This window comes from Diceros bicornis, chromosome 32, assembly GCF_020826845.1.
Source record: "Diceros bicornis minor isolate mBicDic1 chromosome 32, mDicBic1.mat.cur, whole genome shotgun sequence".
NCBI classification, from domain to species: domain Eukaryota; kingdom Metazoa; phylum Chordata; class Mammalia; order Perissodactyla; family Rhinocerotidae; genus Diceros; species Diceros bicornis.
Genome location: NC_080771.1, coordinates 9,104,714 through 9,175,382, shown reverse-complemented (window position 1 = coordinate 9,175,382; position 70,669 = coordinate 9,104,714). Strand labels below are relative to the sequence as shown.

At 46.4% G+C, this 70,669-nt stretch overlaps 3 protein-coding genes across 6 annotated transcripts in view; all 3 read left to right on the top strand.

Annotated features, from left to right (window-relative positions):
- LOC131395929 (putative inactive carboxylesterase 4) overlaps positions 1-7,668 on the top strand; it is a 14,897-nt gene extending 7,229 nt beyond the window's left edge. The window contains exons 4-6 of the mRNA XM_058527704.1: positions 2,490-2,623; positions 5,382-5,535; positions 7,507-7,668. Coding sequence (XP_058383687.1) covers positions 2,490-2,623; positions 5,382-5,535; positions 7,507-7,668 — 450 coding nt within the window. The remainder of the gene's footprint in view (positions 1-2,489; positions 2,624-5,381; positions 5,536-7,506) is intronic.
- Positions 7,669-7,927: 259 nt separating this feature from the next.
- LOC131395928 (liver carboxylesterase 1-like) lies at positions 7,928-20,856 on the top strand. The gene is made up of 9 exons (XM_058527703.1): positions 7,928-7,984; positions 9,490-9,635; positions 11,907-12,018; positions 14,612-14,752; positions 16,391-16,471; positions 16,727-16,874; positions 19,008-19,139; positions 20,134-20,206; positions 20,484-20,856. Exons 1-9 carry the CDS (start codon positions 7,928-7,930, stop codon positions 20,665-20,667), a joined length of 1,074 nt encoding a protein of 357 aa, XP_058383686.1. The 3' UTR covers positions 20,668-20,856.
- Positions 20,857-36,711: 15,855 nt separating this feature from the next.
- Positions 36,712-67,078, top strand: LOC131396005 (liver carboxylesterase-like). Of its 4 annotated transcripts, none has more exons than XM_058527835.1 (14): positions 37,050-37,139; positions 40,071-40,275; positions 43,626-43,770; positions 46,738-46,871; positions 49,572-49,725; positions 51,716-51,820; positions 53,733-53,837; positions 56,209-56,247; positions 58,839-58,979; positions 60,615-60,695; positions 60,951-61,098; positions 65,216-65,347; positions 66,347-66,419; positions 66,701-67,078. In XM_058527835.1, the coding sequence occupies exons 1-14, from the start codon at positions 37,088-37,090 to the stop codon at positions 66,882-66,884; spliced, it is 1,698 nt and encodes a 565-aa protein (XP_058383818.1). In that variant the 5' UTR covers positions 37,050-37,087; the 3' UTR covers positions 66,885-67,078. The 4 variants fall into 4 exon arrangements, with proteins under 4 accessions (XP_058383820.1, XP_058383818.1, XP_058383817.1 ...); XM_058527834.1 differs by having other exon boundaries at positions 40,068-40,275; XM_058527837.1 differs by lacking the exons at positions 37,050-37,139; positions 40,071-40,275 and adding an exon at positions 36,712-36,763.
- Positions 67,079-70,669: the final 3,591 nt, after the last annotated feature.

Below are 70,669 nucleotides of genomic sequence, written 5' to 3'. Positions count from 1 at the left end.
TAAGGATGCCTTTTATCCTCCAGGTGCAGGGAGGGTATCCTTTATAAGGTAGATTTATTTCCTACTTTCAGAAGACAAAAAAATGTTGGAGTGTCCTTCTTACACTGGCTGTTTCCCAGGTAGTTTTCTTAAATAAATTTATTTCAAAATAATCAGTGTACAAAATGGCATATTTGGGGGTGGCATATTCTGCTCCCCTTCAAACTCAGTCTCCCCAGTGACAGACATACGATCTTCTGGGGAGTTGCTGTACCTCTGTAATGTACCATTCAATTTTTCCAAGTTCCCTTACACCAATAGAAGAAGAAGAATGATTACTCTTCGACGATACATTAAGAATCTGATATCCAGAGCAGCTAAGACATAATTTCCAATGACGTTAGAATTGGAAAGACTTTAGAGTTAAGCCAACAACCCAACACTTCTTTACAGATAGAGAAACCGAGGCCCAGAGAGGCAAGGAGAGGTCACACGTAGGGTTGGCAGGATAAGAGCATGAGTCTTCTGATCTTCAAACTAGTGCTCTTTACACAGACTAGGAAGTTGAGTCTGTGTGTGGCCTGTCCTCAGCACACAAAGATCCCTCTCTGTGGTGTACTCTGAGGTAAGGGTGGGGGCAGATCGTGGGTCAATCCAAGAAGCACTTTCCTTTGCCTTTGGCCAGCAATCTGAGACTTTGTTGTAGCTAATTTCCCTCCCTGCTTGTCTTTGGCATGGGCTGATGACCCAGTGAGTCACCATTTCCTGAAAAAGGGAGGCCCAGAGAAGGGGCAGGCTTACAGATCAGGCTGGAGGGTGGGGAGGGTCTGCTGGAAAAGAGATGATTCTAGGGTAGAGAAGGGAGGGGTGTGAACATCCAGCCATCTCCCAGGACACAGATGGTATGATGCCCAGGAGTGGAGGAGGTGTCTTTGAACTTGTGACTAGAAGATGCACTGCACATGCTTGGTCCAAAGAGGTGGGGGCAAGGATTTACCCATTCATTCATTCATTCATTCATTCTTCTATTAATAATTAGTGCCCCCATATACACAGCTAGCTTTGGGTGGTTAGGAGAAAGCAGGAACTTAAAACCATCATCATGCAGCCACTTCCTTTGAGGAACTTACCACCTGGGCTGCACAGAGACTAACTTCAGAAAGTCACTGCTGACCAGCCCTTGGCCAAACCTTCCCTCAGAGATGACTCACTTTCAGTCCCTCCAGGGATCAGAGGTGTGGGAGGAACAGGGGCTCCGGGAACCTGGAGGCAGGAGAACCTCTAGTTATGGATACAGTTTCGGGAACTACAGGGCCTGGGTTTAAATCCTGATTCTGTCTTTACCAGCTGAGACCTGGCTCTGTTTCCTTACACTGAGAATAAACACATATGAGTATTCGATGATGAATATCAAGCTGTATCTCAGTGCCTGGAGAGGTAAACAAGGCAAGTACTCCTGACATGTTAGTTAGAGCTGAAGGGAAGATCTTACTCCTTCCAGCTGACCTACAACACCATGGCCATTGGCTGCAGTGTGCTGGGCAGCTCAACACGTGGACTCTGGAGCCAGACTCCCTGGGTTCAAGTCCTGCTTCCACCACTTATTAGCTGCGAGGCCTCGGGCAGGTTAAGTGCCTCAGTTTTCCTGTCTGTTAAATAGGACTATATCAGTCCTTACCTCATGGATGGTTTATTTTTAAATGCCTAGAACAGTACTTGGCACATAATTTGTATTACAAGTTCTTTTTTTTCATTAACAAAATTATTACAATATGATTATTTTATCCACTGTCACTTCCTTGCTATGTGAGCTCTTTACATGCAAGAATCGTGTTATGTCTTGTCTGCACACTCATCCTCTATTTGTATCACAGTCTCCGGCATGTAGTAGGTGCTCAGATCATTTTAGTCAAAGGATTGAGGACTTCTTGGAGGAGGTGGCTTTTAGGCTGGGCTTTGGAGTATCAGTGGGATTTGGGGATGCAGAAGTATCTGGAGGAGGCAGAGGGAAGGCATATTAAGAAGACACACCACTAGGGGCCTGTGTGTTTCTTGAGATAATCATTCACACATGAGAGAAGTTTAATTCACCACCTAAGAGGTAACTAAGATGAAGGTGATGTACAACGACTGTGGCATGCTGAGCTGGGTGAGGGGTCCAGGCATGAGGATGATGGGAGTGTTGGGGAGAAGACGGCACCCTTAGGCTTGGCTGTTCCCATGATGCTGTTCTCAGCATGAAGAGCCCTGGAAGGAGGTGGCACTGAGGCTGGGGGTACAGACAGGAGCAACGAGGAAGCATTGAATGGGGTGGTGACCTGTGTCCCAGGTGGAAGAATGGGGGAGGAGAGCTACTGCCTCCTCCAGTTTGCTGGGGACTGGTGGACTTTGTATAATGGCCTCCTTGAGTCATGGCCAAGAGGTAGGAGGTCAAAGCAGAGAACCTCCTGAAGTCCTTCCTTCCCAGCTCTGCTTCCTGTGTCCAGTATGGTGTCTACCTCCCTGTCCAGGTGATGGTGTGGATCCACGGAGGTGGTCTGCTGCTGGGCGGGGCATCAAGTTATGATGGGCTGTTCCTCTCTGCCCATGAAAACGTGGTGATGGTGACCATTCAGTACCGCCTGGGCATCTGGGGATTCTTCAGGTAAGATGTTGAACTCTCCTCACTGCACGCTGGCCCCCATAGTGAAGGTGCTAGGACCCCACTCTTGTCATCTCAGCCCTCAAGGGGATTTTTGCTAAGTTCCCCAGTAGCGCCTCAAAGTCTCTTCATAATTGGGCTCCACCTACCTTCTCGTTCTCCAGCCACATGGAGCCACGTGCTTCTGAGCTTTTGCATGTGCCATTCCCTCTGCCTGGAATGCCCATTTTCCCTGACAAACTTTTAGTCATCCTGCAAGGCCAAACACATATGTTTGTTGTTAGTGTCATTGATTCAACTCTGACTCCTAATGACAATGGGCAGCAGAGAACTCTGCCTGATGTTTCTGTGCCATCCTCTCATGTGGTGCTGTGTCAGACAATGCTCCACTGCTGTTCCTTGGGTTTTCATGGCCAGTTTTTTTGGAAGTGAGTGGCCAGGTTCTTTTTCCTATTCTATCTTGGTCTGGAAGCTCCGCTGAAATTTGTCACCACGAGTGACCCTGCTGGTATTTGAAATACTGGTGGGATAGTTTTCAGCATCACAGCAACATGCAGCCATCACAGTATGACATCTGACAGATGGGTGGTGTGGTTCCATGACCGGGAAACAACCCTGGGCCATGACAGTAAGAGCACTGGATCTTAACCACTAGACCAGCAGGGCTGGCTAACTCACATGTTACCTTCACTGAAATGCTCACCTCCTTTTCACCTGTGCTGCCCCAGCTCATTGCAATCTCTAAAATGCCAGTTAGCACACAGCACAGCAGTCTGAGGCTTACACATCTTATCTCATGGGAAAGGAAGGAAGGGGCAGACTCATGGTGGGAGCTCAGTGAATGCTTGTGGATGAAGGAAGGGATGGTTGGGGCTGGGAGGTTGTTGCAGCATCTGATCCCTGTGGACAACCCACCCAGGGAAGTCAGGTCCTCTCATCCCATTTCCTTCTGCATTTGGCATATTCATGAGTCAAAGCTAGAGTCTTCTCCATCTCGTCTGTGGAAACAGGATGAGGTTTCCTGGAGGACAGAGTTATTATGAGTCTTTTGTGAATGCACCAGCCCCAGGATCTCTGACCCTAAGATGCCTGATGGGTGGGATGGGGAAGAATGGGCTCCTCACTGGAAAGACCTATGGAGCTGGAGAAGGGTTATCCCAGATGAATCATGACCCAGGATGTATCACCTTCGTTGAGTCTGCTCATCTCTTTCACTCACGGCCCAGTTCTCTTCTCCCCGTTACAGTTCAACTGCTACATTAGCTTTTCCTGGTTCCTCTCTTCCCAGTCTCTCTTCTACCCACGCCAGTCAAATATTCCCCTGACACTGCCATCAGTGTGCTTGTCAAGGTCACCAGTGACTAGTGGATTTGGCCTAACCTTGGCAAACATCAACACACCATCTTGGTAGCATCCACTCAAGATTGCTCACACCTTTTTGAAATGCTCCCTTCTCTCGACTCCTGGCCACCTCCTACTTCATGGACTGCTACTTCTAGGCCCCTTCAATGGTTCACCTCCTCCCTGTCCTCAGTCCTCTGTGTGCGTCTCCCTCTCTGTCTCCACTGCTGCCCTGAGTGACCTCAGGGGGCACTTTCACTGTCCCTGTTTTTAGCCCCGACTTCTCCTTTGAAACCCAGATACACATCATTAACTACATCCTTCTACCTCCTGCTGTCTCCCCTGGACGTCTAAAGGGCACCTCACACTTCACAGGGACGAACTTAACCCTGGACTCCTACTGCCCGTCCCCCAAAACACACCTACTTTCCCCACAGGGCCTCCTGCTCATCTGCTGGCAGCGCTATCCTTCTAGTTGCTCAGGGTAAAGGTCTTGTGGTCAGCCTTGACTCTTGTCTTTTTCTCATAACCACCATCCAGTTGGTCAGCACATCCTCTGGCTCCATCTTTAAGATTCATTTAGAATTCAACCACTTCTCATCTCTTCCCTTAGACCCACCCTAATCTAAGCCCTCTGTGTCTCTCACCTGGATTATTGCAACAACCTCCTACCTCTATAACTCTGCTACTTTTACACTCTGTCTGATCTGTACAGTAGTCAGAGTGATCATTTAAGACATAAACGGAGTCTTGTCCTTCTCCTGAAGTGACTTCCCTCCTTACTTACAATGACATCGATGTCCTTACCAAGGCCCACAGGGCCCTCTCTAGCTGCATGTGCTATGCTCACACTTTGTTCACTGGACTCCAGGTCCTTTGCACTTTCTGTTTCTTCCACCTGGAATTCCCCTCTTTGGATATTTGCAAGGCTCCGTGCTCATTCACTCAGGTCTCTAGTCAAACGCCACAGCCTCAAAGAGGCCTTCCCTGGTCATGTGATCGGAAATAGGATCCCACTGCCCCACCTTTGCCTTTTCCATTACCCAGTTTTGTTTTTACTGAAAGCACTTTCACTACCTGACATTATATTCTATACTTATTTGTTTATTGGTTTATGATCTGTAGTGTGAACTCTGTGTAGTCAGAGGTTTGCCTGTTTTGTTCTTAGATGGGCTCTTGGCTTTTAGAACAGTGTTTGCACATGGTAGATGCTCAGTAGATAGATGGGGATGAATGACTGTAGAGCCCACAACAGAACAATGCTGCAGGAGAGGAAAGCGGGTGAAGACCCCTGTGTCAGGGCTGTGGAAGCCCCATCTCATTCCAGAAGGCTCACCTAGAGCCCTCAGCCCTATCTATCATTCTGAGAACCCTGTCATGTTGTCTCTGCTCCCACCCCACCCTGTTCTCTTACTCCCAGCACAGGGGATGAACACAGCCGGGGAAACTGGGGTCATTTGGACCAGGTGGCCGCACTGCACTGGGTCCAGGAGAACATTGCCAACTTTGGAGGGGACCCAGGCTCCGTGACCATCTTTGGACAGTCAGCGGGAGGTGAAAGTGTCTCTGTTCTTGTAAGTGTTTCTGGACCTGATATGACTCCTTATGGGATCCTTGGAGACCAGCCAATCTAGCCATGGGGTCCTTTACTCACAAGACCTGGATCAAAGGCTGACTCCAATCTGCACAGCTTCAGATAGTCGGGAGCTAATGGCTAAAATGTCCTTGATGTCCATGAAGCTCAGAGCTCAGCTAGCATCCTGGGACCATAAGAAACTCCAATAGTAGCTGCAACAGTGACATATTCTCTTTTCACTTGGTTGAGCTCTCTCTCTCCTTCCCAATCATTTTGAAATTAGGACTCTTCTCAATTCTCTTGGCAAGTAGGGGTGGGTATAAGTTCTGAGTAAGAGGAGTCAACCACGAGGGTTGGGCAGAGTGTCTTGCTTGGCTTGAATCCAGATCTTCATAAAAGGCGGACCTAAGCACTTAGAACAGGTCAGAGGCCTCCTCTGAGGTGGTCTGATGTCTTGTCCATGCCCAAGAGGGAGGGCAGCAGTCTCTAGATTGAGGGATGGAGCTGGTTTGAGGGAAGGTTGGTGGGAGGGATGAGAGGTCAGAAGGTGGGATGGGGAGGGATGGGACAGGGATGTGGGACACAGACAGGACCTGGGAGCCTGGTGTGGGGAATGGGGCTGAGGGAGACACTGAGGGAAGAAAGGATGGAAAACCAGATTAGAAGGTGCCAGGAGCTGTAAGGGACCCAGCAGCTGCGTCACAATTGAGAGGAGGGACAGCACTATTACTGTATTTTTAAAAAAGTGTATTGGTGTCATAGATGAATACTGAGAGGGAATTTTTTTTATATTTTATACAGTGGTGAAAAAGGAAAGGTGCAGATAACCCTAAAGAAGAAAAAAGTCATCCATAATCTCATTACTCAGGGATACTCACCATGGACATTTTGACATGGATTTTTCTAGTCATTTTTCCATGACTCACCTGGTCTATCATCTGTCTATCTATCTATCTAATCTATCTATCTATCTATCTATCTATCTATCTATCTATCTATCTATCTACCTACCTACCTACCCAACTATCATCTGTCTATCTATCTATCTATCTGTCTCTCTATCTATCTGTCTATCCATCTGTCTTTATGTCTATCTAACTATCATCTATCTATACAGGATTTTTTAAACAAAAAACCTTCCTTAGCCTTATAAGACATCCTAAATATTTCCCTAAGCACTATGTAGTCTTCCACAATTTTATTTTTTAAAGTTGCATAGTATTCCATGATAGGAATAAAAAAATAGCTTATTTGCCCAACCTCATAATATTGGAACCATGAACTATTTCCGGTTTTTACACTTGAAACAATCTGAGCCTTGTTAGAAATCATTGTGTGCCTCTATGATCCTTTTTCCTAGTATATATTCTGAGTAACGGAAATGCAGAATCAGAACCATGCGTTTCAAGTGTTGCTAGAAATGGGGCCGGCCCGGTGCACGCGGTTAAGTGCGCGTGCTCTGCTGTGGTGGCCCCGGGGTTCACCGGTTTGGATCCCGGGGGTGCATCAACACACTGCTTGGCAAGCCATGCTGTGGCGGTGTCCCATATAAAGTGGAGAAGATGGGCATGGATGTTAGCCCAGGGCCGGTCTTCCTTGGCAAAAAAAGAGGAGGATTGGCAGATGTTAGCACACGGCTGATCTTCCTCACACACACAAAAAAAAGTGTTGCTAGGAGTTTCTAAGAATCTTTCAGATATCTTTGTTTGTTATAATCAGCACGTGCCACACATATCCTGTCTGTCCCTCAGTTTGTGCTCCTGGATCCCAGCAGCTGAGGGAAGTTTTCTTGGAGAAACCAGGTCCCAGGTCAGCCTGGGAAACAGGCCAGGTGTGGCAAGGACCTATTATGTCCACTGGGCCCCAGGGTCTCCAAGGAAATGGCACAGGGCACAGCTGTGGATGGGGGTAGCTCTTGAAGACCCCTCCCCCTGAGCATAAACTCTCTTCATCTCCACTTTCCTCCCAGGTGTTATCTCCACTGGCCAAGAACCTCTTCCACCGGGCCATCTCTGAGAGTGGCGTGGCCTTCAGTGCTGCCCTGGTCAAGAGGGACTTGAAGGCCGCAGCTCAGGTAGGTCTACACTGGACCACCCCTGCACCCTTTGCTCTGCTCTTCTGGAGTCTTTAGGGGCCTTTCTTGCTGTGGGATCCAGCTGACATCCTCAAAGAATCACAGAAATGAGAATGGCTGATTGGGAAGGGCAAGGAGACACCTTACCTAACATCCCAGTTATCCAGCTGAGCAAACTGGGCAGAGAGTGGAGGCAGCTTGTCAAGGTGAGAGAGTGATCGGGGCAGAGCTGGGCCTCAAGCTCATGACTCTGCACTGCGAGCGCAGGGCACTGTCCACTGACCACACTTCCCAACATGTGTCCACATGGGGCGACATGACAGACAGTCGGCAGTGCAGGGTCATTGTGTCCTTCCTCAGGGTCTGTGTTCTGGTAAACTCACTTGCAGCATGTGGCCCCCATGTGGTCCTTCCCTGAGGGCCTTGCCACTGGGAGTGGTTCCTGGAGCATTCATTCATTTATTCATTCATTCACTCCACAAATAATTTTGATATAGCCAGACATTTAGCAAACTCTAGATGCTTCTTTCAATGGAGTAGACACATTAATGATTACTTAATCACACAAATTATAAAATGTCAACTCTGACAAGAGCAATAAAGTAGAGGACCTGATGTCATAATAGAATCCAAAAGGAGCAGTGAGTCCAGTGAGTAGGGGAGGTTATCCAGAAAGACTTCCTTAAAAATATGATTAATGCCTTGAGATCTGAGGAATGAGCAGTAGTTTACTTGGTGAGCAAAGAATATTCTAGGAAGAGAGAACAGCATGTGCAAATGTCCTGTGGCAAGAGGGAGTATCTCGACTGACAGAGAATCAGAAAGACTGATGTGCCCAGAACAGAAGGAACAGAGGGACCCTGGGGTGAGCTGAGGATGGGGACATTGCAGGGGCCATGCTGCACAGCACCCTGGTGAGGACTTTGTCTTCGTCTGCAGACTGTTAGGAAGCCAAACAAGAGTGAGCAACAGGAGGCTCTGATGAGGAGCACCCACTGGAGTCAGTGATGTGGAGTGTTTGGTAGGGCTGTGAGAGCTGGTTTCCTGGAGTGGTGGGGGCAGCAGCCAGACTTAAAGGAGTCGGTAAGTAGGAAGACAGGAAAGGAAGACATCAGGCATTTTTAGAATTTTTGAGAATGTTCTTCAGAGTATTTTGGTTGTAAACAGCAGAAGACCACTTGACCAGGCTTAAGTGGAGAAGGGTGAATTTATTTAAAGGAAACAGAGGTGGCAGAGATGGGGCTGGATTTCTCTATCAAATAGGATCCAGAAATTGGGAAAATGAAGGGAATCTAAGACTTATTCTTGCTCTTTCTCTCTCTCTCTCTGTCATTCAGTCATTCTCTCTCTATCATTCTCTGTCTCTCTCTCCTCTACTTCTCTCTGTACCTTTTTATTTATTCAACAAATTCATACTGAGCATTGATTCTGTGTCAGACACTGTACTAGGCTCTGGGGAGCCCTACACGCTCTCCACGGCCCCGCATTCATGGAGCCTTCTGTCCATCTGCGTCTTCTCTTCTGGTCCCATTTTGTAAGTGACTTGCCCGAGGCCAAATGGCTAGTAAGTAGATGAGCTGAGATTTGAAGCCAGACAGTGTGATTCTAACTCCATGCTCTTAAGTCTCACTCCATGCTGCCTCTCCTTAGATGCTCAGCTCTGAGATCCTTATGCCCATTTTAAGAGAAATAAAATAACAGAAACAGAGGCTGTCTAAATGGTGTGACTGGAACCAGGACCCACACCTGCTGGTCTAGAGTATTTTCTGCCACCCACTCTGAGGCCTTTAGAAATTGAGGTTGGGGTGGAACACCTCTCTACTGACCGAGGGAAGGGACATGGCTCTTTAATTCTGCTGTCACCTGTGATCTCTGCAGCAAATTGCCATCATTGCTGGGTGTAAGACCACCACCTCGGCTGTCCTTGTTCACTGCCTGCGCCAGAAGACAGAGGACGAGCTCCTGGAGACGACGCTGAAGATGGTAGGTGCATCCATTCTCATGGCCTCACAAGCTCCCACACTGTAAACTTGGCCCCAGGCCTCATCATTTCAGCTGTCCCTTTGTCCCAGAAAAACTACCTTGGACAATGTCTCGTGTCTGAGGGACAGTGTCCGCCTCTGGATCTGATGGGGAGTTTCTTTTTTTTTCTCTTTTGTTAGAAAATATCTCAAACCTTAGAAAGGCAAAGAATAACACAATGAACAATTGTGTAATAATCCCCTAGCTCTATCAAAACTTGCTATTTTGCTATTTTTGTTTTCAGATATATTTTTTAAGAAATTAGACATTACATATTCTCAGAAGTAACTAGTATCTTGAATTTTGGTGACAGGTATGTTAAGAACACAGTTTTTAAGAAAGATTGTCACAATTTATCTTGACTAATTTAGAAACTGCTGCAATTGTAACCCTTGTTGACACAATTTTCTAGATTTTCTGAGACTCTACTTCAATTGTTAGAGTAATTACATATCCATCCATGTATCCATCCATTTACCCATTAATATTCTTATTATCCATCTATCCATCCACCAATCTATCCAATTTATCAATATGGTTTCATCAATTTAATATCAATCTATCCATATCTCTCATTCATTTATTATCAATCATCCATGCATCGTCCAAACACCATGTATCCTTACTGTACCAACCATCCCTCTAAATTCAATGATCCATCCATCACCAATATGCTAGTTGTCATCCATCTTCCACTTATCCTTCAAATTCACCCATATTCCATGTATTAACAAACACCATCCATCCATCCATCTAGCCGTCCATCCACCTGTGATACGTGTATGGGTGGGGAAAGAGAGGGTGATAAGACACAAATTGGATACAGTCCCTGCTCACAAGGAACTATTCAAGGAGAAACACACTCGTATATGCCATGGGCTAAGTGTGTTGGGAGTACAGAAAGGGGACGCATGCATTATAGTCAGCAAGCATACTTCACGGTAAAGATGACATTTGAAGATTGGTGGATGACTGTGGCAGTGGGTCATCACCAGGGAGCTACAACAGGACAGACACCCACAGAACACAGCAACTAGGGCCAATGATGACTCTTCCCCTTTTTGCGGGGAGGGTGTGATGTGGGCCCAGGAATAGCCTGAGCCCCTGGACTCTCTGTCTGGAACCTGGGTTCATGAGGCTATGCCTGGATGCCCAGGGACAGGCCTCTAGCACTGGATTCTGCTCTATTTCCAAGAGTAGATTCCACTGTGGCCTTGGGCTTGGATCTTGGTTTCTCAGGATCAAATAAGGTGACCACTGTGTTAAAAGAATTAAAACACAAATGTTTTCTGATGCCTGGAAAATAGCAAATTTATTTCACCAATTCTCCATGTGGCACAAGGGAACCAACTTTTAAGGCGAGAGTTGTGACTTTGGGAAAACCCAGAGAACCTAAGAGCCCATGTTGTCCTTGTGAGATTTTCTGTGATCATGTGAAAGTGCTCCCGTAATTACCCACTCTCCCCAATACATAGACACACACACACACACACACACACACACACACACACACACACCTACCTAGCTGGTAGGGTGACAATCTATGATAGAGGGGCCCTTACTGATCTCTTGTCTCATACTGATCAGTGTGGTAACTGCAGTATGAGATTATATTCAGTGCAATCTTGGTGAACACACAGCATAGAGAAGTGTAGGGTAGGGTGAATTTCGTGAGCTTGTATGAATCAGGACTTTCTAATGCAAGAGGAAAAAATTCATCTCAAAGTTCCTGGAGCAGAAAAAGAAATGTGTCGGAACAGACTCTTCAGGTATCTACTGAAAACTAAACTACAGTTCAGGAGTAGAAGGCTGCAGGCACAGCAGCATCCAGATGCAGATATGATACGATTAAGAATCTGTCTCTATTCCTCAGCTTTTTACCCCTTAGTGCTGACTTCACTCTTAGGCAGGTTAGTCTCCTGGGGAGGTTAAAGACAACAACAGCACACCGGACTTACATCCTATCTGTTTAGAAATCCTCTTTCCCAATAATTCCAACAACAGTTTTGGGGTAAACTCTATTGGACTGACATGGGCATATGTTCATCCCTAAACTAATCTCTGTGGTCAGGGAGATGGGGCACGCAGGTCAAATACAGTTGCCTGGATTCATGGAATTAGAGGAGGGGAAGAGAGAGGTCCCCAAAAGAAAAAGAGGGTGTTGCTGCCTAGAGAAACAAGAAGGGGAAGTGGGTGGAGGGCGGGGCAGGCACAAGCACAGACATTCTCTCCAGAGCTCCCCTCCCCGTGCTACACCCACACCCTGTGCTCAGGCCCAGGGGAGCCAGTGTCCAGCTTTTCTCCCAGGAAGCTTCTCACCCACATCCTCTGCCTTTGTCTTCACAGAAACTTTTCACTCTTGATTTCCTTGGAGACCCCAGAGAGGTAAGGATGTTTGGTTTCTTGATTACAGGTTTTAAGCCTTGACATCTTTAAGCTCCAGTTAAATAGGAGTGAAAGAATTCCCCCGGTGGACTCATAATAACTCCCTGTGTTCATATTGCTGAGGCTCAGAGAACGTCAGTGACTTGTCTACATAACACAGCCAGGAGGCCCAGCCATAAAACTGGAACACATTGCCCTGACTCCCAGTCCAGTGCTCCCAGTCATTAACTCTGTGTCCCCTGAGCCAGCCTACCCTCTTCTTGTTTATACTTCCTGCTCCTCCAAATGCTCCATTTAGAGAAAGCTGCACTAAAAACTTGCTGGGGAAATGGGGATAACTTGGTATGGGGTTTCCTCAGGAGCCTTCATTGAGGGACCCAGATCATCTCCTGCAGGATTCAGGGTTGATTGGCTGTATAAGCTGCACTGTCTGCAGGGCTGTCAGGAAGGGAGCCCAGAATCTCAGTCCTGAGGACACCACCCTCCTCCCAGATGTGCAGGAAACTCCAACAGCATCCCCCTCATCTCCTTCCTCCTCCCCTCCTACCTTCCAAGGAGTTGCCAGTTTCTGAAGATAACACCTCTAGGTTGCCTTACAAACCTGTCCTCTCTGCTATCTCTCTGGGGATAGTAGCACCTACCTTAAAAGGTGTTGTGAGGATTAAATGAGATTCATTCCATCATTAAGCAAATATTTAATTAGCAATTACTGTGGACCAGGACCTGATTCAGAAGCTGGGGATATAACAGCAAAACAGGCAAAACAGAGACCATCCCTGCCTCCTGGAGTGAGGGAAGAGTCAATAAACAGACAAGTAAAATACGTAGTGTGTGTGATGATGGTCAATGTGAGAGAGAAAAAGTAATTGGGAAATGGGGCTAGAGTTTGCCAGCGGTTTGAATTTACATGGCAGAGTCGGGAATGGTCCACAAGAAGGTGACATTTGAGATGAGTTCTGGAGGAGGAGAGGAAGCCAACCATCAGGAACACTGCAGGAAGAGTGTTCCAGGCGGAGGGAAGAGCGACTGCAAAGGTCCTGAGGCAGGAGGCCAGCATGGCTGGAGTGGAGGGAGTGAAGAACATGCCTAGGGCTAAAGGAATGGGAGGGAGAGGGTGGTCCTTAAATGTCTGGGAATTAGATTGCAAGCTTGATGAGAAATCTTGGGAGGGTTCTGAACAGAGGAGTGATGAGACCTTGGATTTTACAAAGGGGATCTTTGACTGCTGTGGTGAAATTTAAGATAATGAAGGGGACAGAGCAGATACAGGGACACCAGCTGGGAGTCCACTGCACTGCAATCACCCAGGCAAGGGACCATGGCAGCTTGGACTAGCCCACAGTAGACGGGGTGGAGAGAAGGGGTTGGTGCCTGGATATTCTTGAAGTGACAGCTGACAGGATTTGCTAATGGACAGGATGTGGGGTGTAAGGAAAAGAGTAGGGTTGAAGCAGTCCCCTGAGATTTTTGTCCTGAGCCAGGTGATGCACGAGGCCCACCCGGGGCAGCCACTGGCACCCACTCTGGACAGCGGCGACTTCTGCCATTCTCACGGGTGCTGGTGTCACTTAGCCCCCACTGGACGCAGCCCTGATCAGGCCCTCGTCGTCTCTCTCCTGGACTCGCACCATCTTCCACCTCTACTGTCCCTCCCACTCCCATGCCCCACGGTGCTGCCAGACTCACCCTTGTTGACCCAGGTCAGGGAGTGTCCCCCCTTCTTAAAAGGCTGACCTTCCTGAAGACAAACCCCCTCACCTCCATGGAGTTATCCTTCAAAACACTGTGCAGACATTGTTCAGAAAACGTGCTGCACCATCTGCTCTCTCTAGTCCACGCCCCACAGCTTCCTCCAAGCCCAGGACTCTTGCGGTCTGAGGTTCCTGGGATTAGTGCTGCACAGTGACACCGCTGTCACTTTGTTCATGCTGTTTCCCCTGTTTGGAACACTGTTCATTCCCCAGAGCCCACGGGATGGCAGACACCTCCTCCATGTGGCCTGTCCTGTGTCCTCCTTCCAGAAGGATTTGTTGCTCTTGTTGGCTTCCTGCAGCCCTTTCTGAACTGCACAGCCTTTCGAAGAGAGCAGCGGTGACACTCACATCCTTTGTCCCTATTATCAGGCATATTGCAGTAGGATTTGAGCCCTTGTCCTGCTGAGTCAGATTCACTACTACTAACAATGAGAACTGACTGCAGATGGAGAGATACATGAAGATATAAAAACACTTCAAATTAAAGTACATATACATATGTATGTATGCATATGTTATCTCAACACTTAAATATAAATATACCTATATTTATACATATATGAATATACTTATATTCATATATGTATAAATATATGTAAACATGTGTGTATAGTTTCCAATTTGAGGGATACTTGCCCACATGACCTTACTACTGCTACCTCTGTGTAAATTCTGTCCTCTGGGGCCACACAGACTTAGCCTTCTTGTTAGCACCATGAGTTCTGTTCACCCCCATAGCCTTCAAGTGTGTGGTGCTGGCCTTGTGCTCATCAAGAGGTAAGGGCAAGCGGGTGTTTCCTCCAGAAGAGAAGCACAGACACCATCCTCCCTCTTCACAGAACCATCGCTTCCTGACCACTGTAGTTGATGGAGTGCTGCTGCCAAAGACGCCTGAAGAGATTCTAGCTGAAAAGACATTCAACACTGTTCCCTACATTATCGGATTCAACAAGCAAGAGTTTGGCTGGAGTTTTCCAATGGTGAGAATGTGTTGGTCTCTTAGACTCACCTCCCCTGCTCTTCACGTCACCTCTCTGATCTCCGGTCACAGGAGCTACTCATTCTCTAGGAACCACTTGGGTTCCAGAGCAGCTTTCCGCTTCACAGAAACTGACATTTCCATGGAAACCTTCTCTGGGATGGCCCAATTGTCCCCTGGGTGTGTGGCCCTCGGGACACCTCTCCGCAAACACTGTCTGAGTGTCTTCCAATCCAAGAACCCTTAAATGTGGACTCTGGGAGGGCCTGTGGAGATAATCTCTGGGCAGTTGAGAAAACCGAGGCCTGGAAAGGGGAAGGAGCTTAGAGTTAAGGAGAGTGAGGCCTGGGATCCTGCAGCCTCTCCCCATGGTCTTGGTGCTTACATAGATTCTCCATAAATCCCACACATGCTCCTAGTCATCTAAGTGGAAAGATGCAGAGGAGCTTGATTCCTCTTGAGTTAAAATTGACTGCTAAGAGTTGGGAAGGGCTTTCCCTTCTGCCAAAGATAAACAAAGCCGACAGGACTTGAACAGGTGAGGACAGGTTTTATTCAGTTAACCACCGCAATAGGGAAAAGAGTCCAGCTTGAACTGAGCTCCAGTCCCTGAAACAGAGGCTGGAGCCTCTTTAAAGTCTGGGTGTGCTCAGGGAAAGGCTGCGGGGTGGGAGAGGGGTTTGTCCACGTGACTGGTCCACCTGGGTTAGTTAGTAGGCGCCTATCCAGAACAGAAACAGACTCTCCTGTCTTTACCACAGGAGACAGTGGGTTAGGTTGAAGGAAGATATTCCCTGAAGTTAGGTCTTTGTCCTCCCACAGGAACTGAGAGAGAGAGAGTCATCCCCTGAAGGTTTGCATTTCAAAGAGATGTCTCTCAGGTCCTTGAGGAAACATTTTGGGGTGGTAGATTTATATCTAAAAGGGCGTAGAAAGGATTTGTAATTGCAAGCTTTCTAAAGGAGACACTGTAAAAGGGGGTTCAAAGATCTATCTACTTATCGCCAGGCTGTTGCTGGAGGGAAGAGTCAATTCTCCTGGCACTACAGAGCTTCTCAAGCAGGCAATTTAAGAGAAGCTAGGATCATCCTACAGACAGGGCCTTAAGCTGCTAGAAGCCTTATTACAGTTCGGTTGAGTCCCTTAGTGCAGAAGTTTGGAGGGGGTTGTTATGTGCAGAGTTCTGCAGTTCTCACTTCAGAACAATTTCAGAGGTTATGTTGAAGGGTCAAAGTCGTAGGGCAGGATTTGGGACTTCATCAGTCACCTGCGACATGGAGGGTATTTGTGAGGTCTATCTCTTCTGCCTGGCTACTTCAACACTTGCCTGGCTTAAACCAACTCTCTCTGTCTTGATTACCATTGTGGGGACTCTAGCCTGATATGTATATATATGCAAACATACTACAAAGGACTGGGACAGCCTCTCTTAACATTTAATTTATCCACTTTACACACCTTGAGTCTGGATATAATAAGTCCATTTGATTCAGTGATTTTTGCCCAGCTCATCAAAGATCCATGACCATCAGGACATGCCAAGGTAACCTTCAGCCTGCATTGATTTGATCTGTTGGTCAGTTTGATTCTTCCTGCTAATACCCAATGATGCACAGTTGCTTAACCATTGTTTTAACAGATAATGGGCTACCCGCTCTCTGAAGGCAAGCTGGACGAGAAGACGGCCACGTCACTCTTGTGGAAGTCCTACCCCATGCTTGTAAGAGTCGAGGGAATCACAGGAACTGGCTGAGACCTAGAGAGGGGAGGAGCTTGCCGTAAATCACAGCCCAATTAAACGGCCGAATGAAGACTGGGGCCAGAGGATTATACTCCCATTTTCCTACCTTTCTCATCCACCACCCAATGTGGGGGGTGGTTGCACAGGAGTCAAGAGGTTCACCATTAACACAAGGAGAGAAGCTGTGTCACTCACCAGAGGGTGGTGGTCACTTTCACTCTTGATCCATTTCAGAACATCCCTGAGGAACTGACTCCAGTGGCCATTGAGAAGTATTTAGGAGGGACTGACGACCCTTTCAAAAAGAAAGATTTGTTCCTGGATTTGATGGGAGATGTGATGTTTTGTGTCCCCTCTGTGACTGTGGCCCGTCTCCACAGAGGTGAGTCCCAGAGGTTGGATAGGAAAGGGACACCAACCCCACCAGATTTGCTGCCTATCCTGCCTATCCCTCAGCATAGACAGATATGTTTAAATGATTGAGAGTGGGCCTACAAGGCTGAATCCATAAGGCCTAGCGTGGGATGTTGTCCTATTTTGGTTTCTGCCAGAAGCTGACTCTGGGAAAAAGATCCAAGTGCAAGTAGTTTATTTGGGAGGTGATCCCAGAAAACACCAGCAGAGGAGTGAAGAAGTGACAGAGGAAGGAGAAGGAAGCCAATCCATGCTGCCCTGTCAAGCAAGTGTCCACTGTAGACACTGGAGCTGGGAAGCTTTGGGAAAGCTGCAGAAGATATGTCTCAGGGTTATCCTGAGTGAGAGGCATGGGAGCTCATGTATTTATCCTCCAACTCCCTTGTGTCATTGGTTGAAGGTTGTTTCCACGGGGTGGTTAATTCCCTGGTGCTTTGACTTGCTGCACACATGGACAGAGTGGTCTCTGGTGGCCAAAGATCTCAGGTAAAGAGCTACAGATGCCAGGGGAGGATGTCAGGCTGGCATGTCCAGAAGTAAGGGATGTGGTGAGGCATCAACAGCATCTGCTACAAGGACTCCTCACCTGAAGTTTGTGTCCTATTGGACACGTAGGCTGGCTGCTCGTATTTTGATGCCACAAAAAACATTATGCTCAGCCTTATTTGCATAAATCTTTCATTTAGCCCCTAATAATATTCTTAAGATTTGTTTTTAGAAGTGAAATTAGTAGGCTAGGATGTAGGAGAATTTTAAAGTTCTTTATACAGATTGTGTAGTTGGTTTTCAGCATATAAGAGTGTGGATTTCTTAATTCTCTCACCTGGGACCCTTCCCCCTTTTAAGTCACTCACTGTGGGCTTTATGATCCATACAAAGTGCCGAGCTCCGTGGCCGAGTGGCCCAGGAGTTAGCCCTGAAGGAGCAGGGATGACAGCTCTGGGGAAGCATCAGCAGGAAAGCTGACATCTCTGGGGCTTGGAGGGGGAGGTGAGAGAGGAGGCAGGGAGAGGAGGAGAGGGGCAGGAGAGAGGCAACTTCTTCCTTCCTCAGCCCCTCTTCTCTCTTCACCACCACCTCAACACTCCCCGGGCCAAGCAGGAGGCAAGACACTTGAGGCGACAGAGAAATAGGAAACGCTGAGTTTGTGGTTTCCTGAGACAGAAGAGACATTTTGTCCCCTTTCTGCATACGTTTGTACTTAAATATCTGCACTTTCAGACCAGCTACTTGGATTTGCTTTGCTCTTCTCAGAATAGTGAGAGAAACACTAGAAATGCTCAACAATGGGTAGAAGGGGGCAGCCTGTGGCTCAGTGGGTGATTTTGGAGGGCAGCGCTTCAGAAGCCTGGGTTCACGTACTCAGATCCCCAAAGTGGACCTACACCATTCATCAGCCATGTTGTGGTGTTGACCCACATGGAAAATAGAGGAGGATGGGCATGGATGTTAGCTCAGGGCTAACCTTCCTCAAGCAAAAAAATAAACAAAACGAAGATTGGCAACAGATGTTAGCTCAGGGCAAATTTTCTTCAGCAAAAAAAAAAAAAAAAACTGAGCAAAATAGAAGACACATATTGGGGTAAAGATATTCCCCAAAGGAATGAAAACTAGTCTCTTATCAACGAAATACAGTAGTGTAAACTGTATATTGTAGTTGTTCTTGAGTGTGAAGTTATCAGCGTCCAAAGGGGTTTATGTGAGTTGACCCAGTGCCCTTATAATGATAGTTATTTGGAATATATCTACCTAGAGTTTCAACATTCATTCATTCATTCCTTTAACCATCATACATTAATTCAATAAACACCTGGCTCAAATCCAGTTCCACCTACAGCAGCTATGTGCCTTTAAACAAGTTACGGAACTTTTCTGAAACAATATTTCTTTATTATGCTGATAACCGGAGGTTTCTTTAAGGGCCACACAGTGTCCAACACACAGTTGGCGCTCACAATGGCAGCTGTTATTAATATTGTTGTTGTTGTGTACTCAGGACCCAGGTGTGTCACCAATTCTCTGCGTGCTCAGGGCCCCCAGAGACCTTGATAAAGGTCTGCATCAGGTAAAATGAACTGTGCATGAATCCATGTCTTCTCAGATGCTGGAGCCTCCACCTACATGTATGAGTTTGAGTATCGCCCAAGCTTCTCATCAGACCTGAGACCCAAGACGGTGATAGGGGACCATTCAGATGAGGTCTTCTCAGTCTTCGGGGCCCCACTTCTAAAAGGTGAAGGACCTTTGGTAACTACAAACTTGGAATTAGGAGATCTGCATTCAAGTGTAGGTATGGTGGCCCTGGGCAAGTTCCTCCTTCTCTCTAGGTCTTAGTTTCCTGAATTCACCATAACAAGGTTGAACTACAAAGGTTCCCACCTTTATTTTGCTCTAACATACGTGATAGAGAATGTGTATCCATGTCCCCTCGTTCATGATCATGACAAAAATCCAGACAGGGGGATCAATGTAACAAATAGTAGGTAACCTGTCAGGCCCTGCTCAAGGGCTAGGATGCCACCACCACTTCCACTCACAAGAACATATCAGAATGTGAGTGATAGTAAGGTTAGAGTGGGTGTTGACCTTGAATCAGGACGAATGTGTGTCTGTCTATCTATCCAACAATCTATCTTTCTAAAACTCATATCTTTTTAAACTTAATATATTTAATAATATGATATTTTAAAGAAAACCTTTCACAAATGTCTTCAATGCCTTAAATTTCAATAGTTAGGGAAGACTTGCATGTGACCCACCTCGGGGCTGTTTGTGACACTCCAGTGCCTCTGGGCATTCCCCAGTTGGGTGACTCTTTAGGACCATTGCAGCTCTGTTATTTTTCAGATTCTGTGTACATGTGGGTGGGTGGAGGAGACTGGGGAAAGATCCAAAGGAGAGCAATCTTGGGAGGTAGTGTTGCTGTATTGGAAACCATGGGGTGTGGCAATGCCACCATGAAGGGGGAGGGCAGGGCAGGTGGGCACAGAAGGCAGGCAGCCAGGTTACGGATTGAATTCAGCCCTTCACTGAGTCCTAGATCAGTAACTCTCAAGCTTGAAGTGCAGATACACTACGAGGATCTTCTTAAAATGCAGCTTTTGACTCACTAGGTCTGGAGTAGGAGCTCAGATTCTGAATTTCTAACAATGTCTCAAGAGATGTTGCTGCTGTGGACCCATGAACCACTCCTTGACTAGCAAAGGCTTTTGCCTTCTTCCCCACAGATGGTGCCTCAGAAGAGGAGATCAAACTCAGCAAGATGATGATGAAATTCTGGGCCAACTTTGCTCGCAATGGGTGAGCCTCATGGAAAGACGGAGAAGGGATGGGGAGGGTAAGGCAGATATATTGGGAAGAGGAGCTTCTAACGTTTGATGGTCAGATTCCCAGCCCTGTGACCTCTGACAGGTAGTTCTTAAAAAATGGACAGGCTGCTCAGGAGATGGTGAGCTCCCTGTCTCTGGAGTCATACGAGCCCCTTGGCAGAGATGACACCATGGGTCCCTGAAAATCTCAGAGGGTTGTTGGGACCACAAAGTAGCTTTAGGCAATATCTATTTGATTCTGTTCCCAGGAACCCCAATGGGGAGGGGCTGCCCCATTGGCCGGCATATGACCAGAAGGAAGGCTACCTGCAGATTGGCATCACCACCCAGGCAGCCCAGAAGCTGAAAGAAAAGGAAGTTGCTTTCTGGACTGAACTCCTGGCCAAGGAGACAGCTGGGAAGCAACAACAGACAGAACACGTTGAGTTTTGAATGGGCAGCCCAGCCAGCCTCAGAGGCCTAGGGGAACCCAGATGGCCAGTTGGGGTATTCTACAGAAGGTGTTTCTGGTCAAAGAGGCATCTTATGTGGATGCTGGGGAATTGTCTGGTGGGAGTGGGCAGAGGCCAGTGTGGGAAAATTTCTGTATCTGTGGCCTTAATTTTGGGAATAAATATTCTTTTGGAGATCAAGTCAGTGTCTGTGTCTTTGGCTGGAGATTAAGCCATCCTCCTTAGAGACAGAAGAATGGAGAGAGAGGGCACCATCAGCACGAAACTGCCTCTGGCAGGTCTGACTTGGTCTCTGGACAAGCCAAGTCCAGCAGGCTGGGCCCTGGGAGCTGTCTAGGGGACTCAGAATCTGCTCCACATCTCTGAGCCCTCAACATCTTCCAACAACAAGGTGTGGGGTGGCCAAAGTGTAGTGTCCTCTCACCTACACTTGGAACCACCTGTACAGGTGAGGGTGGCACAGATTCAGGATGTAGCTGGTGTTGGGGTAGAGGGGAGGTGCAGAGGTGACCCTGTGGCACTGTTTTGTGGCCATTACTGACCATTTCTCAGGTCTACAATTCTTTCTTCAACATATACAGTATCCTCCCAGGCCCGTCCCTGAGGTCATCTCTTCCAACAACTCATCTGAGCCCCTTCTGTAGCCTGGACCACTTCAGGTCCAATGTGTGACCAACTTGGAGTAATCCCTGAGGTGTCATCCTAAAACTGTCTCCTTCAGAATCCATGGGGGTGACTTCTGACTTCTGCTGGGAAGTAGAAGGCTCTAAGGAGTGTCACTCCTACACTAAGAGCAAGAAAAAGATGGATTATCCTTAAAATCATGACTTCTCCTGAACCATTCAAAGAGCTAAGGTTGCAGGTGAGCAATTTCCCTGAAGTCTCAGGGAAGACAGGCATTTTGAAGAAGAGGTGGGATGTGGATACTGACTTACCACCCGCCTACAAACGGAAAATGGGGTCACCATAGGTGTGAGTATAATTACTCTAATATTTCTAATCAAGTGCTAAAGTCCAAGTCCTGGCTAGTATCACAGTATAAAATCCTCAGGAGCCACAGACCCATGGGGGAGTTTACACAGACTCTTCTCCATGGACCTCCATCAGGAACTCCTGAGAAAGATCGGGGGCAGGTAGTAAGACCAGAGAAAGCCTGCCATAGGGGTGCAGGCATGAAGCCCTGCTGAGACATGTCTCCCTTAAGGCACAAAATTCCCAAAACCTTGGGAAAATTGCACCAAACCCCCCTCCCTTGGGGCATTGGGGAAGACCTATTGAGGCTGAGGAAAAGGAAAAATTAAAAGCCCACTGCCCCTCAAAGAGGCACAGGAGAACATCTAGAGTCCTGATCTTTATAGGTCTTTTACTGCTGGGGAGGGTCAGGATGACTGAGAAAGCCCCTCTATACAACCTAGGGACACAGAGTCTGCCAAAGTTGAGGCTGGACCAGGACAAGAGAAACCACTCTTCGATGCCACCTTGAGTTAGCACACACCAAGTACTGAGCAGTGGAAATGTACAACTGGTGACAGTGAATGTGTGGAGAGAGACTCTCTCTGAGAGGCAGGTGCATAGGGCAGGGCTAAAGCTGATGGTGGCACAGGAACGCTGATGGAAGCTTTTCAGCAGCTCTTGGCCTAAGCACAAAGTAACACTAGAAGAACGTGAACCACATGGTTCACTGAATATAACTATAGCCACAACGAAACCCAAGCCCTGCTCAGCTCCTGATAAATTAATTCCATTCTCCCAACACACACACACACACACACACACACACACTCTCACACACACACATTATCAATGTAACAGAAGGAGAGGCGTGCCCATTTCCAGTCATAAATCATATATACTTCAGTTTCTACTCTCCTACACATGTTGCTGAAGAGGGCTCTGGACCTCTCACCAAAATTACAAACACACAAAAAGCAAGGAAAAAAAAAAAAAGGAAGACTAACAAGAGACAAAACAATCAATAGAAGCAGAGTCAGAGGTAGCCAAGGTGTTAGAACTAACAGAATAGGAATCTAAAACAACCATATGGAAAACTTCCATCAACAGATGGGTAATTTCTGCAGAAAGAAGCCAATGGAAATGTAAGAAATTTTTTAAAAATAGTAACAGAGATGAACAATACCTTCAATGGGTTTACCAGTGCACTTGACACATGTGAGGAAAGAATGATTGAAGAGAGGTCAATATAAATTACCCAGCTTAAATAAAAAGAGAAAAAAGAGTGAGGAAAAAAAAAAGTACAAAGGAGCTAAGAGATGTGGCATAAAATGTAATGGTGCAACATATTTGTAACTGGAATCCCAGAGGGAGAAGGGAAAAAGAATGAGCAGAAAAAATAGTTTAAAAGATAAGGGCTGAGAATTTTCCAAAAATAAGGAAAGACATCAAAGCACAGATCCAGGAAGATCAGTAAACCCAAAGTAGGATTGAAAAACATACACGTCTAGACACATAATGAGAAAATATTAAAGGCAACTAGAGACATGTCTATGACATGACATGTCATAGAAGGGCACCAGGAAGGACACTTGACCACCCCTACATGTGGACAAGGGAGGCCCAGAGAGGGGAAGGAACAGGCTCAAAGTCACCCACAGGACATTGACAAACTACTGGAGACAAACTGAGGCCTCCTTGCCCCAAAGCTGCGGTATTTCAGCTGCACTGCCTGACCACCCCCAGACTGACCCCCTCCACACAGGAAGGGCCTTTCCCTCTTGACCACACTCTCCACTCCTTGTCCGTCTGCTTCTGTTTGCAGCTGCTCCCCCTCCTCACCCAGCTCCAGGGCATGAAACTGACTCTGTCAAAAGCACTTTGCCCCCACATTCCAGGAAGTTTTGCCTGAGGCTTTGGTATTTCCAACGGTGCACGCTTCCCTTAAAAAATCATGACTAACTAACCTTTGGGGAAAATAGTGGTATGAGCTTGTGCCTCATCTAGACCAAGGCATGACCTAAAATGGAGACAGGGCAAGCAGAAAAAGAAAGGAGAAAAAAACTTGAGAAACAAAGGGTGGAGATGAAAAGAATAAATGGAGGAAAGCTTAAAGAAGAAAAACCTGCAGAGCTGAAAGAAATCCATTAGATGAGAAGTTCTCCATCTAGGCTGCCAATTGGAATCATATGAGTAACCTTCAAAAAATGCCAGTGCCAGGCCCCCTCTTAATTCTGACTCCTTTCGCCTGGGGAGATGCCTGGGCATTCGGATTTTTTAAAAGCTCCTTATGTGAAGATGGTGTGCAGCCAGGGTTGAGAACCACTGATATGGTCAGTTTGTTCCTGAAGGCATGGGCCCTTTCTATAGGTCTCTGCATCTCCAGGGCCCTGCACAGAGTGTGAGCTGAATGCATGCATGCATGCACGGCTGAAAGCACGAGCAGGTGAGTAAATGAGTTGTTTGCCAGGTTCCTGGAGATTGCAAAATATGTAGGACCACTCAGTATTTCTTCAGTGACTGGGGGCTTGTGGTAAGATTGCAGGAAGCAAGAAGGAAAGTGGTTCATTGACCAGGACTTGTGGGGACAGGAATGTTGTCTAGGAGATGAACCTGAGGAACCTATGACAACAAGGTCATTGTGTGAATTCCTCTGCAGTGGCCCCCACCACCCCCTGACCTGGACATTCCTCTTCACATCCACTCATCCCCTCTGAGTCTCTGCTTCCACTGCTGCTACCAATGTCCTCTGGGTCTGTTTGCTCAGGGCTTCTGCTCACTGTTACCTCGCATTACACTCTGTCCCCTCTCCTGACCTCGGGCTTTCTCTGCACAGTTTCAGTTCAAACTTCCTGAGAGAGAAGGTCTGATTGGTTGTCTCAGTCACCCTCCAGTAGAGATCATCCCTGACCAGGGTGTGGATCCACCCACTAGTCCTTCTTGGTCTGGGGCCTGCCCTGGACTCCTCAGCTGTGCCCACACCCACGGGGTCCAGCAGATCAACCCACATCTCACCCTTCAGAAGGGCACTGTGGGAAGCGTGGCCTTCTGCAGTTGGTCCCTCGTAACTGCAGGCCCTGCCCAGAGCTTCATCTCGTCAGCTCAGGAGGTAAGAGACTAATGAGGGAGTGGACAGTTAGCCCAGTGTCAGCAAATATGGTCCTGCCCATTCAGTCCTTGTGGCCATCAGCTTCATCTGTAGGTCGGCACCAGGAATCAAAAGGAAGGCAAAGTTACTAATGACCAGAGGCATTCCTGTTAGACTATGGGCTCCTTGGGGTCAGAACCAAGGTCAGATTCATTTTCAGGGTCCCCTAGCAAGTGCATGCCAATGGGATGAGATGGACAGACTGACAGATGGCCAGCCAGATGGATCTTTACAAGGTGGAAGTGGACATCAGCGTTCGTGATCTGTTGATTACATCTCTGAATGCTATATTACTAATGGTAACTAAAAATTATTGAATATTTGTTATGTGTCTTCATAATAAAGTACTTTTTGTATTAATTCCAATGATCTTCATAGCAACTTTATGAGATTGACACAAGGCCCAAGAAAACTCAAGTAGCAAGTGATAGAGAGGTCTAGCTTCTTAATTGGCTAAGCAAAATAAAAATGTGTAATTAGCATTATTTTGTTGGGCAAAACAAACATAACCTCTCATTTTAAAAATTATTAAAAATTTCAAAATGGAGACAGCAGAGCATTAAAGCAACCGTGGAGCCTGGAGTCCTTCTGAGCCCCAGGATCTGTGTGACTGCACATGTCTCATGCCCATGAAGCCGGCCCTCGTGACAGAGCTGGGCCATGAACCTTGGCAGTCTGACAGCAGAGCCTGAGTCCTTAAGTGCAAAACAATCCTTCCTCCTACACAACAATCCTCCTACTTAATATTGTTTAAAATCAGTATCTGGTCTTGTCCTCATGTCTAACTTCATTCTTGAGTCTGGCCAAAAGCACCAATTAGGCTGAAAACTATTTCCTTCCCTCTTATGGGCAGTGTCCATGTAGTCACACCTGCTTCAGGTATGGAGCCAGGACTGCAATCCCAGGGTGAGACTCCCCAGGATGACCCCAAATAGTGCTGACAATGCCTGTGCTGACACATCCAGGTACAGCATTCAGACTGGTCCCTCGCCTCTTGCAGCTTCTAGATCCTATCCATGCAGGTGTGATTGGGTGGGAGGTTCCCGAATCTTATTCCTCCTTCAAACTGAGATTAAATGCCTTCTGGCCCAGGTGGTCTCCCCAGCCTCTAAGACAGAACTAATCCAGGTCCCAGCACCTCAGAAGTGCTCAGGAAGCTCCACTCACATAGAATTTCTCTGCAAAGAATCTATCTTTGCCTCTCACCTGGGCTGGTCTAAGACTCCTAACTAGTCTCCCTGCCACTATTCTCCACCCTGCAGAGCCACAGTGATGCATCTGAATGGCCACAACTGTTTTCACCTCTCTATACACACACGCTTTGCCATGAGATTTTGCATCTCCACTCATTCAGAGTCTGGACTGGCCTTTAGACTTGCTTTGACAGTAAGATAGGGCATATGTCATGGTGTGTTGGTTCTCAGTTATGGACTCATGAGGTCTTGCTCATGTCCGGTTGCTGTCTTGAGCTCACATGAGTACCATGTGAACAAGCCCTGGCTAACCTGCTGGAGAATGAGACACCACATGGAGGGTAGCCATCCCAGGAGAGGCTATCTAAGACCAGCCAGCCTCCAGCTGACCCTCAGCTGCAGACACATGGATGAGCCTGATCAAGATCAGCTGAGCTTGGTTCAGATCAGCAGAACATTGGCAGATGGGTGGTCCACAGACTCAGGAACTGTATACATGGTTTTAAAATCTGGCGAGGTTTGCTACCCAGCATTCACTCACTGATACTATGTATAACACCCAAGTATGATCACATCACGGCACCAATCTAACACTTACAACTGACTCCCCAGTACCCCAGGAAAAAGTTCCTTCTCCTTATCCCATCATAATAGGGCCCTCATCTTCTGGTTTACATTCCTTTACGGCCCATCCACTTGAACCCTGCAAATTTCTGCAGATCCATGTACTGCCTATACTGCTTCATGCCACTGTGTTGCCACTTCTGCTATCTCATGATCTGGAATTTCCCTCACGACTCAGCTCAAGGGCCATCTGTTATGGGGACCACTCAGATGTCCCTGCGTGGAGCTCTGTGCATGATTTCTCTGCCTGGTTATGAGATGGCCTTGTCTCACTCATCTCGTATCCCATCCATCTACTGAGGGCCGACCATCTGCCAGATACTCGTCTAGACACTGGAGATATAAATAGAAGTAAGTGGTTGTGCCTCCTGTCCCAAAATTTGCTGGCCCCCCAAAATATCATATTAACAAGCTCTGGTAAGTGTGGTGATAGGGTAGTTTAGGGAAGGCTTTTTTAGGGGTGTCATCTTGTGGAACAGATAAGACTTTTCCAGTTTCAGAGAGACAGGGAAAGGCCCAGGCATGAGGCCCAGGGGGACAGGGTGTGCTTGAGGACACACCTGTAGCTAGTCCAGGGTGATTGGGGCAGAGAGGTGGGGTGAGATGAGGACGGGGAGGCTGAGGAACTTGGATTCACACTGAAGGCAAAGGGGAGCCAGTGAAGGGCTATAAGAAGCATGCAGTAGGTGCTCAATATATGTTTGCTGATCAGCACACCAGCTGTTTCCTCCATCAGACTGAGAGTTCTTTGAAGACAGGGTTATTTGATCTTTGTGTTCTCTACTTCTTCCCTGGGACGTAGTAGGACTGGGTATGGCTCTGATCAATGAATGAATGAATGAATGAGTGAACCTATCCAAGATACAACAGTACAGAGCCTCCTAGATCTTTTATTAGGAGAAGAACTGCTTTTCACTCCCTGGTTCAGGGAAGTGTTGAGGGTACAAATAGGCTCTGAGACTGGTCTAGAGATAAAGATCCCTAGTCCTTCTGTCTTCCCTCAGCCTCTGCTTGGGAGCAGGAGCCTGTGTTGGTGCCACAACACCCCTCCTCACCTTTCTCAGCAGATGTCATAATCCAGGATGAGAAAGCTACGGGAAGGGAGGCGATGAGAAGCATCCTCCCCATATCCTTCTTGTCATCTTCCTAAGAGAACACAGATTCTGTCCAGAGAAGAAATGTACATTTACAAATTCTTACCCTTCCCCCCAAATTCCCTTATAGCTAGAAGTTGCCAGTTTATACAGATCTGGTCAATGAAATGTAGGCGGACATCTGGGTGAGGTTCTAGAAAAATCTACTCTTCTCCAGAGTAAAGAGGTACAGACTCAGCTGGCCTCTGACTTTTGCCCTCTCTTTATTTCCCTGCCTGCTGCCTGAAAGGTGGGCAAGATGTCTGCAGGTGGATTATCCAATTTTTCTCCACGAGCATGAGAACCACATGCTACGGATGGTGGAACAGGAAGCTAGAAGGAGGTCAAATCCTTGACTTTCTTAAGCATCTCCAGAGCCTTCTTGTGTTTCTGCTCACATCCAGATGGAGGAAATTTTTCTCTGGAACCAAGGATGTTCTCCCTTTTCTTCCTGATGAAGAACCCCTCTCTCTGACCCATTGCCTATTAGTTACAGGAGAATCAGAAAACCTCCTTTGTTAAGAGACCACAGTGAGATCTGTCACATGCAGCCACTTGTCATCCTAACACACGTACACTGTACGTATAATCTTTTTGCTTCTTGATAATGAGCCTAGATGGGACCTGTATCCGGCATAGAGAACCAGAGAACATAGGACTGGGGTGTGCTTGGAGAAAGCCAGCAAAGGTGTTTTCCCTGGTAGATAGGAGAACTCTGTTCACAGTGAATTCTCTCTCTTACTATGTGGCCTAGGGTAAGTCATTTCTTCCTAGGGTATTGTAGGCACTTAAATATATATACATTTATATATAAATTATATATACTTAAGTATTTGCATATGTATAAATCACAAATATGTGTACAATTACATATGTGCATATATAAATGGATATTTTTATTTTTATACGTACTACATATTTGAAATGAAGACGGTGTTGGGACTAGTTAAGGACCCATGTCCCTACCAGCTAGACCATGTTATTCCTGTATGGCTGGGGACCAGGGGAGATGAAATATCAGAATGGTTAAGAGCACAGACTGGAGCCAGACTTTCTGGGTTCAAAGCCCACTCTCACCAACTAGTAAGTTATTTCATCTCCTTATGTCTCAGTTTCCTCCACTTGTAAATGGGGTTAATAATACTACTTCATGGACTCATTAGGAGGATTCATTGAGCTGCAATTTATAAAGCATTAGGAAGTGTAACCGGCACAGGATAAGCCAATCTGTTCGCTAATTAAATGTCAGTGCGTTGACCTTGTCCAAGGTGTTGATGTTCCGAAAGTCTCAGTCCTCCTGGGAATCCCTGGCTTGTGAGACCGGGATGGTCCCATTCTCTCTTTTAACAAAGCCAGGCACTCCTTGTGGCATGTTTCTCTTCCAATTCCAAAACTCTGGTGGAGACTACTTTTTAATTTAATTACCCAGCTAACAATGCTAATCTTGGCTCTGGATCTGACTCTGCATCTCACTTAAAATATCGGATTTGCAATGTCCTTCCTTATGTCAAATATTGGCCCTGCCCTCTCACCCCTCTCCATTGGTGGAGTATTGTTACTACCAAGTGACTGGGGTTAGGGGTCAGGGTTCAATGGCAACTTCCAGGGGAGTTTGCAGGGTTGTGGTGCAAGAATGAAAATTTAGCTGGAACCTGGGAATGGGCTCAATGTGGACAGTAGACAGGTGCCTTGTTGTTGCACTGACCATGGCTTAATGTCTGCAACAGGCCCACTGTGGCCACGGGGTGGGCTTACTTCAGGCCTTTGCTCTTCTGATTCTGAGTTGGCTCATCCTAGTTAGGACTCTGGACTTTAGCCTGAAGCTGCAGAATGCGTGGGGGCTGCTCCCTGTATAATAGCCATTCTCTGCTGCAGAAACAATGGATCTGTGGCTCCTGGTTACGTGCAAGCCATGGCACTTTCTAGGGCCTTCTCTTTGGACAGAGATGTCCTTCCTTGATTTCTTCAAGCTGAACCCTTTACCTTCATACCCTGCTAGTCTGTTCCAGCTCAGCCCCTCCCAGACCTGAGGCTGACAGTGCCAGTAGCTGATAAGCAGGATAACAGAAGCCAGATAGTTGCAAGTTGTTTCAGGAGTCTCTGGTCACCACACTTCTGACTTGAACGTTCACAGATTTTGGTATCCATGAGGGGGCCTGCAACTAATCCCCCTGCGGATACCATGGGAGGATTGTATTTGGATGGATTTTGCCAAATGGCCCCCAAGAAAGTATGCTAGTTTATCTCCCACATCAGTTGTGAAAGTTCCTGCTTTTCTATACTGTTTCCAATACTTGGCATGAACACTAAAACAGCAGTGGTACAAATCCTTGTCAATTTGGTAGGGGTAATTCGAGTGTCTGGTTTTACCTTGATGTTTATGCTTATTGGCATGTTGAAATGACATTTTACATGTGTGTTTCTTGAAAGGCCCTTGGAAAGCGGGTGATGGGGTTGGGGGACCATGGCTTGACTGATCCTCCCATGCACACTCCTGTGCCCTCCCCCAATGTGCTCCTGACCTGCTTCTATAGAAGGACAGAACAGACAACGACTGGAGGGATCTCAGAGGGGTACAACTTACCCACGGCTTCCATACCCATCTAAAGTGAGAACTAAGGGCCAGCATTAATAGATCCTGGGATTTGACAAACCTTCATGCTGTCCAACATTTTGGAGATGCTTATGTCATTATTCTTGCTGAAGCCTGTGGAGCCCAAAAGGCCAAGATTTCACACACAGAAAACTTAGACAACTTTGGAGAGGAGAGCTCACTCTCCACCCTCCCAGTGCGTGCTTGGAGGTTCCTCTTCAGAGCAACCCTCTTGGCATCTCCAATGGCTTGCCTGCTTCTTCCAGATTCTACTTTCAGAAATGCCCTTTTATCTTGCCATTCCCTGGATTAAAGCCTTTCAGTGGCTCCCCATTGTCCGGGGTGAAAGCCAGCTCGCCTTAACTTGGTATTCAAGCCTTCTGTCATTATTCACCCTTCCAGCCCAAATGACTGCCTCTAGAAGCCCTCAAAGGCATCTTGCACCACCACTAATCTCCTGTCTTCTCTATTCCTCCAATTCCTGCTCAACTGTTAATACTCAGTATAATCAGGAGAAGTCAAGGACAGTTTGGGGCATTAATATATATAAACATTCAGGGTAAGAAAACACAGAAAACACTTCTGTAGTTGAGGTCCCTGTATTCACCCAGATGTCTGTAATAGTAATTTGAGTTTGCTGAGCCCTTTCCAGAATATTATTCAATATTAACTTTTCTGGGCCTGAATGTTTATGTGTTTTACTGATTCACCCATTTACCTTTATTATTCATAAAGTCTGAAGGAAACCTTTATAGTTAGCCATAACAAGCAGGGACTGGGTTTACAATCCGCCTCTTGGATTTTAAATTAAAGAAATACAAAAGTTCATTGTTTACCAAAGTGTAGTACATTTATTCCCAGATTCATGCAAGATAATTTTAGATGGTGTGCAAACACACTTTAAACCATTTATATAATGGCTATGCATTTGTATTGCCTTGTATTAGAAAAAAAGTCCATAATAACAAATCCATAATATAATGGATATTGTTTGTTGCAGGAATTGCTAGTGGTCTAATGAAGCCTGTTCTACCTCCTTGAGGCACAACCAGACCACATTTCCCAGCCTTCCTTGCAATTAGATTGGCCGTGTGGCTAAGTTCTTTCCAGTGGAATGTGAGTGGATGTGAGGAGTGCCACATCCAGGTATGGCCCAAAACGCCCCCCTGCACCATGTTCAGTTCATCAGGCTCCTCCCCACTGGAGCTGACTGGAATCAACACCCTTAATATCATTAGAAAATATGAGTTAAAGACGGCAAAGCCACCACGGTCTAGGCGATGATAAAACTCTGCCCTATGGGCCATATCTGGCCCACAATCTGTTTTAAAATAAAGTTTTATTGAAACACAGCTATACCAGTTTGTCTAGGCATTGTCTATGCTGCTTTTGCTACAACAACAGAGTTCAGGAGTTGCCACAGAGACGATATGACCCACAAAGCCTAAAATATTTACGATGTGGCCCTTTAAAGAATAAGTTTGCTGACCCCCTGGTTATATTCCTGAATGACCATATGGTGAACAGCCACTTTGTTGATCTGAACAGCACCCCAGTCCATTACATAAGCAAGAAATAAGCCCCTGAAATTCTGGGCCCATTTGCTACCATAGTTTACCCTACTCTCACAATACATTCTTACTCAGCAGGAGCTAAACTAGGCAGTTCCTCGTGATTGCCTGATGTAGGTGACCTGACTGCCAGGTGTTAGTGCCATGCAGGATAACCACTTATGCCCATGGGGCAGCACTACTCTCCAGGATTCACCCTCAGGCCTAAATTTACCACACATGCTCTCTCACTCAGCACTGCTGCGAGATTGACCACCGGGAGTCTGACCACCTAATTACCAGCCCAGAATCAAGGGCCTTGAGAGGGGTGAACCTAATGAGATTTCTCCCCGGTGATCTGAGTGTCAAAGGGAAGACAGTCCCTGAAACTCAAGGAAATGGCTGCAGGAACAATGACCCTCAGTGAAGCCAATTCCCGGGGAATTAGCTAGTGGTCATGATGGTGGACAAGTTTGTCCTGCCCTTATGTTACTAACTGACCATCAGTGGTCCACTTTTCCCATTGAGTGACTTATTTTGGGGTATACACCTTTGTAAATCAATTAGAGGTATTATTACCTATATTTTCTCATTTGCTTTTTAATTTTACCATCATTTTAATTTTTAAAAATACAATGATACATTTTCCATGCTTACCTTTAATTCATGGCAAGTTATACAGGTCTTCCATTTGTGCAAATGGTGTAAAATCTCCTTTTTGAATGAATATGTTAAAGTAGAGGATTAACATGTTTAAGAAAACTTTCAATCGTAGTACAGATAGTATGCTGATAGGGCAAAAACATGACATTATTATGAGGATAACCGAGGTTGCAGACGCACTGCTTATGTCTAGGCTGCATTGTAAAATGTCATAGAATTCTGTATTCACAGAATATTGATCCAGGGTGGATGGTGCACTAGAGGTTACCTCACCAAGTCACTCTCTGCCTCTCAGCCGTTCCTGTCCGAGAAGGATCCCTGATTGTCATCCAGTGGAGATCCCAGACCTCTGGTCTCCAGTGCTGTGTTCCCCAACATGAACGCTCTGCCTGATTGACCCCATGATTAACAGACAAAGTCAAGTGAAGGGGCCAGTAGGACAGGGGCTCCTACCAGGCCAGTGCTTGTTCTAGCATGTGCTCTCTATGTATCTGTTGAGTAAACTGATGGAGATGGAGAGGTTTGGTGGGATTATTTAGGGCCCCCAGAGATGTCTTCTCTCCTAAGACCTGCTCAACAACTTAGGAGTTAAGGTCAGTTTCTAGGAGTTTACTCTTCAGACCATCTACTTCCACATGGGAAACCTCAGGGAGTTCCCCGAGGGAACAGTGATAATCCCAGTCAACTGTCACTGAAACAAGAAGAGCTGTATCACTTACAGCTAATGTGATGCAGGGAGATTATACACGTTAAGCCAAGTTGAGGTCTGGTTTTAGGCTTCATAGACTCAAGCCTCACCCATCACTTCTGCAGAGTCATCATGGAGCAGGAATGGGCTTCCAGGCTGTAGCCAGACATGTCAAGGTCTGGGAGTGGTCTCCTCTGTTTGCAGAATTGGTTGGTATCACAAGTGGGCACGTGATGGAACAGTGGGAATTGTAGAATAATTCATCCCTGCCTTTTATGTTTTGCTAAGTCAGCACCCTGTAATCTTCACAGGCTAAGAGCCAGGGCTGTGTTCACAGGTTGCAAAGGCCAGCTAACCAGCGCAAAAGGCAGGATGGTTATGCCTTAACAGGTGTGTGTGTGTGTGACAGAGAGAGAGAGAGAGAGAGAGAGAGAGAGAGAGAGAGAGAGAGAGCGTGTGTGTGTGTATCTGTGTGTATTGTGCTAAGTGATTCAAAACAGCCTTGTTGTCTACAGTGAGGACCACCTAGATTGTCTCATGTGGATAGAGGTAAGGGTGCTCTTTATTAGGGTGTGCTTTACAACCTGTGTTTCTTTCCTGGATAAAAGAGAGGAACCCCAGGCCAGGTCAATCTTTGCAGAAGCCATGACCTGTAGAGACTGACCCTAATGCTATTACAAAGTCCTCACCCCACCACAGGGCTTCCCCTGACTGCCTGCCACAGTGTCTAGAATTCATGTAAATGAGCATCCTTTTTTGAATTTTGAGTCTCCAGAAGCTTCGTTCAGCTATAACCTATGGCCTGGACAAGATCCAGAGAGATTTTCTAGGATTGTTATGAGTTTTATGGCTGCTGGTTGCCCAGTTCTCCCTGATGTCAATATTAGTCTGGCCTGGACATGGGCAGGCTTGCCAATGACACTGGGAAAACTGTGTGAGCGTGGAGAAGGCACAGCTGTCTCTTTACTGCGCTGGCCTGGAGACAACTCTGCTTCACGTCTGCACCCTCTCCATTGACAAGAACAAATCTCATGACTCCCGTTAATGTGAGGGAGACTGGGTCATGTGTTCTAGGCTGGGGAGCACCTCCTTGATGACAAGTCCACACTGGGAGAGGGGACCGTGAAGTGTGAGCCATCAGCATTGCCCTCCACCACCTGGTCACTACCTCTTTCAGGAACCCCTGCACCCCTGTTTCCAACCATCCTTCCAGGCAGCCTGAGGATCCAGGAGGGGTCAGCAGGAAGGTGTGGCACTTTGAAGGGGCTGATTGGAGGAGATCCCAGAAGAGAGGGCCACCTGAGCTCATCCACAGGGGAACCAAGCATGTGCTTAGGGCACCAACAAAGTCAATTTGTCAGAAAGTTTTGACCCCACAGCAGCGTGGTTGCAAGTATGGGCTGTAACGTTATGGAGCTTTTGTTCAGTCCTCAGCTCTTCCTCATACTTGATGTGTGACTGTGGGCCAGTTCCTTGACCACGCTGAGCCCCAGGAGATAACAGAATCAATTCACAGGCTTATTTTGAGAACTAAGTGAGATTCTGTAAACAAAACACTTAGCACAGCATTTGCCACACAGTCAAATGAATGTCTGAATGAATAAGAGTGAAAATTCAAAGAGTATAATCACTCACAATACTACAGCCAGGAAATGGCTGTTGTGATACTAATTAGATTATAATCTTCCAGAATTTCTCCGGTGAAATAAAGATAAATATTTTCACTAAGGTGGGATATTATACATGGCTGGATTTTTTCAAAAAATATTTCTTTGTTTTAATGAAATATAATTCACATACTATAAAATTCACCTCTTTAAAGTGTACGATTCAAGGGGCGGTCCCGTGGCACAAGCGGTTAAATGTGCACACTCTGGTGCGGTGGCCCGGGGTTCGCCGGTTCAGATCCCGGGCCCGCACTGACGCACCGCTTGTTAAGCCATGCTGTGGCGGCGTCCCATATAAAGCAGAGGAAAATGGGCACGGATGTTAGCCCAGGCCCAGTCTTCCTCAGCAAAAAAGAGGAGCATTGGCATCGGATGTTACCTCAGGGCTGGTCTTCCTCACCAAAAAATAAAAATAAAATAAAAAATAAAAAATATATAAAATAAAAAAATAAAAGTGTACAATTCAGTGGTTTTAGTAAATTCACAAAATTGTGTAACCATCACTATTACCTAATCCCTGAGCCTTTCGCTCACTCCAAACAGAAACCTCATCCCATTAGCAGTGGTTCCTCATCCCCTCCTCCCCCAGCTCCTGGTAACCTCTCATCTACTTTCTATTCCTGTGGATTTGCTTATTCTGGATGTTTCTTATAAATAGAACCTTATAGTATGTGGCCTTTTGTGTCTGGATTTTTTCATGAGAATAATATTTTCAAAATTCAACCTTGAAATGAATGAAAACATTCTCATTGTAACAAGTAACTACACTTTTTTCTATGGCTGAATAATATTCCATTGTTTGGATAAATTACATTTTATATGTCTATTCATCAGCTGATGGACAATTGGGTATTTCCACTTCGGGTTATTATAAATAATGCTGCTATTTGTGTACAAGTTTTTGTATGGACATTTTTCAATTACCTTGTGTAGTTACTTAGCAGTGGAATTGCTGGGAAATGTGGCAACTCTGTGTTTCCTGCCACATTGTTTCCCAAAGCAGCAATAACGATTTTATATCTCGTTGTTTTCTCTCTTCACAATAGATCATGATTGTCTTTCTTTGTCAATAAATAGAAGTGTGCCTCTCTAGTTTGAGTGAATGCATAGTATTTCCTCAGTCAGCTGTTCCAGAGTGTACTTATTGAATTCACTATTGTTGGACATTTAACGATTCTATGAAACAGGCTTCATGCATCTTCCTCCTGTCCCCACAGGTAAAGGACACTTTCCCAAGTGTACCCAGAGCAATTTGTATCCCTCTATTTCGGTGCTCACACATTGCGTTGCAGTCCAACCCCCACTCCCATCCTATCAGTATTATCTACTACACAGTGAGCTCCTTGAGGAGATGGAACATTATTTGTATTCATCTTTGTATCCGTAACACCTAGCATAGTGCCAGGCATTTGGTAAACGTTTGAAGAATGAATGAATATATGGAATAATGAACAAATGGAAGGACGCATGCATGGATTGATGAATGAACGAAAAGAGCCAGGGACTGTGGAGGGATGGAGTTCATTGCCATAAGAACATTCTGCCCAAAGATCCCTGCATCTAGATGTAGTGAGTTCCCAGACCCTGGAGGTATGGGACATGAAGCTGAGTCACTTGGCAGGAATATTGTAATGTTAATTCAGCCATCAGAAGGTAGATTGCACTTAATTTAATATGTGTCCAAACTTGGCAACATAGAGCTCTATGAAGTTGCAGCCCAAGGAAGCTAAGAGATTTGTCCTCAGATCCCCAGCTGAGCAGCTGTGGGCCTGGGAGTTGCTCTAAAAGTTTTCAAGCTTGTTCTGTGGACCCCAGAACAGAGTCTCCCGTCGTCTAAAGGCATCTGTCTGCCTGTGCCTGCCTTTGGTAAGCTAACACTGCACTGAGATTAGAGTCCAGGAAGGGAGAAACACTTACATAACAAGTTGTTTGACCAGTCTGTGATTAGGTACTTGGAGTTCACTCTGCTGCTCAGATAAAAGAGGGTAAACTCTGGGAGGCGTGGTGTAGAGGCTCCAAAAATTCCCGGAGTGATCTTTGGAAGGGAGAGAGCTTTTCTGCCCGATTAGGCTATTGGCTGGGAGCCTGGGAGCTGGGGGCGGGGCGGGAGCTGGGGCTCTGGGGCCTGACTGCACAGCCCCTCCCAGCGGCTCTGAGATCTGCAGGCCCAGGAGCTGCTGTCCTTCCACCATGTGGCTCTTCACTCTGGTCCTGGTCTCCCTGGCCACTTCCACAGCTTGGGGTGAGTCCTTCTGAAATATAAATCGTGGGGGCACATTTGGAAATCTTTGTCCAGGGACAAAGTGATAGAGATGTTTATGGGCCAGAGACGTCAGAGGTCTGGTTCCGCAGTAGCTCACCCTCCAGACTTGTAGTGCGTAGCCCAGGCAGCCTGTTAGAGGAGGATAAAAACCCTGAGACCTCAGCTGCCTCAGCCACACATACAGGAGGGCACCAACCAACCTCATCCCTCCAGATGAGTACTTTGAATAACTCAGTTTATTTCCCCTTAATAATAGTCCAGATTTGGTCAAATCATGAAGAGCGGCTTAACAAAATATAAATATCAACTCTGGGGCCCGAGTGTGAGGGTTTGAGTCCCAGCTCAGCACTTACTAGGTGTGTGTCCTGAGACAAGGTACTTCACTTCTCTGTGCCTCAGTTTCCCCCTCTAAAATGGGGATGACAACAGCATCTACCTCACTGTACTGTTGTGAGGAGGAAATGGGTGATTGTTTCTAAAGAGCATAGTTTCTGGTATGAAGAGTGCAAAGAAATGTTTCATAAATAAAAGGGTTTTCTTCAAATATAATGTATTAAGAGAAATTTGAAGTATGGTAAGACCAACAGACCAGTAGCCAACTGCCATTGGAAATACAGTCTGTTACTCACAGTTCCCAAGGGCAGGGGGCACATCACCACCATGGTGGGCCACAAGGTGAAGCACTGGGGGGCATCAGAAGGCGAAGGGAAGAGGAGGAATTGTGGGGAAGGGTCTTTATCATAGTCGTTGTTGGGAGGAAGGGGTGAGGCAAGATAAGCAGGTTTAGGGTTGGCAAACTAAATAATTTCAATGGGCTCTGGGGCTTAGTGGCTGTTCCCACTTGTCAGGTACCTGACCCTGGAGGGATTAGGGCAAGATAATAGTGGCCTGGCCTGTGAGAGCCCCATTAAGAGGGTGGTTGGGGTATAGGATTGGACACGCTGGAAGGACAAGCTGATTCCCACCTCTAGGAATGGCTGCCTCTGGGAGGGGCAGTCCCTCCAGGGTCCACAAGTCCCTGTGTCCAAGCATCAAACACAGGCGCTAAAAGACATGGTTATTACAAAGGTACAGCAGGGGCCCTCAGAACGCATCTGTGTCATTTGATAGATGGAGAAACTGAGACTCAAACAGGGAAATGTGTTAGTCCAAGGTCACCTGGAAAATCATGCTCTGGACTCTCACTGTGACTCCTGAATGCAGAGCCAGTGCTCTGGCCATCAGAGTCCTGATAGCCCAGACCTCATCTGGACTCTATCTTCTTTCCAGTGGTATGACACTGTGAGAGGCCTGGAAGTGAGTAGAAGGGCAGAGTAAGAACCAAATTAGGAGGGATTATTCCCAACCAATGTTCACCTCCTGGCAATTCCATCTCATTTCCATCTTCAGAAAGTCCACATTGGCTGCCTACATTTCCTCAGCTTCCTCATCTGTAAAAAGGGTATATGGGCACCAACCTAGTCAGACTTTTGTGAAGATTAATTTAAATGACCTGGAATGCACATTCAGCACATAGGAAGTGCCCAGTATGTAAATGTTTCCTATAATATATGTGGTAACTGCTGCTCTTACCATTATTGCTGATGCCTCTCACCTCATCACCCACTTTTCCACCCTTGGCATCTGGCTTCTCTCCACTTCATCTCTCTTGAAGGTGAGCATTGGATATTCTTCTATAAGAACAAATCTGGATTATTCTTTCTGTTCTGGCCACACACGGTGAGAGAGATGTCAGTCTTGTGTCTACAGCAAAAGGAGAGCAACTGGGAGGATGAGAGGCTAGATATCATTTCCTGTGAGGAATGCTTGAACAAACTGAAGACGCACAAGTGAAGACCTGAGGGATGGGCACGATCAAATGTCTGAAAGGACACCTGCCCCACGACAGCTCAGGATGGTCCCACAGCAGGTAGAACCAGGGCTGATGGGGCAGCTGCAGGGAGGTGAGTTTCAGCTCAGTGAGGAAGCACTGTCTGCTCCACAAGAACGGAACAGACAGGAAGCTGACCCTCCATCTCTCCCTCTCTGGACGACCTTGCTCAGAGCCACCTGAAGAACCATCTTCTAGCTGGTTGTGTCACTCTCCTGCACTCCAGGACTGTTCCCTGCTGCTCATTTACCCGCTAAATAAAACCCCAACCCTTAGCCTGGCATTCGAGGCCCTCCCAGACATGAACCTATCTCAGCCCAGGATTCTTTTTGCCTCCCCACAGACTCCCTCTGGCTCAAATGGACCATCACTCTTTCTCTGGCAGGCCTTGCATTTTGCTGTCTCAGATCCTCACCTGGGCACATTCTCTTCCCTGCTTTATACCTTTATGGCCCCTCTTCCTTCTCCCCTTGCTCAGTCCTCCCACTACTGCAAGTCCCCGCTCTAAGGTCACGGCCTTCATGATGCCGCCAAACAGAAGGCCTCACTCTCTCTTATAACTCCTATAGGACCTTGCTGGTGCCTCTCTCAGGACACTGACCACTTTCTTCCCAGCAGGAGGGTCAAGTGTGTATGTGGCTCACTCTCCCTACAAGGTTCAGAGCTTCTGAGAAGAGGGGCCGCCTCTTGTTCATCCTCCCATCCAGCATGCCGCTCAGTGCCAGGATCCTAGTGGATAATTATTTCCAGAGGCTCTGACAGTGGAAACCCAGTGTCTCTTCATTCCCAGCAACCCTCCTTCTTGCATTTACTTTCACTTGATGCTGTTTTACCTCCAATTCCCATTTGCTCCCTAAGATAGCCCGATGAGTTAGGAAGGACAGTTAACGTCATCTCTCTTTTATATAAGAAGAAACTGAGGCCTAGAGAGTTGAGGTCACTCATTCAAGGTCACATGCTGAAAGTGGCAAGACTCACCTGGATTCCAGGTCAAACCTTCCACCTCTGACATGTCCTCATTTCCTCTCCATGTCCAGCAGGGCTCCCAACTTCACCGCCTGTTGTGGACACCGTGCAGGGCAAGGTCCTGGGGAAGTACGTCAGCTTAGAAGGATTTGCACAGCCCGTGGCCGTCTTCCTGGGCATCCCTTTTGCCAAGCCCCCTCTTGGACCCCTGAGGTTTGCTCCGCCACAGCCTGCAGAACCATGGCACGTCGTGAAGAACACCACCTCCTACCCTCCTATGTAAGCCGGGGGTGGCTTTGGCATCTTTCAGTGGGACGTTTGCCTAAAAGTGATGCAGGAAGGAGCCAAGGCTATCCTCTGAGTTGCTAGTACTGTGTTCTGGAATCATCAGGATACTGTAGATCCTTAGAGACATTCTAGAAGTCCCACAGCATTCTAGAGCCCTTTATTCAACAAATATTTATTGAGCACCTACTGTATGCTAGGCATGTTCTAAGGTTCCTGGGATCCATTAGTAAACAGAAGAGAAAAGCCTTTCTTCATGGAGCTTGCATTCTAGGAGGGGAGACCAATAATAAACAATATGCAAATTAATATTGTATTATGTAATCTGTTAGAATATGTTAGGTGCTTTGGGATAAAATGAAAAATGTGAGCAGGTGAAAGAGATCAGAAATAGTGGTTCTTTTATTTTTTTTACTTGAACTTTGCCATAGTTGACCAGTGGGGTGAACCAGGCTCTGTGTGGGTGAGGAGTGCTTTGGAGTATTGAAGGGGCAAGTTCTCAACTCCCAGGTGTGTCCAGCCACCTAGTCACGAGCAGAGCAGTGGTTGGTGTGTCCTAGTCACCCTGGACAAGTTGGGCAAAGAAGCCCCTCAGCCTCACCCCCCAGGGTGCCTGGATGCCTGTGTGCATCCCTTCAGACCTTATTCATCTTGGTCCAGCATTTCCAGGAATTTCCAGGATCCCACCTCTTGCCTTCTTTTCTTTTCTTTGTTTTCCTCTTCTATACTCTTCTCCCCTTCGTTTCATCCTTCCTTTAAAAATAATATTCACTGTTTTTATTTTTTGATTATAAGTGTAATACATACTTGTTACCGAAAAGTGAGGAGACACAGGTAAGGAAAGGTAAAAAAATTAAAATCATATACGATTCACCATCTGGAACGAACTGCTGCTCATATTTTAGATTCTGTTTAATCTTTTATCTCTTACCTATTTCCTCCTTAAAAATAGAACCACTTAAGAATCTGCATGCAATTCCAATGTCCCTTGTTTTTTTACACACCACCAAGCAATTCTTAGACACCAGCTGGGTGTCCTACAATTCAACTCAATTCAGACACTATTTACCAAAAAATGGGATCAGGGGCCACCGTTCGTATTCTCAGTCCCACAAGACTGCCTCTGCTTCAGCTGCTCATCACAAGTCCAGGTGGTTACCTGTGGTACTGACCCACTGGCTATAAATCAGAGGTTCCCATGACCCCCTCCTTGGGTTCCATTAATTTTCTGAAGCAGCTCACAGAATTCAGGAAACTAGTTTACTCTCTAGATGACCAGTTTATTAGGAAGAATATTAAAGGATAAGAGTCAGAAGCCAGATGAAGAGATCTGTAGGGTGAGGTCCTGAAGAAAGGAGCTTCTGTCCTCGTGGAGTTTGGGGCCCTGCAGGGTGACACGAGGAAGCGTTCTCGTTCACCAAGCTGGAGGCTCTCTGAACTCCCTTTTGATTTTTTATGGAGCTTCATTACAGAAGCATAAGTGATTAAATCATTGACCATTGATCACTGAACACTGATTCAACCTCCAGCCCCTCTCCCTTCGCCAGAGGTCTGGGCAGGGGACCCTGAAAGTTCCAACCCTCTAATCACTGGATGGTTCTCCTGGCAACCAGCCCCATCCTCAGGTGAGGTCCAAAAGTTAGCTCATGCATATAACAAAAGACAACTTTATAGTTCTTATCAGTTAAGAAATTCCAAGGTTTTAGGAGCTCTGTGCAAGAAACTGGACAAAGAACTAATATATATTTCTTATTATAAATCACAACATCCCATCACAGTATACAGGTAGTTTGGATGCCTGCTTTGCTCATTTATAAGTATATCATGAATATCTTTCTATGTCATTAAATACCACAGCCTCACAATTAATAGCTGCATTGCCTTGGGTATTGAATCATAATTTATTTACCTGATCTCTTATTTGGGGTCATTAAGTTGTTCATGATGTTTTTGATAATATAAATAGCTTTGTAATGAACACCCTGTAGGTAAATCTTTATACACATGCATGAAATTTTTTGAATAAGGTACAAGAAATGACTTTTCTGAGTCCAAGAGTAGGCACCTTTTGTTATATTTCCTTCCAGAAATGTCCCAACTACACTCTTTTCATTAATATATGAAAACCTCCATCCACTGGACCTTTGTCAATATTTGGGGTTATTGAAATTTTTTTGACTATTGGGTAGGCAATATAATAATAGTAATTATTATCATGATCATGATTATATATATATACTTTTGCTATTTATGCTGCATTATTTGAATCCTAGTGTTGTTCCCTTTTTTGACATTTGAATTTATTCTTTTATGAATATTGTGCCCCCTGTCCTTAGTGATCCAGGGAAATTTGCCCCAGGATGAAGATTGAAGTCATCTTTCTAGCCTCTGACTCTGCCACTTGACTGCTGTGCCATCGAAGCACCTTAGTGCCTCAGTTTCCTCATCTACCTACTGGGGGCAGTGATGCCTGCCTTCTGGGTACATTGAGATCAGGAAAGGTTGCTTATAACATCCTTGGAAACATAAGCACTCCATATGTCACGAGGCTGATCTGAGGATTAAATGAGTTATTACATGGAGTACAACACCCAGAATGCTGAGAGGACTCAGTAAATGTTACCGATTCTAATGTATGTTGGATCTTTCTTTAAGATCTCTTATTAGGCAAACCAGTAGTGCTTGCCTGGGATGGGTGATGATAGAATCTTAACATGTCAGGGCTGTAGGATCCTTATAGAAATCAGTCCCATCACCTAGATTGAGGCCCAGAGCGGGGATGGAATTCAACCAAGGTCACCCATCATATTAGTGGCTGAGGCAGGACTAGAATACAGTTCTTTTAATGTTGCCCAACAAATATTTCATCCCTGACCTGTTGTCCGCCCTAACTGCCTGCCATTTGAATGACTTCTGATAGTTTATGGAAGTCTCTCTTGGACTAGAACATGTTTTCCCAGTGAGAACATGGTCACCGTGAAGTCCGCCATAGGGAGTACAGCGGAGAGTCAGGCTGTGTCCAGGCATGAAGGAAGTGGTCCTCTCCCAGGTGCATAGGAAGCCTCCTCCCCTTGACCCAGGGCATCCCGAAGGCTCTGGGAAGGGGACAGGTGCCAGGGTTCCTCACTATACACAGTTCTGGAAGACATTAGTGAGCTCCTGCCCCCACCCCACACCTGGATCCCCAGAAAGCCTCCTGCCCATTCCAGTGAGTCCAACCTGGTAAGAGCAACTCTATTACAGGCCTAAATCTCCCAGTCCAAGGTCCAGCCTGACTGCAGAAGACATCTCCTCGCTTAGCTCTGATTGAACCTCAGGAGTTGTTCTTTTCCTTCCCCTCCCAGGTGCTCCCAAGTCACAGAGCCTGTGCAGATGGTCTTAGACATGGATACCAACAAAAAGGATGGCATACATCTCCAGATTTCTGAAGACTGTCTTTACCTAAACATTTACACTCCCGCTGACTTGACGAAGAAAAGCAGGTTACCGGTAAGCAGTGGGAACCACTGGTCAAGGCTGGTGAGTTCCAGCCTCCAGGATCTTCTGGTGGAGACTGGAAGAGGATGAGGCAGTTTGGGGTGGGGACATCACCAGCCATGGCTGTTTCAGGGGCCCCAGAGGTTTCTTTACCCACCACAGCCAGACCACGTGACAACAGGAAATGTAGGGTATAAAGCTTTTCCATTCTTCCCTTCTAGGTTCTTTGACTAGCCTAATAATTAAATTGACATAAGACAGATTAACAAGAGAAATATAAATTCAATTTTGCACATATAGGAGCTCATAAAAAATTGAGCATCAAATAAGTGACCAAAGCAAGCACCATTTATAACTTTGGACAAAGAGACAATTATTTGTGAAGATTTGACAAAGCAAAAGGTTTTGGGTTGGGGTAACAAGTTCAAGAGGGAGCAATAAAAATGGTTTACACAGCCTTCTCGGTCTTGAATTCCCTGTCTCTGCTGATAAGGATGCCGTTTACCCTCCAGGTGCAGGGAGGGTACGCTTTACGTGGGAGATTTATTTCTTGCTTTCAGGGGACAAAAGGGATTGAGAGTGACCTTGCACTTGCTGTTTCCCAAGTAATTTTCTTAAGTAAATTTATTTCAAAATAATCAGCACACAACAATGGCATATTTTGGGGTGGCATATTCTTCTCCCCTTCAACCTCAGTTTTGCAGTGACAAAAATAGGATCTTTTGGGGAGCCGGCCGTACATCTGTAACGTAGCATTCAATTTTTCCAAGGTCTCTTACTTTAATAGAAGAACAAGAATGATTACTCTTGGATGATAGATTAAGAATCTGATACACAGAGCAGATAAGATAAATTTCCAGTAACGTTATAATTGGAAAGAAATGTAGAGATAAGCCAACAACCCAACTCTTCTTTACAGGTAGAGAAACTGAGGCCCAGAGAGGGGTAGGCGAGGTGACACAGTAAGGTTGACAGTACAAGAGCGCAAGTCTTCTGATCTTCAACCAATGCTCTTTACACAGACTAGGAAATTGAGCCTGTGTGTGGCCTGTCCTCAGCATACAAAGACCCATGTCGAAGAGTTTCTCCTGATAAAAGTGTGGAGAGTAGAACATGGGTCAATCCAAGAAGCACTTTCCTTTGCCTTCGGCCAACTATCTGGGACTTTGTTGTAGCTAATTTCCCTCCCTGATTGTCTTTGGCATGGGCTGATGACCCAGTGAGTCAGCATTTCCTGTATAAAGGGAGGCACAGAGATGGGGCATTCTTCCAGACCTGGCTGGAGGGTGGGGATCCCTGAGGTGGAGAAGGGAGGGATGTGCGCACCCAGCCACCTCCCAGGACACAGCAGGCACGATGCCCAGGAGTGGAGGAGGCATCTCTGAACTCATGACTAGAAGCAGCACTGCACATGCTTGGCCTAAAGAGGTGAGGACAAGGGTTTACCCATTCATTCAAACATTCATTCATTCATTCTTCCATTATGTACTCAGTGTCCCATATACATAGCTACACTTGGGGGTTAGGAGAAAGGAGGAACTTAAATCAACTACCATGCAGCCCCTGCCTTTGAGGATCTTACCATCTGGGGTGCACAGACAGACTAACTTCAGCAAGTCACTGCTGACCAGCCCTTGGCTCAGCCTTCACTCAGAGATGACTCACATTCAGTCCCTCCAGGGATCAGAGGTATGGGAGGAACAATGGCTCTGGGTACTTGGAGGCAGGAGAACCTCTAGTTATGGACACAGTTTCTTGAACTACAGGGCCTGGGTTTAAATTCTGGTTCTGCCTCTTACTAGCTGAGACACTTGTCTCTGTTTCCTCAAAAGGAGAATAATCACATATGAGTGTTCAGTGATGAATCTCAAGCTATATCTCAGTGCCTGGCGAGGAACACAAGGCAAGCACTCCTGATACCTTAGTTAGAGTTGAAGGGAAGATCTTACTCCTTCTCTAATAGCTGGCCTATTGCACCATGGCCACTGGCTGCGGTGTGCTAGGCTGTTCAAGGCGTGGACTCCGGAGCCTGACTGCCTGGGTTCAAGTCCTGCTTCCACTACTTATTAGCTGCATGACTTCGGGCAGGTTAAGTGTCTCGGTGTTTCTGTCTGTTAAATGGGACAATAATAGTCCCTACCTCATGGATGGTTTATTTCTAAATGCTTAGAACAGCACTTGGCACATAGTCTGTGTTACGACTTCTGTTTTTATTAACAAAATTATTACAATCTGATTATTTTAGCCATTCTCACTTCCCTCCTATGTGAGCTCTTTAAAGGCAGGAGCTGTGAGTCATGAATTGCTGTTTGAACACTGGTCGTCAATTCTTATCACAGTCCCCAGCACATAGTAGGTTCTCAGATCATGTTAGTCAAATGACTGAGGACTTCTTGGAGGAGGTGGCTTCTAGGCTGAGCTTTGCAGTATCAGTGGAATTTGCAGATGCAAAAGAATCAGGGGGAGACAGAGGGAAGGTATATCAGGAAGACACATCACTGGGGGCATGTGTGCTTCTTGAGATAATCATTCACGCATGAGAGAAGTTTAATTCACTGCATAAGAGGTGACTTAGATGAAGCTGAAGGACAAGTGCTGCAGCATGCAGAGTATGCTGAGCTGGGGGAGGGGTCCAGGCATGAGGATGACGGAAGTGTTGGGGACAAGATGACACCCTTAGCCTTGAATGTGCCCATGATGGTGTTCCCAGCATGAAGAGCCCTGGGAGGAGGTGGCACTGAGGCTGGTGGGACAGGCAGGGGCCATGAGATTGCATTGAATGGGGTAGTGGCCTGTCCCCAAGCTGGGAGTGGGGGGAGAAGGTAAACTGCATCTTCCAGTTTTCTGGGGACTACGGGACTTTGTATAATGGTCTCCTTGAGTCATAACCAAAAGCTAGGGAACCAAAGCAGACAACCTCTTGAGGTCCTTCCCAGTTCTGCTTCCTGTATCCAGTATGGTGTCTTCTTCCCTGTCCAGGTGATGGTGTGGATCCATGGAGGTGCTCTGTTGATAGGGGAAGCATCAACCTATGATGGGCTGCTCCTCTCTGCCCATGAAAACGTGGTGGTGGTGACCATTCAGTACCGCCTGGGCATCTGGGGATTCTTCAGGTAAGATATCAGTCTCTTCTCAGTGCACACTGGCCCCCAAAGCAAGGGTTCTAGGACCAAAGGGACCTTTGCTAAATTCTCTAGTAAGGCATCCAAGTCCCTTCATAATTGGGCTCCACCTACGTTCTCCTTCCCCAGCCGCAGTGGCCCATGTGCTTCTGAGCTTTTGCATGTGCTGTTCCCTCTCCCTGGAATGCCTACTCTACCTGACAAACTTTTATTCATCCTCTAAGGCCCAAACCAAATGTTTGTTTTAAGTGCCATTGATTGGATTCTGACTCCTAACAACAATGTGCAGCAGAGAACTCTGCCTGGTGATTCTGTACCATCCTCTCTTCTTCAGGCTCTATATCATAAAATGCTCTGCTGCTGTTCATAGAGTTTTCATGGCCAATTTTTTTGGAAGTGGGTGGCCACGTCCTTCGTGGTCTATTTTGGTCCATCTTGGTCAGGAAGTGCAGCTGAATCCTGTCCACCACGAGTAACCCTGCTGGTATTTGAAATACTGGTGGCAAAACTTTTAGCCGGGTGGTGTGGTTCCCTAATGGGGAAACAAACCTGAGCCATGATGGTGAGGCAATTGAATCCTAACCACTAGACAGCCAGGGCTGGCTAACTCAAATGTTACCTTCTCTGAAATGCTTATCTCCTTTTCGCCTGTGCTGCTCCAGCACATTGCAACCTCTAAAATGTCAGTTAGCATGCAGCACAGCAGTTAGAGGCTTACACATCTTACCTCATGGAAAAGGAAGGAAGGAGCAGACTCATGGTGGGAGCTCAGTGAATGCTCGTTGGGGAAGGAATAGATTGCTAGAGTTGAGAGGTTAATGGAGCATCTGATCCCAGTGGACAACCATCCCAGGAAATGCCAGGTCCTCTCATGTCATTTCTTTCTGCATTTGGCATATGCATGAGTCAAAGCTAGAGTCCTTTCCATCTGGCCCCCTGGAAACAGTAGCCAGGTTTCCTGCAGAAGACAGTTACCATGAGCCTTTTCTGAATGCTCTAGGACCAGGACCTCTGACCCTGAGAGGGGTGACAGGCGGGCTGAAGGAAGAGTGGGCTACTCCCTGCAATTACCTATACAGCTGGAGAAGAGTTATTCCAGGAGGGTCATGACCCAGGATGTATCGCCTTCATTGAGACTGCTCATCTCTTTCACCCATGGACCATTACTCTGCTCCCCATTAGAGAAAAACTGATACATCTACTCTCCCTGCTCCCTCTCCTCTCCATCTCTCCTGTGCCCACGCCAGTCAGATTTCCACCCCGACCGCACCACCAGACTGTTCTGGTCAAGGTCACCAATGACCAGTGGCTCTTGGCCCAACCTTGGCAAACATCCACACGACATCTTGGGAGCTTCCACACATGATAGTTCATACTTTTTGGAAATGCTTCCTCTCTCAGCTCCTGGCCACCTCCTACCTCACAGACTGCTCCTTCTCAGCCCCTTCCCTAGACCCTTCTCCTCCCCATTCTCAGGCCTCTATGTGCATCTCCCTCTCCATCTCCACTGCTGCCCTGAGTGACCTCAGGGGGCACTTTCACAGCTCCCTATTTTTAGCCTTTAGTTTCTCCTTTGAAACCCAGATGCACATCGTTAACTTCGTCCTTCTAGCTCCTACTATCTCCTCTGGACGTCTAAAGGGCATCTCACACTTCACAGGGACAAACTTACCCGTTGACTGCCATGGCCCCTACCCCAAAACACTTCTACTTTCCCCACAGTGCCCCCTGCTGACCTGTTGGTGGCTCTATCCTTTCGGTAGCTCAGGATAAAGGTCTGTGGTCAGCCTTGATTCTTCTCTTTTTCTAAAACTCCACATCCAGTGGATCAGTAAATCTTTTGGCTCCATCTTTAAGATTCATTTAGACTTCAGCACTTCTCACATCCACTCTTCCACCCACCCCAATCTAAGCCCTCTGTGTCTCTCCCATGGATTATTGTAACAACCTCCTACTTTTATAATCCTGCGATTTTGTACTCTGTCTGATCCAAACAGCAGTCAGAGTGATCATTTAAGCCATGAATGGAGTCATGTCCTTCCCCTGCAGTGGCTTCCCTCCCTACTTACAGTGACATCGACGTCCTCACCAAGGCCTGCAGGGCTCTTTCCGGCTGTGTGTGCTACACTCACACTTTGTTCACTGGACTCCAGGGCCTTTGCACTTGCTGTTTCTTCCACCTGGAATTCCCTTCTTTGGATATTTGCAAGGCTCTGTGCTCATTCATTCAGGTCTCTACTCAAATGCCACAGCCTCAAAGAGGCCTTCCTTGGTCATGTGATCGGAAAAAGGACCTCACTGCCCCACCTCTGCCTTTTTGTTTTCCCACTTTTGTTTTTCCTGAAAGCACTTTCACTACCTGACATATTCTATACTTATCTGTTTATTTGTTTATGATCCGTAGTGTGAGCTCTGGGTAGTCAGAGATTTGCCTGTTTTGTGCTCAGATGGGCTCCTGGCTCTTAGAACAGTGTTTGCACATGGTAGATGCTCAATAGACAGATGGGGATGAAGGACTGTAGAGCCCACAACAGAACGATGCTGCAGGAGAGGAAAGCGGGTGAAGACCCCTGGGTGAGGGCTGTGGAAGCCCCATCTCATTCCACAAGGCTCACCTAGAGCCTCTTCTTTGGTCCTGAGAGCCCTGCCATGACTTCTCTGCTCCCAACCCACCCTGTTCTCTTCTCACAGCACAGGGGACGAGCACAGCCGAGGAAACTGGGGTCACTTGGACCAGGTGGCCGCACTGCACTGGGTCCAGGAGAACATTGCCCACTTTGGAGGGGACCCAGGCTCTGTGACCATTTTTGGAGAGTCAGCGGGAGGTGAAAGTGTCTCTGTTCTTGTAAGTGTTCCTGGACCTGATGTGGCTCCTGATGGGACCCTTGGAGACAAGCGGATTTAGCCATGGGCACCTTTACTTACAAGACCTGGACCAAAGGCTGACCTCAATCTGCACAGCATCAAATAGTGGGGAGCTAATGGGTAAAATCTCCTTGATGTCCACAAAGCTCAGAGCTCAGCTTAGCGTGCTGGGGCCATAAGAAACTCCTACAGTAGCTGCATCAATAACATTCCTCTCTGCTTACTTGGTTGAGCTCTCTCTCTCCTTCCTGCTCATTTTCATGTTAGGAAACATCTCACATCTCTTGGGAAGTAGGGCTGGGTATGGATTATGAATAAGAGGAGTCAACCATGAAGGTTGGGCAGAGTGTCTTGTTTGGCTTGAAACCAGACCTTCATGTCAGGGGGACATAAGCACTAACAACAGGTCAGTGGCCTCCTCTGAGGTGGTCTTATGTCTTGTCCATGCCCAAGAGGGACAGCAACAGTCTCTGGACTGAAGGATGGAGCTGGGCTAGGGAAGGTGGGTGGGAGGGAGGAGGGTTCAGAAGGTGGAGTGGGGAGGGATGGGACAGGGATGTGGGACACAGACATGACCTGGGAGCCTGGTGTGGGGAATGGGGCTGAGGGAGCCACTGAGGGAAGAAAGGATGGAAAGCCAGGTTAGAAGGTGCTGGGAGGGCCGGCCCCGTGGCTTAGCGGTTAAGTGCGCGCGCTCCGCTACTGGTGGCCCGGGTTCAGATCTTGGGCGTGCACCGAGGCACCGCTTCTCTGGCCATGCTGAGGCCATGTCCCATATACAGCAACTAGAAGGATGTGCAGCTGTGACATACAACTATCTACTGGGGCTTTGGGGAGAAAAAAAGGAGGATGATTGTCAATAGATGTTAGCTCAGAGCCGGTCTTCCTCAGCAAAAAAGGAGGAGGATTAGCACGGATATTAGTTCAGGGCAGATCTTCCTCACAAGAAAAAAAAAAAAGAAGGGGCTGGGAGCTTTAAGGAACCCTCCAGGTGCCTCAGAGTTGGGAGACACAGGACTATTACTGTGTTTTCAAAACATGCATTTGTTTCATACTTGAATACTCAGAGGGAAACTTTTTTATATTCTATACAGTTGGGAAAAAGGAAAATACAGATAACTCTAAAGAAGAAAAAAGTCATCCATAATCTCATTACCCAGGTGTACTCACCATGGACATTTTGACATGTATTTTTCTAGTCATTTTTCCATGACTCAGCTTGTCTATCTATCTATCTATCTATCTATCTATCTATCTATCTATCTATCTATTATCTATCTATCTATCTATCTATCTATCTATCTATCTATCTATCTAACTATCTATTTATCTGTCTATCATCTTTCTATCTCTCTTTCTCTCTATCTAGGACTTTTTAAACAAAAAAAGCTTCCTTAACATTATAGCACACCATAAATCTTTCGCTAAGCATTATGTACTCTTCCATAATTTTATTTTTCAAGTTTGTGTAGTATTGCATGGTAGGAATAAAAAAATAGCTTATTTACCCAATCTCGTAATATTGGAATCTTCAATTATTAAAAGTGTACGTTTTTACACTTAAAACAGCCTGAGGATTCTTAGAAATCATTGTGTGCCTCCATGATCCTTTGTCCTAGAATATTCTGAGTAATGGAAATGCAGAATCAGAACCGTGTGTTTAAAGTGTTTATAGGAATTTATAAGCATATCTCAGATACTTTTGATTGTTATAATAAGCATGTGTCACACATGTCCTGTTCTGTCCCTCACTCTGTGGTACTAGTCCCCTCCAGCTGAGGGAAGTTTTCTTGGAGAAACCAAGTTCCAGGTCAACCTGGGGAAAAGGCCATGTCAGGAAAGGACATGTCATGTCCACTGAGCCCCAGGGTCTCCAGGGGAATTGGCCAGAGCAGAGCAGTGGATGGGGGTAGCCCTTAAAGACCACCCACTGTGAACATAAACTCTCTTCCTCTCCCCATGTCTCCCAGGTGTTGTCTCCACTGGCCAAGAACCTCTTCCACCGGGCCATCTCTGAGAGTGGCGTGGCCCTCAGTGCTGCCCTGGTCAAGAAGGACTCAAAGGCCACAGCTCAGGTAGGTCTCACACTGGACCACTCCTGCGCCCTGTGCTCTGCTCTCCTGGAGTCTTCAGTGGCCTTTCTTGCTGTGGGATCCAGCTGACATCCTCAAGGAAACACAGAAGTGAGAATGGCTGAGTGGGAAGGGCAAGGATACCCTCACCCAACCTCCCAGTTATCCAGCTGAGCAAACTGTGCAGAGAGTGGAGGCAGCTTGTCAAGGTCAGAGAGTGACCAGGGCAGAGCTGGGACTCAAGCTCACAACTCTGGATTGTCAGCACAGTGCACTGTCCCTGGTAAGTCTTCCCAAAGTGTGTCCGTGTGGAGTGCCAGGACAGACAGTGGCAGTGGAGTGTCATTGTGTCTTGTCTCTCTCAGGATCTGAGTTCTGGTGAACCCATTTGCAGCATGTGTACCTGGAGTGAGTCTTACCAGAGGGCTTTGTAACTGGGGGTGGTTCCTGGAAGATTCATTCCTGATTCATTCATTTATTTATGGATTCAATCAACAAATAATTTTGATATAGCCAGACATCTAGCAGCCTCTAGACACTTCTTCTAATGAAGTAGACAGATTAATGATTACATAATCCCACAAATTATAAAATGTCCATTCTGAAAAGAGCAATAAAGCAGAGGTACCTGATGTCATAACAGAATTCAAAAGGAGCAGTTAGTCCAGTTAATAGGGGATTGTCATCAGAAAAGACTTCCTGAAAAAAGGATCAGAGGGATCAACAGTAATTTACTTGATAAAAAAGGAATGCTCTAGGAAGAGGAAATAGCACTTGCAAATGTCCTGTGGCAAGAGGGAGTATCTCTAGTGAAAGAGAGTGAGAAAGGCTGATGTGGCCAGAGCAGAAGGAACAGAGGGAACATGGAGTGAGCTGAGGATGGGGACACTGCAGGGGCTGTGCTGCACAGGACCCTGTGAGGACTTTGTCTTTGTCTGGAGACTGTTAGGAAGCCAAGGAAGAGTGAGCAACAGGAGGCTCTGCTGAGGAGCGCCCACTGGAGTCGGTGATGTGGGGCGTTCTGGTAGGGCTGTGAGAGCTGGTTTTCTGGAGTGGTGGGGGCAGCAGCCAGACTTAAAGGGAATGGAAAGTAGGAGGAGAGGAAAGGAAGACACCAGGAATTTGTAGAAATTTTAAGAATGTTTTTCAGAATTCTTTGGTTGTAAACAACAGAAGCCCACTTGACCAGGCTTAAGTGGAGGAGGGGGAAATTATTTAAAGGAAACAAATGTGGCAGAGCTGGGGCTGGATTTTGCTATCAAACAGGAAACAGAAATTGGGAAAATGAAGGGAATCCTAGACTCTCATTCTTGCTTCTCTCTCTCTCTCTCTCTCTCTCTCTCTTTCTCTCTCTTTGTCTCTCTCTCTCTCTCTGTCTGTCTCTGTCTTTCTCTCTCTATCTCTCTTCCCTACTTCTCCCTGTACCTTTTCATTTATTCAACAAAATCATACTGATTCTGTGTCAGACACTGTACTAGGCTCTGGGGAGTCCTACACACTTTCCAAGGACCTGCCATCACTGAGCCTGCCTTCTGTCCATTTGTATCTTCTCCTCTGGTCTTGCCCGATGACCGAGTGACTTGCCTGAAGCCAAATGGCTAGTAAGTGGATGAGCCAAGATTTGAAACCAGACAGTGTGATTCTGGACTCCATGCTCTTAAGCCCCACTCCGTGCTGCCTCTCCTTAGATGTTCAGCTCCGAGATCCTTATGCCCATTTTAACATAGATAAGGTAATAGAGATTGTGGCCGTGAAATTGGCATGACTGGGACCAGGACCCACACCAGCTGGTCTAGAGCATTTTCTGTCACCTCCCTGCTGCCTTTAGATATTGAGGTTGGGATGGAACACCTCTTTATTGACCGAGGGAAGGAACGTGGCTCTTAAATTCTGCTGTGCCCTATCATCTCTGCAGCAAATTGCTGTCTTTGCTGGGTGTAACACCACCACCTCGGCTGTCCTTGTTCACTGCCTGCGCCAGAAGACAGAGGAGGAGCTCCTGGAGACCACGCGGAAGATGGTAGGTGCATCCGTTCTCGTGACTGCACACTGCCCTACTTTGTAAACTTTGCCCCAGGCTTCATCATTTCAGCTGTCCCCTTACCCCAGAAAAACTACCTGGGACAAAGTCTTGCCTCTCAGGAACAGGTTCAGCCTCTGGATCTAAATAAGAATTTTCTTGTTTTTCTTTTTCATTATGAAATGTCTCAAACGTTAGCAAAATCAAAAAATAACTTGATGAACAATTGTGTAATAATCCTCCAGCTCTACCAAAACTTACTATTTTGCCATTCTTGTTTTCAGATATATTTTTAAGAAATTAAATATTACATATTCCTATAGGTGACGACCATCCTGAATTTTGGTAATGGGTATAGTAAGATCAAAGTTTTTTAGAAAGGTTGTCACAATTTATCTTTGCTAATCTAGAAACTACCTCAATTGTAACCTTTGTTGGCTCAATTTTCTAGATTTTCTGAGACACTACCTCAGTTTTGATTCTAGGATACCCACATATCCATTCACTCTTCCATTCATTTATCCATTATTCTTCTTATTATCCGTCTATCCGTCTTCCAATCTATCCAATTCATCAATATCGTTTCATCAATTTAACATCAATAACTTTCATTCATTTATTATCAATCATCCATGCATCATCAAAATGCCATGTATCTTCACTCCATGTTCCATCCCTCTAAAATGAATGATCCATCCATCACCAATATGGTAGCTGTCATCCATCTCTCCATTTATTACTCCAATTCAACCATATTCCATGTATTAACAAACTCCATCCATCCATCAATCCACCAGTCCATCCATCTGTGTTATGTGTATGGATGGGGAAAGGGAGAGTGATGCAGGCATGAATTGGATACAGTCCCTGCTCACAAGGAACCATTCAAGGAGAAACACATTCATATACGTCATCAGTTAAGTGTGTGGGAAGCACAGAGAGGGGAAGCATTCATTATAGTCACAAGCATATTTCACAGAGAAGATGACATTTGAGGATTGGTGGGTGGCTGTGGCAGTGGGTCATCACAAGGACAGATACCTAGAGAACACAGCATCTAGGGCCAATGACAACTATTCCCTCTTTGGAGGAAGGGTGTGAATGTGGGCCCAGGAATACCATGAGATTCTGGACTTCCTGTCTAGACCTTGGGCTCCTGAGGATATTCCTGGACATCCAGAGACATGCCTCTACCATTGGACTCTGCTCTATTTCCATGAGTAGACTCCAATGTGGCCTTGGGACTTGGATCTTGGTTCCTCTGGCTCAAATAAGGTGACCAATGTGTTCAAAGAATTACAACACAACTGTTTTCTGATGCCTGGAAAGAGGCTAATTTATTCCACCAATTCTCCATGTGGCACAAGAGGAACCAGCTTTTAAGGGGAGAGTTGGCGAATTTGAACCTAAGAGAACCTTAGGTTCTGAACTGAATCAGAACCTAAGAGCCCATGTTATCCTTCTGAGATATTGTGAGATCATGTGGAAGTGCTCCCATATTTACCCACTCTCTCCAAAACACACACAAACACACACACACACGCCCACCCCACTAGCTGGTAGGGTGACAATCTATGATAGTGGGACCTTTAGTGGTCACTTGCTTCATTCTGATCAGTCTGGTTAACTACAGTGTGAGATTACAATCAGTGTAATCTTGGTGAACACACACCATGGAGAAGTGTAGGGTAGGGTGAATTTCCACGAGCTTGTATGAGTCAGGACTTTCTAATGCAAGACGAGAACATTCATCTCAAAGTGTCTAGAGCAGAAAAAGAAATGTGTTGGAACAGACTCTTCAGGTAACTAACTGAAAACTAAACTACAGTTCAGGAGTAAATGACTTCAGGCATGGCTGAGTCCAGAGGCACATATGATACTATTAAGAATCTGTCTCTACCCCTCAGCTTTTTACCCCTCAGTGTTGGCTTTACTCTCAGGCAACTTTGTCCCCTGGGGAGGTTAAAGACAACAATAGCACTCTAAACTTACATTCTTACTGCCCAGAAACCCTCTTTCCCAATAATTCTGTCAAAAGTTTTGGGACAAACACTATTGGACTGACATGGGCATGTTCTCATCCCTGAACTAATCTCTGTGGTCAGAAAAACTGGTCACATACAGATGCCTGGATTCATTGGGTAAGAGTGGGGAAGAGGGAGGTCCCCAAAAGGAAAATTAGGGTGTTGTTTCTTGGGGGAACAAGAAGAGAAGTGGATCGAGGGCAGGGCAGACACAACCACAGACATCCTCTTCAGAGCTCCCCTCCCCATGCTACACCCACACCCTGTGCTCAGGCCCAAGGGAGCCAGTGTTCAGCTTTTCTCCCAGGAAACCTTCTCACCCACATCCTCTGCCTTTGTCTTCACAGAAATTTCTCACTCTTGATTTCCTTGGAGACCCCAGAGAGGTAAGGACTTTGGTTTCTTGATTATAGGATTTAAGTCTTGACATGTTAACCTCCAGTTAAATATGAATGAAAGAATTTTCCCTGTGGACTCATAGTAACTCCCTGTGTTCATATTGCTGAGGCCCAGAGAGGGGCAGTGATTTCCCTAGATCACACAGCCAGGAGGACCAGACGTAGGACTGGAACCGGTTCCCCCGACTCCCAGTTCAGTGCTACCAGTCATCAACTCTGTGTCCCCTCAGCCCAGCCTACCCTTTTCTTGTTTACATTCCCTGCTCCCAAAAATGCCCTCTTTAGAGAAAGCTGGATTAGAACCTTCCACTATGGGAAGGTGGATATAATTGGATAAGGGGTTTCTTCAGTCAGATTCATTGAGGAGCCCAGATCTTCTTCTGGAGGCTGCAGGGATGATTAGCTGTATAAGCTGCACTGTGTGCAAGGCCTCCAGGACAGGATCCCAGATTCTCAGTCCTGAGGACACCTCTCTCCTCCCAGCCACGCAGGAAATTGCAGTGGCATCCTCCCCCTCTCCTTCCTCCTCACCTCCTACCTTCCTAGGTGTGGCCATGTTCAGGTGACATTAACTCTGCAGTGCCATACAAACCTGTTCTCTGCTTTCTCCCTGGGACATAGTAGCAGTTATCTTAAAAGGTGTTGTGAGGATTAAATGAGATTCATTCAGTCATTCATCAACGATTTAATTAGCACTTACTGTGTGCCAGGATCCGATTCAGAAGCTGGAAATATAGCAGCAAAACAGGCAAGAGAGGCGAGCCCTGCCTCCTCGAGTGAGGCAAGAGTCAATAAACAGACAAGTAAAATACGTAGTGTGTGCTGACAGTCAGCATTAAGGAGAAAAAGAAATTGGGAAATGGGGCTGGAGTTTGCCAATGGCTTGAATTTACATGGCAGGGTCAGGAATGGTCCATGAGAAGATGACATTTGAGATGAGTTCTGGAGGAGGAGAGGAAGCCAGCCGTCAGGGACACTGCAGGAAGAGTGTTCCAGGCAGAGGGAATAGCAATTGCAAAGGCCCTGAGGCAGGAGGCCAGTGTGGCTGGAATGGAGGGAGTAAGGAACAGACCTGATGCTAAAAAGGGAGTGGGAGGTGTGGGTGATCTTTTAAGGTACATGGATTTGGATTCCAAGTGTGATGGGAAGTCTTGGGAGGGTTTTGAGCAGAGAAGTGAGAGACCTTGGATTTTACAAGGGGCTGCTTGACTGCTGTGTTGAAATGGAAGGAAGGGAAGGGGCGGGGCAGATGCGGGGACACCAGCTGGGAATCCACTGCACTGCAGTAATCCAGGCAAAGGATCATGGCAGCCTGGACTAGCCCACAGCGGAGGGGGTGGAGAGAAGGGGTTGGTGCCTGGATATTCTTGAAGTGACAGCTGACAGGATTTGCTAATGGACAGGATGTGGAGTGTAAGGAAAAGAGAAGGGGTGAAGCAGGCCCCTGGGTATTTGACCTGAGCCAGGTGATTCACGAGGCCCACCCGGGGCAGCCACTGGCACCCACTCTGGACAGCAGTGACTCCTGCCATTCTCACTGCTGCTGGTGTCATTCAGCCCCCACTGGACGCAGCCCTGATCGGGCCCTCGTTCTCTGTCTCCCTGACTTTCACCATCTTCTACTTCTACTGTCCCTCTCACTCCCTTGCCCCATGGTGCTGCCAGATTCACTCTTGTAGACCCAGGTCAGGGAGTGTCCCCCTCTTCTTCAAAGGCTGACCTTCCAGACAAGACAAACCCCCTCACCTCCATGGAGCTATCCTTCAAAACACATCTGAGTCCCTGCTCTGTGCAGACATTGTGCAGAGAACGTGCTGCACCATCTGCTCTCTCTAGTCCACGCCCCACAGCTTCCTCCAAGCCCAGGGCTCTCGGGGTCTGAGTTTCCTGGGATTAGTGCTGCACAGTGAAACCTCTGTCTCTCTGTTCATGCTGTTCCCATTGTTTGGAACACTGTTCATTCCCCAGAGCCACTGCAGATGGCAGGCACCTCCTCCATGAGGCCTGTCCTGTGTCCTCCTTCCAGAAGCCGTTTTTCTTGCTGGCTTCCTGTAGCCCCCCTTTCTGCGCTGCACAGCCTCTTGAAGAGAGCAGTGGTGACACTCAGATGCTTGGCCGCTATTGTCATTCATGTTGCAGTAGGATTTGGGCTCTTGTCCTGCTGAGTCAGATCCTCTACTACAAACAATGAGAACTCACTACAGATGGGGAGATACATGAAGATATACAAACACTTCAAGTTAAAATAAATATACATACATATGTATGTGCATATATCTCAATACTTAATTAAGAATACATTTATTTTATTTATACATATATAAATGTATATTAGCATGTGTATATATTTCCCAATTTGAGGGAGACTTGCCCCCCATCACTTTACTACTGCTACCCCTGTGTAAGTTCTGCCCTCTAGGGCCACACAGACTTAGTCTCCTTTGTTGGGACTCTAAGTTCTGTTCACCCCCCGTAGCCTTGCATGTCTGTGGTACTGGCCTTGTGTTCATCAAGTGGTAAGGGGAGGCTGGTATTCCCTCGAGATGGGAATGACTGACACTATGCTCCCTCTTCCCCAGAGTCATCCCTTTCTGCCCACTGTGGTTGATGGAGTGGTGCTGCCAAAGATGCCTGAGGAGATTCTGGCTGAAAAGACATTCAACACTGTTCCCTACATTGTCGGAATCAACAAGCAGGAGTTTGGCTGGGTTCTTCCAACGGTGAGAATGTCAGAGCCTTTTAGACTCGCCTCCTCTGCCCTTCACATCACCTCGCCCATCTCTGGTCACAGGAGCTCTTCCTGCTCCAGACCCCCTCAGGGTCCAGGACAGCTCTCCCCTTCACAGAAGTTGACATTTCCATGGAAACCTTCTCAGGGATGTCACAACTGTCACCTGGGTGTGCAGCCCCAGGGTCACCTGCTCCCAAACACTCTCTGATTGCTCTCCAATCCAAGCATCCTGAAATGTCAACACTGGGACAGCCTGTATAGATAATCCTTGAGCAGATGAGAAAACCAAGGCCTAGAAAGGGGAAGGAGCTCAGGAGTAAAGGAGAGTGAGGCCTGGGGCCCTGCAGCCTCTCCCCTTGGACTCCGTGCTTCCATAGTTTCTGCATAAATCCCACATGTGCTCCTAGTCACTTAAGTGGAAAGATTCAGAGGAGCTTGCTTCCTCTTGAGTTAACACTGACTGCTAAAAGCTAGGAAGGGCTTTCCCTTCTGACAAAGATAGACAAAGCCAATACTAGTTGAAGTGGTGAGGACAGGTTTTATTCACTTAACCACCGCAGTAGCGAAGAGTCCAGTGTGAAGTGAACTCCAGTCCCTGAAACAAAAGGCTGGAGCCTATTTAAAGGCTGGGTGTGATCAGGGAAAGGCTGCGGGGTGGGAGGGGGGTTTGTCCATGTGACTGTTCCACCTGGATTAGCGAATTGGCACCTGTCCAGAGGAGAAACAGACTCTCCTGTCTTTATGACAGGAGACAGTGCTACAGGCTGAAGCAAGGTGCCACAAAGAAGTTATGTCTTTATCTTCCCACATGGACTGAGAGAGCAAGAGTTCTATCTCCTGAAAGTCTGCATTTCAAAGAGATGGTTCTCTGATCCTTGAGGAAATAATTTGGGTGGTAGATTTACATCGTAAATGGAAGAGAAAGTATTTGTAATTACAAGATTTCTAAAGGAACTGCTCTAAGAGAGAGTTCAAAGACTAAGTATCACCAGGTTTTGGCTGGAATAAACAGTAAATTCTCCTGGCAGCGGGGAGCTTTCTCAGGCAAGCGTTTTAAGGGAATCTCAGTCATCCTAAAGACAGGGCCCTGTGCTGCTAGAAGCCTTGTCAGAGTTTGGTAGAGTCCCTTAGTGCAGACGTTTGGATGGAGTTGTTATGTGCAGAGTTCTGCAGTTCTCAGTTCAGAACAATTTCAGAGGTTACACTGAAGGGCCAAAGCCATCATGGCAGGATCTGGAGCTTCCTCAGTCAGCTGAGACAGGGAGGGTATTTGTGAGGTCTATGTCCTCTGCCCAGAGCCCTACACTTCAATTCTAGCCTTGCTTAAACCCTCCCTCTCTGTCTCGATGACCATTGTGGGGACTCTAGCCTGACATATATATATGCATACATACTGCAAGGGACTGGGACAGCTTCTCATAACACTTACTTCATCCTCTTTGCACTCTGAGTTTCTGGATATAAGTCCATTTGATTAATTGATTTTGCCCATCTCATCAAAGACCCATGCCAGTCAAGACATGACAAGGTGACCTTCAGCCTGCATTGGTTTGGTTGGTTGGTCAGTTTGGTTCTTCCTGCTAATTCCCAATGATTCACAACTGCTTAACCATTGTTTTAACAGATAATGGGCTTCCCACTCTCTGAAGGCAAGCTGGACCAGAAGACGGCCACGTCACTCTTGTGGAAATCCTACCCCATCATTGTAAGAGTCTGGGGAATCACAGGAACTAGCTGAGACCCAAAGATGGGAGGAGCGTGCCCTAAATAACAAAGCAATTAAATGACAAAAGGAAGACTTGGGCCGGAGGGTTCTGCCCCCATTTTTCTACCTTTCTCACTCACCACCCAAGATGGGGGCTGGCTGCACAGGAATCAAAAGGTTCACCATTACCACAAGAAGAGAAGCTGTGTCACTCACCAGGGAGTGGTGGTTAATTTCACTCTTGACCCGTTTCAGAACATCCCTGAGGAACTGACTCCAGTGGCCACTGAGAAGTATTTAGGAGGGACCGATGACCCTGTCAAAAAGAAAGACCTGTTCCTGGATTTGATAGGAGATGTGATGTTTTGTGTCCCATCTGTGACTCTGGCCCGTCTCCACAGAGGTGAGTCCCGGAGTTTGGACAGGAAAGGGACACTGACACCATCAGCTTCCCTGTTAGTCCCGCCCATCACTCAACATAGTCAGATTTGTGGAAACTGTTGAGAGTCGAGTCTACAAGGGTGATTCCACGTGGCCTGGGGTGGGGCACTGTCCTTTTTTGGTTTCTACCAGAAGCTGACTCTGGGAAAAGGATCCAAGTGCAGGTAGTTTATTTGGGATGTGATCCCAGAAAACACCAGTAGAAGAGTGGAGAAGTGATACGGGGAGAAGGAAGTCAATCGATGCTGCACTGTCAAGCTAGTATCCACTGTGGACACTGGAGCTGGGGAGCTCTGGGAAACCTGCAGAAGATATGTCTCAGGGTTATCCTGAGTGAGCAGTATGGGAGCTGAAGTATTTATCCTCCAATTCCCACGTGTCATTGGTTGAAGGCTGTTCTCAAGGGGTTGTTAATTCTCTGGTGCTTTGACCTGCTGCATGCGTAGACAGAGTGGTCTCTGGTGGCCAAAGACCTCAGACAAAGATGCCAGAACTGTAAATCAGGCTAGCATGCCCAGAAGTAGGTATATGGTGAGGCACCAACAGCATCTGCTACTGGGACTCTCAGCTGAAGTTTTTGTTGTCGATGTTGTTGTCGAGTTTTGTTGTAAAGAGCAAATCTTAGAAGACGTGTCTTGGAAGGTTTCTAAGGTCCAGAGCTAGCTTCAAACTAATTTGTTAACTGGTGGAGCTGGGGGCAGAGCAAAGCCAAGCAGAAGATCAGGAGGGCTGTCCGGGACCAAGAAAGCCAAAATAAATGAGTAGTGGGAGGTATGGGGCAAGTGTTCTGGAGAATGTTGATCTACGGCTGGCTTTTGTCCATCCGGGTGTGTGCTGGGTCTACCATGCCACCTTCTGACATTGACCCGAGGTGTGCAGGTGGGGTGTGAGGTCAGAGTGGATGACCTCACCTAGAGAGGATGTGTCCCTTCTGGCTGCCTTTTTGAGGTCCTCACAGGACCCTTCCTATTCTAGGAGCCCTCCTTCACCTAGTCTGCAAGTCAGGAAATGGTTCTCTGGTCCAGATCTCTCTCTTGAACCATGCTGGAAGGGTTTTAAACTCGGGATGTTATAAGCATGATAAAAAGTATCCACAGCTGACCTCTGTCCCCAAGCACTCAGGACAGTAACGTACAGGTGCTGGTTACCGCTTCCTCCTCCCGAGGGTCCTGATGAAACTTTTCAGCCAGGGGCCACCTGGGGTCAAATCGATTCTTTCATAAACTTGGTCTTGCCTCATGCCACGTGTCCTATTTGTGTTATCCCTTTCTGCATTGTCTGCTAGTCGAGCCATGTGGACTTGTGTTTTTTCTCTGATATCTCACGACTGAGTTCAGGGCCTTTGCCAGGACCACACAGATTTTATCAACGTTTTTCTTTCATTTTTTTATTTGTCTCACTCTCTCTTTGATAAAAAAGAAATTTTATCAATATATCATTACTATATAATAGGGACTGGCCCGGTGGCACAGCAGTTAACTTCATGTGTTCCACTCGGGCGGCCTGGGGTTCGCAGGTGCAGATCCTGGGTTCAGACCTACTCACCGCTCATGGCGCCGTGCGGAGATGGTGTGCCATAAAGAAGAATTACAACTCTACAACTATGATACACAGCTATGTACTGTGGCTTTGGGGAGAAAAAAGAAAAAGAGGAAGATTGGCAACAGATGTTAGCGTAGGGCCAATCTTCTTCAAAAAAATAGTGTCTCCCTAAAAAAAATTAATATATAATAATGTATAATATCTTATAGCTGTAGAAAGTTTTGAAAATGTAGAAACACATAAAGAAGAAACTAGATGTCACTTATAATTCCTTTACCTGGAAGTACGTGCTGTAAATTTTTGATATATTTTCTTCTCATCTTTCTATGTCTTACATATAATTTAAAAAATACTTTTTATTTTTTTTGGTGAGGGAGATTAGCCCTGAGTTAACATCCTTGCCAGCTTGTTCATAGAACACTATACTGTAGGCATTTCCTCGCTGTCATAAAAAACTCATTGAAAACATCCATTGTTTCATGGATTAAAATTTCTTTTAGTTTTTCTGTCCTACTGAATATTTAGGCTGACTGCTCACATTTTGATGGTACAAAAAACATTATGCTCAGCCTTATTTGCGTAAATCTTTTATTTAGCCTGTAGTGATAATCTTAGTGTTTATTTTTAGAAGTAAAATTACTATGCTGGGATGTAGGAGCATTTTAAAGTTCTTGATACAGATTGTGAAATTGGTTTCCAGTGTATAAGGGAGTGGATTTCTTAATTCTCTCACTTAGGGAGCTCGGATTGAAAATAAAAATAACATGGCCAATTTCATGAGCCCTTCCTCACCAAAAATAAAAAAAAAGAACATCACACTCTTAATTTGCATATTTTTGATTACTAGCTCTCTCTTTCCCTCTGCTTCTCTTGTTGTTCCTAAATGTTATTGTCCAAACCTGTGTCCTATTTAACTTTGAAGACTTGTGTTGCAGTTGTAGGAATTTTATAAATCTCGGTGGTTTAAGGCAGAAGGTTAAAAAAAATGATATCTGTTGGGCAGCATTGTGCCAAAAATAAGTCCTCTCATTCACAGAAGGTACTGTGTGCTGAATTCCTTTCTAAAACTTCTGAGTGGCAGAGGCAAGGTTAAACGCCCTCCTTTCTGTGAATTCTGCTTGACTTTGAAGCAGCTGTTTAACAAGTGGGTTACAGAACCACAGAGAATTGCTTCTTCCAAACAATACCTCTTGCTAAACCAGAGGTGCAATGAAGGAGATGAGGGAGCCAATTAAGTAAATTATTCTGCATCCTCATGTGGGGATGGCATACATTGTTAAATCATTTTGTGGATGAATATTTAATGATGGGAAGAAATGACTATAATCATTACAAAATAACACATACAATATTGTCCCAATTTTATGTACATAAAAGGGATATGTGCAAAAATATTAACAGATTTCTGTGAATAGCGAAATTATAAGTGATCTTTTTGTTCATTTTCCTTTTTCTTAAATTTCCAAATTTGTTACTATACCCAAGGGGTGAAAAAGTGGTAAAATCACTCCACCATCTGACTTGGGTCCTGACCCTTCCCCCATTGGACTCACTCACTGTGGGCCTCGTGTTCCACACAAAGTGCCCATCTCCATGGCTGGGTTTCCCAGGAGTTAGCCCTGAGGGAGCAGGGATGGCAACTCTGGGGGAGCATCAGCAGGAAAGCTGACATCTCTGGGGCTTGGTGGGGGAGGTGAGAGAGGAGGCAGGGGGAGGAGGAGAGGGGCAGGAGAGAGGCAACTTCCTTCTTCCTCAGCCCCTCTTCTCTCTTCATCACCTCAACACTCCTCAGGCCAAGCAGGAGGCAAGACATGTGAGGTGACAGAGAAATAGGAAATGCTGAATTTGTCCTTTCCTGAGACATAGGAGACAGATTGCCCCTTTCTGCATACGTTTGTATTTAAATATTCATGCTTTCAGACCAGCAACTCGGATTTGCTTCACTCTTCTCAGAATAGATGAGAAAAACACTGGAAATGTTCAATGCTGGGCAGAATAGAAGACACATTGGGCTGAAGATATTCTCCAAAGGAGTGAACACTAGTCTGTTATCAATGAAATACAGTAGTGTGAACTGTATGTATCTAGATGTTCTTGAGTGTGAATGCAGCAGTAGGCAAAGGGGTTTATGTGAATTGACCCGGTGTCCTTATAATGATAGCTGTTTTGAATGGATCTGCTCAGGTTTTCAACATCATTCATTCATTCATTCATTTAATCTTCATTCATTCATTCAACAAACACTGGCTCAAACCCAGTTCTACCTCCAGCAGCTATGCATACTTAAGCCAGTCACGATTTTTCTGAAACACTGTTGGTCTCTTAGGCTGATAACCAGGGGTCTTCTGCAGGACCACACAGTGACCAGCACACAGTTGGCACTCACAATGGCAGCTCTTATTAATATTGTTGTTGTTGTGTACTCAGGACTCAGGTGTGCCACCAATTCCCTGGGTGCTCAGGGCCCCCGGAGACCTTAATACTATCCAGATGTGCGTCAGGTAAAATGAACTGTGCGTGAATCCATGTCTTCTCAGATGCTGGAGCCTCCACCTACATGTATGAGTTTCAGTATCGGCCAAGATTCTTATCAGACCTGAAACCCAAGACTGTGATAGGGGACCATGGAGATGAGCTCTTCTTGGTCTTCGGGGCCCCACTTCTACAAGGTGATCGTCGTTTGGTGACTACAAACTTGGGATTAGGATATCTGGGTTCAAGTCTCAGTTTGGTGGCCTTGGGCAAGTTCCTCCTTCTCTCTAGGTCTTAGTTTCCTGAATTCACCATAACAGAGTTGAACTACAAAGGTGCCCGGCCTTTCTCTTGCTCTAACATGCATGATGGAGAATGTGTATTCATGTCCCCTCATTCACGATCACTACAAGTATCCAGACTTGGGAGTCAGTATGACAGGTGGTGGGTCAACTGTCAGGCCCTGATCATGAGCTAGGATGCAACCACCCACTTCCACTCACAAGAGCATCTCAGAAAGTGAGTGAGAGTAAGATTAGAATGGGTGTTGACCTTGAATCTGGGTTAATGTGTGTCTATTTATCTATCCAACCATCTGTCTTTCTAAAATTTATATCTTTTTACACTTAATATATTTAATAATATGATATTTTAAAGAAAATCTTTCACAAATGTCTTCCGTGCCTTAATTATCAACACTTAGGGAAGACTTGCATGTACCCACTTTGGGGCTACTTGTGACACTTCAGTGCCTCTGGGCATTCCCTGGTTGGGTGACTCTTTAGGACCATTGCAGCTCTGTTATTTTTCACATTCTGTGACATGTGGGTGGGTGAAGGAGACTGAGAAAAGACCCAAAGGAGAGCAATCTTGGAAGGTGGTGTTGCTGTAGTGGAAACCTTAGGGTATGGCGTTGCCACCCTGAAGGAGGAGGGCAGGACCAGTGGGCAGAGAAGACAAAGACAGCCAGGTGATGGATTGACTGCAGCCCTTCACTGAGTCCTAGATCAGTAACTCTCAAGCTTAAAGTGCACATAAATTACCAGGATCTTCTTAAAAGAGGATCCTTTTGACTCAGTAGGTCTGGAGTAAGGGCTTGGATTCTGAATTTCTCATAATGTCTCAAGTCATGCTCCTGCTGTGGGGCCACCAACCACACTTTGAGTAGCAAAGGCTGTTTGTCTTCTTCCCTACAGAGGATGCCTCAGAAGAGGAGATCAAACTCAGCAAGATGCTGATGAAATTCTGGGCCAACTTTGCTCGCAACGGGTGAGCCTCATGGCAAAGATGGAGCAGGGATTGGAAGGAGTAGGACATTGCTATTGGGAACGGGTCCCATCTAATGTTTGATGGTCAGATTCCTAGCCCTGTGACCTCTGACATCACCGTTCTGTAAAAATGGATAGGCTGCCCAGGAGATGGTAAGCTCTTTGTCTCTGGAGTCGTATGAACCCCTTGGCAGAGATGACACCAGGGGTTCCTGAAACTCTCAGAGGGTTGTTGGGACCACATAGTAGCTTTGGGGAATATTTATTTGATTCTGTTCCCAGGAACCCCAATGGGGAGGGGCTGCCCCATTGGCCGGCATATGACCAGAAGGAAGGCTACCTGCAGATTGGCATCACCACCCAGGCATCCCAGAAGCTGAAAGACCAGGAAGTGGCTTTCTGGACTGAGCTCCTGGCCAAGGAGACAGCAGAGAAGCGACATCAGAGAGAACATATTGAACTTTGAGTGGGTGACCCAGCCACACTCAGGGGCCTAGGGGAGCCAGGATGGGGTATTCTACAAAAACTGTTTATGGGTCAAAAAGGCAACTTATTGTGGTAGCTGGGAAATTATCTAGTGGGAGTGGGCAGAGGCCAGGGAGGGTGAATTTCTGTATCTGTGGCCTCAGTTTTGGGAATAAATATTCTGTTGGAGACAAAGTCAGTGTCTGTTCTTGGGCTGATTATTAAGCCATCCTCTTTAGAGAGAGAAGGATGAAGAGAGAGGGCATCATCAGAAGGAAGGTGCCTCCGGTGGGTCTGGCTTGGCCTGTGGACAAGCGAGTCCAGCAGGCTGGGCCCTGGGAGCTGCCAGGGGAACTCTGCCTCTGCTCCATGTCTCTGAGTCCTCAACATCTTCCAACAAGAGGATATGGGGTGTCCAAAGTGCAATGTCCTCTCCCCTCTGTGGAGCTGTAGAGATGGAGGTGGCACAGATTCGGGTTGTGCCTGGAGTTGGGGGAGTGGGGAGATGCCGTGGTGACTCGTGGGCTTTGTTGTGTGGCCCCTATAACACTTCCACAGGTCTACAGTTACTTCTTCAACACATACAGCATCCTCCCAGGCCCCTCCCTGTGGTCATCTCTTCAAACAACTCGTCTAAGCACCTTCTGTAGCCTGGACCACTTCACTCCAAAATGTGACCACCTTGGAGTGAATCCCTGAAATTTCACCCTAAAAACTGCCTCTTTCAGAATCTCTGGGGTGACTTCTGGCTTATGCTGAGATGTAGAAAGCTTTAAGGAGTGTCACTCCCAAAGTAACAGCAAGAAACAGCTCGATTATCTTCAAAATGATGACTTTTCCTGCACCATTCAAAGAGCTGAGGCTCCAGGTGAACAATACCACGAAGTCTCAGGAAGACACGCACTATGGGGGAGAGATGGGATGCGGATGCTGACTTAACGTCTGCTACAGGTAGAAGATGGTGTCACCACAGGTATGAGTACAATTACTCTAATAATTCATATCAAGTGCTAAAGGGCAAGCGTGGGCTACTGTAAGAGTGTAAAATCTTCGGGAACCACAGACCCATGGGAGAGTTTACCCAGACTCTTATCAATGGACCTCCATCAGGGACTCCTGAGAAAGATCAGGAGCAGGAGTAAGACCAGACAAAGCCTGCCTCAGGGGTGCAGGCATGAAGCCCTGCTCAGACACTTCTCCCTTAAGAAACTAAATCCCTAAACTACTGGGAAAAGAGCAGGAAACTCACCTCTCTCAAGGCCCTGGGGAAGACCTATTAAGGTGGAGGAAAAGGAAAGTTAAAAAATCCTCTACCCCTGGGAGAGGGGCAGGAGACTGTCCTGGGTCCTGGTCATTAGAAGTCTTTTACTCTTGGGGAGGAGCAGAATCATAGAGAAAGCCCCCTCTCCACGACCAGTGGACACAGGTTCTGCCTAAGGCTGAGACTGGACCAGGATAAGAGAAACCACTCCTGGATGCCGCCTCGAGTTAGCACACACCAAGTAATGAGCAGCAGAAGTATACCACTGGGGCAGGAGAAAGTGTGGAGAGAGACCCTCTCTGAGGGGCAGGTGCACAGAGTAGGGTTAAAGTGTTAGTGCTGCTTAAATAGCTAAGATAGATATGTAGTCACAGGTTAGCATAAGTTAGCATAAGGGAAGCCATCTTGTAGCAGGCAATCATGTTGGAGCTATAAACAACCCTGATCCACAAGGCACCCCTTTGTTGAGTCTGCAGTGCTTTAGTTTACACGTAGCCTGGATAAGTCCACACCTGCTTGTGAGCAATACGCATGCTCTGCTACTTTCTCAGCCTTAGCTTACACATAGACCTCCTTATTGTGATAAGACAGTAACTTGTTGTTCTCCAAGTTTTCCCAGGAATGTAATGACCTTCAGAAAGGAGCCCCTATGCTGGTATCCATCGCCGGTGACAAGAAAAATGGATGATCCAGCATCTCAAGGACTACACCACCAGATGGTCACATTCCGAAACACCGCCCCTCTTCGGCCCATTTGCCCTATATAACTGTTTCACAAGTTTGTAGTTTTAAGATAGTTCTTTATGGACACTAGTCCGCCATGTTACCCCTTGCTAGCAAGCTGTAATAATAATAAAAGACCCTTTCTCTCCTACCACCTTGCCTCTGGACTATTGGCTTGTCTTTGCGGCGAGTAGAGGACTGCTGTTTGGCGGTCACAAAAGCTGTTGATGGAGCAGGAACATTGACTGAAACCTCTCAGCAGCTCTCGGTCTAAGCACAAGGTAACCCTAGAAGAATTTGAATCAGATGGTGCACTGAAGATAACCATAGCAACAAAGAAACCCAAGTCCTGCCAACTCCTGATGAATTAACTCAATTTTCGCAACACATGCACACACAAACACACACATAAATGCACAGCCATACACACACACATTATCCATCTACAGAAGAAGAGGCAGAAGCATTTCCAGTCATAACTACTATTTACATCAGTTTCCACTCTCCTACACATGCTGCTGAGGGGGACTCTGGATCCCTCATCCAAAATGTCAAACACACAAAAAGCATGAAAAAAAAACCTACTAACAAGAGACAACACAATCAATATAACCAGAGTCAGAGGTAGCTGAGGTGTTAGAACAAAAGGACACTAAAACACCTATATGGAAAACTTCCATCAACAGATGGGTAATTTTAGCAGAAAAAAGCAAATGGAAATGTTAGAAATTTTAAAAAAATAGTAACAGAGATGAAGAATAACTTCAATGGGTTTATCAGTACACTTGACACGGCTGAGGAAAGAATGAGTGAACTTGAAGAGAGGTCAATATAAATTATTCAACTTAAATAAAATGAGAACGAGTGGGGGAAAAAAAGAGTGCAAAGGATCTAAGAGATGTGGGACAATATGTAATGGTCCAACATATGTGTAACTGGAATCCCAGAAGGAGAAGAAAGAAAGAACGGGGAGAAAAAATATTTGAAAAGATAATGACTGAGAAGTTTCCAAAAATAATGAAACAATCAAAGCACAGATCCAGGAAGATCAGTAAACTCCAAGCAGAATTAAACAACAGCATACACATCTAGACACATGATGAGAGAATGTTGAAGGCAACCAGAGGAAAGAGATACGATATGACGTGACATGACGTAGAAGGGCACTAGGGAGGGCATTTGACCACCCCTACATGTGGACAAAGGGAGGCGGAGAGAGGGGAAGGAACGGGCTCAAAGTCCCCCACAGGACGTTGACAAACTACTGGAGACAAACAGGCCTCCTTGCCCCTAAGCTGGGGTCTTACAGCTGCACTAACTGGCCACCCCCACACTGACCCCATTCACACAGGAATGGCCTTTGTCTCTTGATCACACTCTCCACTCCTGGTCCCTCTGCATCTGCCTACAGCTGCTCCCCCTCCTCGCCCAGCTCCAGGGTATGAAACTGACTCTGTCAAATACACTTTGCCCCACATTCCAGTCTACTGCGAGAGGCCTGAGGCTGTGAAATTTCCCACAATGGACATTTCTCTTAAATTATTATGACTAACTAACCTTTGGGGAAAATAGTGGCATAAGCTGGTGTCTCATCCAGACCAAGTCATGACCTAAAATAGAGACAGGGCAAGCAGAAAAACAAAGGGGAAAAGTCTTGAAAAAGACAGACTGGAGATGAATAAAATGGAGGAAGGCTTAAGAAAGCAAAAACCTGCAGAGGCTGAAAGAAATCCATTAGATGAGAGGTTCTCCCTCCTGGCTGCCCATTGGAATCACCTGAGCAACTTCTAAAAAATGCCATC

What these genes read in the sequence shown, in the direction of transcription:
- LOC131395928 (XM_058527703.1), top strand. Translation starts at nt 7,928, where the DNA reads ATGACAGACAGTCGGCAGTGCAGGGTCATTGTGTCCTTCCTCAGGGTC. An exon ending in TCCTTGGAGACCCCAGAGAG is followed by an intron (nt 12,019 to 14,611) that starts GTAAGGATGTTT and finishes CCCTCTTCACAG; the next exon opens with AACCATCGCTTCCTGACCAC. An exon ending in GGAAGTCCTACCCCATGCTT is followed by an intron (nt 16,472 to 16,726) that starts GTAAGAGTCGAG and finishes GATCCATTTCAG; the next exon opens with AACATCCCTGAGGAACTGAC.
- LOC131396005 (XM_058527834.1), top strand. Translation starts at nt 37,088, where the DNA reads ATGTGGCTCTTCACTCTGGTCCTGGTCTCCCTGGCCACTTCCACAGCT. An exon ending in ACTCAAAGGCCACAGCTCAG is followed by an intron (nt 51,821 to 53,732) that starts GTAGGTCTCACA and finishes TCATCTCTGCAG; the next exon opens with CAAATTGCTGTCTTTGCTGG. An exon ending in CGGGGCCCCACTTCTACAAG is followed by an intron (nt 65,348 to 66,346) that starts GTGATCGTCGTT and finishes TCTTCCCTACAG; the next exon opens with AGGATGCCTCAGAAGAGGAG.